This window comes from Mesoplodon mirus (genome assembly GCF_964341445.2).
Source record: "Mesoplodon mirus genome assembly, chromosome: 9".
NCBI classification, from domain to species: Eukaryota; Metazoa; Chordata; class Mammalia; order Artiodactyla; family Ziphiidae; genus Mesoplodon; species Mesoplodon mirus.
This window is the reverse complement of record NC_138985.1, coordinates 105,199,487-105,271,575: the sequence shown is the minus strand read 5'-3', so window position 1 is coordinate 105,271,575 and position 72,089 is coordinate 105,199,487.

Sequence of the window (72,089 nt, the reverse complement as noted above, 5' to 3'; positions counted from 1 at the left end):
AAATGCTGTCATTTGAATAGCAACATCTATTTCATTTTTCCCTTGGTTTCCCTTGATTGAACTTGTAGTAGATTGCATTGAGACTGAATTGTCCAAAAAAGAATTCTAACGTTCTTGGCATTTATTCAGTATAGCAGGATAAAAACACTAAAGTCTTAGTGGTAATGACGTCTGAGTTTCTACAACACTGTAGCTTATTTCCAAAAGGTGGAAAACAGGATCCATTAGACTATACTCTGGTTAAGCAAGATCACATCCAACTAAAAAGTTATGTGATATCTTTGTCAAATTACATGATCAAACAGTATGACTTTTTTAGATTTCAGATACTAGATCTAAGCTATGCCCAATAAGTTGAGGACTGCCTTTTAAGTGTGGCATTTCATGCACATACGTTATTAGTATGGATAACTGTAAACTATGGCTTCGTGGCCATCTGAATCATCATTTAGGTAAATATCTAACCTTTTTAGAGGAAACAAAGAAGGAAAAAGATGTTAGGATTATATTGCTGAAAATACACCTCAGTGAGCTTTTGCATGTATGTTTAGAAAATTATTTAGTATCCACAAGTGAATATTAGTGTATAAGAAAGGGAAAGTGCTACTCCATTGAGTCAAGGAAACAATGCAAAAAGCAGGTGACTATGGTTCGTGTCTAAATTCTGTCATTAACTAACCAGCTACACAGAGAGGGACAGTTCCCTTTACCACCCTGGGCTGTATCAACTTCTCCACACATAGTTAGAGAGAAATTTGCACCAGATATTTCCTGATGTCTTTTTCAGTTTCAATATTCAATCTCCATGTAGGTAGGACCAAACAAATATGCTTTGGGACCATTCTTTTAAAAACAATCCCTCCCTAACCTCCATCAAATCACTAATCTCCAGGCATTTTTCTTTCTACAATTTTACTCTAAGCCATTCATTTCTCTCTACCTATAGCCTCCTTTTTGGTTCAAGCTACCATGGATCGCTGCCTGGATTTTAGTAGTAACCTTGGATCTGACTCATTCACCCACTCTTTGCCTAGCTGCTCCCCACACACACAAGTCTTTGCCCCACTATCCCCTAAATTTTATATATATATATATATATATATATATATATATATATATTTTTTTTTTTTTTTTTTTTTTTTTTTTTTTGCGGCACGCGGACTTCTCACTGTCGTGGCCTCTCCTGCTGTGGAGCACAGGCTCCAGAAGTGCAGGCTCAGTGGCCATGGCTCACGGGCCCAGCCGCTCCACGGCATATGGGATCTTCCCAGACCGGGGCACGAAACCACGTCCCCTGCATCAGCAGGCGGACTCTCAACAACTGTGCCACCAGGGAAGCCCCTAAATTATATTTTTAATGAAAAATAATATTTCTTTAAAATTTAAATTAACCAGGGTCACTTCTTCCCTGGTTTTCCATTTCTCTTTGAATAAAGCCAGAAATCCTTACCATGGCTTTCCAGCCCTACCTCACAGCCTTTCTTGCCCTACCCCAGAAATCTGTGACTTTCCTGAAACCCTCAGGATGTTCAGCATGGAGTGTCATTTCCAGATCTCTTTACCAAACTAATTCCATAATCTCACTTCCTCAGGAAAACTTTCCCGATTCACACACCAAGTTAGATTGCACAAAAACTCTTATTTTCCTTCCTTTACTATTTAGTAAAATTGTGATTATTAATTTTTTTTTTTCGTTACGCGGGCCTCTTACTGTTGTGGCCTCTTCTGTTGCAGAGCACAGGCTCCGGACGCGCAGGCTCAGCGGCCATGGCTCATGGGCCCAGCTGCTCCGTGGCACGTGGGATCTTCCCAGACTGGGGCACGAATCCGTGTCCCCTGCATCGGCAGGTGGACTCTCAACCACTGCGCCACCAGGGAAGCCCTGATTATTAATTTTTAAAATATCTTTCTTGCAAACTGACCTGAGCCAGTCTGCTCCTCCAACAACTGGCAGATTACTTTGTTAAATTGGGTCACTGCCACCAACTAGAGGGAGAGAGGAGACACCTGCACATCCCCTCACACTGGGTGGTATAAGACAGAACAAGTCTCCAATAAATTCTTCTACACAGAACATTTATTAGCCAGGAGGCACAGAGACTTCCCCAGAGGCAGGGCCTATGAGTGAAATCCCACTTTCCTAACTTGGACACTGACAAGCAGTTTGCTAGATAGGTTCTCTTGACAAAAAAGATAATCAATAGTCAATCAAAGAAAGAAAAGGAAAATTTTATTTGAGCCAACCTGAGGATTATAACCCAGGCGGCAGTCTTTCAGAAAGCTCTGAGGACTGTTCTGCCCATGAGAGGTCAAAGCACAGTTATATAAGTTTTGACATATTATTGACAGTTTACACAATCCAGATCTACATGTACAAAGCGAGTAGTGGGTCATGGGTCATTGTGGCCCCTTACAAGATTAAGAAGGAAGGTTATCTCCTAAGCAGGTCTGATTAAAGTGAAACAAGAGGGAAGGGGGCAGGGCACAACCTCTAAAAGAATGATATAGCCCTTGAGGATATGACATAAAGTGGTTAGAACCAACTAGGTCCAAGATGGCAGAAGAGTCAACTTCCAGGGGACCTTGAGCCTCATTATCCTCTCAATGTAAAACATCAACAACTAAATGACACACCTACAGGTGCCATGACAGTTCCAAGACCAACCATAAAAGGTCAAAAAGTGGACAGTGGCCCACATCCTGGAAATCTCCACCCCTTCCCCCAAATAGTTGGAGTAATCCTCCCACTCATTAGATGAAATTACCCAGCCCATAAAAACTAACCACCCCATATTTCAGGACCTCTTGCCTTCTGAGATGTCCCACACTCTGTCTGTGGAGCGTGTTTCTCCCAAGGCCATTCTTGCCTTTTGGGACAGACTGCATTCTGTCTATGGAGTGTGTCTCTCTCTAAATAAATCCACTTCTAACCTATCACTTTGTCTCTCACTGAATTCTTTCTGTGATGAGACATAAAGAAACTGAGCTTCATTAAGTCCTGAAACCAGGTGTGTGATCTCAATTAAAAGGCAGTGGATTCATGACCCAATCTGAGCTGTACAGTTTCAAGAGCATATGCACAACGCACACTATAGGGGAGAGAGGAGGCCCAAAGGGACAAAGAAAAATTTTACCTTCAAAGTTTCTTGTCTTGCCATAAAATATGAATTGTATTCCATCAGTTCCCTCCATTCAAATGTGTAATATTTTCTCTGCAGACTCAGCCGAGGCTCTAGCCAGATCTGACGTTAGCCTTCTGTTAACTGGAGTAAGAAGACCAGAGTTTCAAATGCCTATGTGGTAGACTGCTGGGCCTGTTGGTATATTACGCCTCCATCATTCCCAAGGTTATACCAGTTTAGTTTAAATTCACTTAGTTTCCAAAGTTCTCCCTCCATGCCAGGAGGCTGGGTCTGGAGGGGCTTCCTGCCCTCCTTCCTGACTGTGGGGCCCCCGTGCTGAGCCAAGGTAACCAGGGCAGGAGGCGGCTGTGCCTTCACAGTGAGTACCCTCTGGAGGGTCCTGGTATACTTTCCTCTGAATCGGCCTCAGGCCAAAATAGCCATTCGCCAATAGTTAAATGCAGTGAATCTCGAAAAAGGAAGACTGGAGGTTCTCTTCCTTTTAAAGCAAATTGGCTCACTTTGTCCCAAAGGAGAAGCTTTAAATACATAAAACTATTGGAAGGGCAGTACATTTCAAGTCAAAACAAAGAAGAGGTAAAATCTCTTGCTCCCTTAGAACAATTAGCTGTTGTTTTCTAATATCTGCATAACTAAGAGGGGCAATTCAAGGGATTTTTTCCAGAACAAAGAAACTCTACTCCAAAATGACTTATACCTCCTAATAGAAAAAACAGCAGCAATAATATTAGCAAAAATGAATTTAAATTCTGTCTGACCCATTTTGCATGCCCATAATCCATCCTAATAGTTTGTTTAGGGGTCGCACGTATTAAAGATATTAAACATGTCCTATTTATAAGTAAAAATAAATAAATAAGATTGTAGGGGTGGGGTGGGGTGGGGTGTATAGCCATATATCCTGTTAAGAAAATGCCAAGAATGATTCTAGATGATGAGACGGAAGATCTGAAGGCAAAACTTGCCTTTTTTCCCCTGTAGTTTACGTTTAGGGTCTATCTTGAAAAGGTTTTTGTTTATTTATTCATTTCTTCAACAACCCTGCTTACTCTGTTGCAGGGACTGTGCTAGGGTCCTGGTTCAAGGATAAAAAGTAATTAAGTGAAAGTGTTTTGTAATGTATTATATAAATATAGAAAAAAGGTAACTACTACTGTTAGGGAAGAAAATTGAACTGAGTAAAAGTTAAAGACCTTATTGCCTTTATTCAGTGATTCGTGAATCAGGCAGCCTCCAGTCTAGCAGAGAGAATGGAGCTCCAAAGAGCTGTACAAGGAGAGGTGTTTACAGACCAAAGGGAGCAGGGACAAGGAAGTTACACTGGGCGTGTGCTGGTGGTTGAAGCAGGGCTGCTCCCCTTGCATGAGCAGAGGGAAGGCTTGGAGCATCAGGTACCCTGAGCTGAGCAGGCAAGTGCTGACTGGGTGGCCTCGGCCTGCCTTCTCTGGGTGAGCTGAGCACAGAAACTCAGTTAAGTTTTGCTTTGTTGACCTGGGGCTTAGCAAGAGTGACTCCATGTTGGGCCTCACCTGGTGACCTTAACATGGGCTTAGTATTAAAGGTAAAGGCTTTAGTAACTGTTTTAAAGCATATCCATGTATTTTGGTCCCTAGCTGAGCATGTGCTGATTGCTTGAAACAGGGTTGCTCCCCTTACATGAGCAGAGGAAAGACTTGGAGCCGGTCAGGTACCTTGAGCTGAGCAGGCAAGTGCTGACTGGGTGGGCTGGGCCTTCCTTGGTTCGCTGATGCAGGGCTTAGCATGAGTGACTCCATCTTGGGCCTCATCTGGTGATGTTAACACTATAATAATATCCAGGAGAGTGCATGTGCTTTTGCTGTTAAGTCCATACTGTTAAGGAAACAGAAGGATTGGGATGTTTTGTTTTGTAATGCCATTACAAAGACCTCAGTCACTAGAGTTAAAAAGTTCCCTAGAGTCTACATTCAGGAACAGTCTCAAATTCAAGTCAACCTCCCCCCACTGAAGGTTGACAGACTCCAAAGTGTGGAAGGTGAAGCTGAGTCTTGGCTGGAAGTGAAACTGATGCAGCAGGTAGTGCCCCCTGCAAGGAGCCAACACTGCCAGTGACTGCAAGGCAAACCTTCCAATAAAGCCTGGTACTGCTGTCTTAATAGAATTTCATACATATACTTGGATTACACCTATGTGTACAATGCTGCAAGTTGGGAATTGGGGTTTGCTGCAAGAGATCGTCTAATTTGGAGCACAAAATTCTCTTGGATGTTTACTTGTGGTTAGTTCACAAATGCAAGGTCTGTGGCCCATTCTAAACTCTCTGGCTATAGTGAGATGATACTTTCTTACATTTCACGGTGAGATGAGATGAAGAGAGCTAAAATTACCTGTGCGTCCCCTCATCCCCTACCTCCCATTTCAAATATCTAATCACCTCCAGAAGACCCCACTTAATCAAATGCCTACATGAAATAAAACTATCAGCCAGGAGGAAAAATGATACAGCTTATTCAGAGCTAGGAAGAAAATGCAAAAATCACATTTTTCTAGCTCTTCCATTCATTCTACAAATACATATTGAGTGTCTACTATTTGTCAGGCACTGAGCTAGGTACTTGGGATAAATCAGTGCACAAAAGAGAAGGAAAGACCATGAAAAATAAATGATAAATGTTATAGAATTGTATTAATATGAGTAATTCATATTAGCTTTTGCAAAACAAATACCCCCAAATCTCAATGGTTTAACCAAAAAGGTTTATTTTCTCTCATATTGCAGTCTATTATGTGCTGGGGCTGTCATCCTCCCTATGGGTATCCCATCTGGAAACGTGACATCTAAAAACTGTACCAAGAGGCAAAAGAAGAGAAAAATAAAGAGAGCACAATTGCCTTGACTAAGAAATGGCATATATTACTTCTGCTTATATTTGATTGGCCAAAATCAATCATATGTTCCCAGGCTAATTGTAATGGAAGCTGGGAATTCTAGAGTAGCTCACAGATATTTGATGAACATTATCTGCCATAGCACATTAGAAGTTTAAAAATGCAATGGAAAAATAAAGAATAGGGAAAGGGGGCATTACGAGTGGAGCGCTGAGTGGTGAGCAGGTTGTGATTTAAGTTGGGTGGTGAGGGACAGCCTCATTCAGCAGGTGACTTTGGAAAGAAGGATTTGAAAGAGAGGGAATGATCCATGTAGACATTTGGGAGAAGAGAACTGTAGGCAGAGGAAGTAGCCAAAGGCAAAGTAATAAGGCAAGAGTGTGTTTGGCTTGTTGAAGGGGTGTCCAAGGAGGCCACTGTGTCTAGAACAGACTGAGTGAGGAGAGGGGAGAGAGAGGCCAGGTTGCTGGGGGGCTTGTAGTTCACTCTAAGAATTTTAGTGTTTGCTCTGAAAAGTGGACCTTTTGTAGGATATTGAACAAAGGTGTAGCATGACTTACATTTTAAGTAGCCATTCTGTCTTGTGTATTGAGAATAGGCTGTATTGTCTAAGAAAGCTTAGGAAAAGGGAGATTATTGCAATAATCCGAGATAAAATAATGGTGGCTCCAATGAAGGTGGTAGCAAAGAGAATGCTGAGAAGTGGCTGGATTCCGTATATATGTTGGAGATAATGCCAAGAGAATTTTCGAGCAGATAGGGCGTTGTATATAAGAGAAAAGAGGAGTCATGGGCTGATGCCAACTTTTTGGCTTGAGCAAATGGCAGGACACAGTTGCCCTCACGTAAGATGCTGAATAGAGGTTCTGGATTTCACCTAATGGAAACACTACTCTTAGACATTAAGTTTGGTTATACAGTTATTGAGTTAATTACAGAAGTCTAGGATTAAAGTAATTTAGAAGTTACCATCATATAGACAGCATTTAAGCAATGAGGTGGGATGAGACTTCCAAAGGGATGAGTACAAAAAGAAAAGAATTAAAGATTGAGCCCTGAGGCACTTCAGTATTAAGAGGTCAGGAAGAAAGGGAAAATACAACAAAAAGATCTGTGAAAGAGCAACCAGTGATGTGGAAGGAAAACCAAGAGAATGTGGTATCATGGAAACCAAATGAAAAGAAAAAAAAATCAAGGAAGAGGAGTGATTGATTATGCCGAATGCTGTTGATAAATCAGGTAAGTCAGGAACTGATCACTGACAATTGAATTTAGCGATATGAAAATAACTGGAGACCTTGGAAAGAGACTGTTCAGTGAAGAAAAGAATTTTCTGTGAAGATTAGCCAAAGCCTGATTTGATTTAGGAGAGAATGGAGGAGAGAGGAATTGGAAACCGAATAAAGAACTCTTCCGAGAATTTTTCCTGAAAATTGTAGCAAACTAAGGAATGGGACATTTGCAGGGGGAAATTGGGGTTAAAAAAAAAAAAGCATTTCTAAAGATAGGAAATTCACCTCATTTTTATATGTTGATTTGAATGTTCCGGTAAACGGAAAATGAATGATGTAAAGAAGAGAGAAGAGAAAAGAAAGTGCCATGTCCATGAGTGGACAGAAGGATGGAATTTAGAATAGAAATGAAGTGATTAACCCTAGAGAGGAGCCCAGATTAGGGGGAAAGAATGTCTAAAATGGGTCTTTAGGGAAGAATAATGAAAAAAAAAAAAAGTGAGAAGTACTGATCTATTGTAAGACACAGTATGGTAGAGTAAATAAGATAATAGGATTAGGGGATGGATTTTGTTAAAGAAGTATTTTATGAGTTCCATGAGTTGCCATTTAATATATAAAGGCTGGGCAGGCCCAATAGTTAAAAGAGTTTCTTTTATGATTGATTAACCCTGAAGTTGAAGTTAGAAATAAGAGGGATGTTACAAAATGGAAGCAAAAGATAAACAAGTCATATTTCCTTCTAGGAAAGTAAGAAAAAGAAAGGGAAACAGAAGCTGGAAGGCAGAGAGAGGAAGGCACACAGGTTGGCATTTTCTCTTTATTCCACTTTCCCCGCCTTGAGAGTAAAGGGTGGCTTTAGAACCATTCAGATAAATTGGAGGAACTGCAAAGGCAGCAGGCTTTTGCTTTGACCCATTTTGTTTGCTCCCAGCATACATATGTAGAAAGCTGTTGCTCCCCAACCTAATCTGTACCACCCATCAAAGGACCCTGCTGACAACTTGTATTTATGCAAAGGGAAACCAAGTTGTCCTTTGTTGCCATGAAATGTGGATAAAACCAAAAATGTGTGCAAGTATGACTGAAGACCTTGCCAGAGTGAGCTGTTATAGGTGTTTGCTCTGTCACCTGGACCTGGGCCAGGACCTCAGAGAAGATTCCCACACCATGAAAGCCGAGGTGGTGCTGAGTCAGCAGAAGACCATTAGTTACTGAAGAACCCAAGAAAAATCAGCCCAACTCGAAAACACCAGCAGAAAACCCAAGGAATGGACTTTTACCCTCAAGGTGAAGCATGTGATCAGTGTTATCCATTCACCTCCACAGCCCTCTCCACAAAATCCTTGCATAAAAAAATTGCCCTCCTGGAGAGCAGAAGGCAAGAAAAAAACCTGTTAGATGGTTCAAAATGTTGGTTTAGTGATAGCAAAGGCAATGATATCAAAAAGCACTCCAGAGTTTGATTAAAAATATTTTACAGTACCATTTGTTTTAGATTCCATATATATGCATTAGCATATGGTATTTATTTTTCTCTTTCTGACTTACTTCACTCTGTATGACAGACTCTAGGTCTATCCACCTCACTACAAATAAATCAATTTCATTTCTTTTTATGGCTGAGTAATATTCCATTGTATATACATGCCACATCTTCTTTATCCATTCATCGGTGGGGTGGAAGGGCGAAGCTGGGGTGAAGTGAGAGTAGCATTGACATATATACACTATCGAAAGTAAAATAGCTGGCTGGTGGGAAGCAGCAGCATAGCACAGGGAGATTGGCTAAGTGCTTTGAGATAACCTAGAGGGGTGGGGTAGGGATGATGCGAGGGAGGCTCAAGAGGGAGGGGATATGGGAACATGTGTATGCATATGGCTGATTCACTTTGTTGTGCAACAGAAACTAACACAGTATTGTGAAGCAATTATACTTCTGTAAAGATCTATTAAAAAATATTTTATGGAGGACCTTCAACATGGCAGAGGAGTAACATGTGGACATCACCTTCCTCCCCACAAATACATCAGAAATACATCTACACGTGGAACAACTCCTACAGAACACCTACTGAACGCTGGCAGAAGATCTCAGACCTCCCAAAAGGCAAGAAACTCCCCACGTACCCGGGTAGGGCAAAAGAAAAAAGAAAAAACAGAGATAAAGAACAGGGACGGGACCTGCACCAGTGGGAGGCAGCCGTGAAGGAGGAAAGGTTTCCACACACTAGGAGCCCCTTCGCGGGAGGAGACTGCGGGGGGCGGAGGGGGAAGCTTCGGAGCTGCGGAGGAGAGCGCAGCCACAGGGGTGCAGAGGGCAAAGCGGAGAGATTCCCGCACAGAGGATCGGTGCCGACCGGCACTCACCAGCCCCAGAGGCTTGTCTGCTCAGCTGCTGGGGCAGGCGGGGCTGGGAGCTGAGGCTCAGGCTTCGGTCGGAGGGCAGGGAGAAGACTGGGGTTGGCGGCATGAACACAGCCTGAAGGGGCTAGTGCGCCACGGCTGGCCGGGAGGGAGTCCGGGAAAAGTCTGGAGCTGCCGAAGAGGCAAGAGACTTTTTCTTCCCTCTTTGTTTCCTGGTGCGCGAGGAGAGAGGATTCAGAGCGCCGCTTAAAAGAGCTCCAGAGACAGGCGGGAGCCGCGGCTATCAGCGCGGACCCCAGAGACAGGCGTGGGACGCTGGGGCTGTTGCTGCCGCCGCCAAGAGGCCTGTGTGTGAGCACAGGTCACTGTCCACACCCCCCTTCCGGGGAGCCTGTGCAGCCCGCCACTGCCAGGGTCCCGTGATTCAGGGACAACTTCCCCAGGAGAACACATGGTGCGCCTCAGCCTGTTGCAACATCACACCGGCCTCTGCCACCGCAGTCTCGCCCCGCTTCCGTACCCCTCCCTCCCCCCGGCCTGAGTGAGCCAGAGCCCCCTAATCAGCTGCTCCTTTAACCCCATCCTGTCTGATCGAAGAACAGACGGCCTCAGGTGACCTACAATCAGAGGCAGGGCCAAATCCAAAGCTGAACCCTGGGAGCTGTGCGAACAAAGAAGAGAAAGGGAAATCTCTCCCAGCAGCCTCAGAAGCAGTGGATTAAATCTCCACAATCAACTTGATGTACCCTGCATCTGTGGAATACCTGAATAGCAAAGAATCATCCCAAAATTGAGGCCGTGCACTTTCTGTGATTTTGTTGGTACAGCTTTGCTTTTACCATTTGTCCTATGGTGCTACCTATCCAGTTTTGGGGGTTTTTTAGCGCTTGTTATCATTGGTGGATTTGTTTTTTTGGTTTGCTTGCTCTCTTCTTTCCTTCTTTCTTTTTTTTATTACTTTTAATTTTTTAAATTTTTTATTTTAATAACTTTTATTTTATTTTATTCTTTCTTTCTTTCTTGTTTTCTCCCTCTGAGCACTGTGGCTGACAGGGTCTTGGTGCTCTGGCCAGGTGTCAGGCCTGTGCCTCTGAGGTGGGAGAGCCGAGTTCAGGACACTGGTCCACCACAGATCTCCTGGCTCCATGTACTATCAAACGGCAAAAGCTCTCCCAGAGATCTCCATCTCAACGCTAAGACCCAGCTCCACTCAACGACCAGCAAGCTACAGTGCTGGACACCCTATGCCAAACAATTAGGAAGACAGGAACACAACCCCATGCATTATCAGAGAGGCTGCCTAAAATCATAATAATGACACAAACACCCCAAAACACAACACCAGATGTGGCCCTGCCCACCAGAATGACAAGATCCAGCCTCATCCACCAGAACACAGGCACCAGTCTCCTCCACCAGGAAGCCTACACAACCCACGAACCATCCTTAGCCACAGGGGGCAGACAACAAAAACAATGGGAATTACTAACATGCAAACTGTGAAAAGGAGACCCCAAACACAGTAAGTCAAGCAAAATGAGAAGACAGAGAAACTCACAGCAGATGAAGGAGCAAGGCAAAAACCCACCAGACCTAACAAATGAAGAGGAAATAGGCAGTCTACCTGAAAAAGAATTCAGAGTAATGATAGTAAGGATGATCCAAAATCTTGGAAATAGAATGGAGAAAATACAGGAAATGTTTAACAAGGACCTAGAAGAACTAAAGAGGAAACAAACAGTGATGAACAACACAATAAATGAAATTTAAAATTCTCTAGAAGGAAACAATAGCAGAATAACTGAGGAAGAAGAACAGAGAAGTGACCTGGAAGATAAAATATTGGAAATAACTATTGCAGAGCAGAATAAAGAAAAAAGAATGAAAAGGATTGAGGATAGTCTCACAGACTTCTGGGACAAGATTAAATGCACCAACATTTGAATTATAGGGGTCCCATAGAAGAAGAGAAAAAAAAAGGGACTGAAAAATATTTGAAGAGATTATAGTTGAAAACTTCCCTAATATGGAAAAGGAAATAATCAATCAAGTCCAGAAAGCACAGAGAGTCCCGTACAGGATAAATCCAAGGAGAAACATGTCAAGACACATATTAATCAAACTATAAAAAATTAAATATAAAGAAAAAGTATTAAAAGCAGCAAGAGAAAAACAACAAATAACACACAAGAGAATCCCCATAAGGTTAACAGCTGTTCTATCAGCCAAAACTCTACAATACAGAAGAGAGTGGCAGGGCATATTTAAAGTGATGAAAGGGGAAAGCCTACAACCATGATTACCTTACCCAGCAAAGATTTCATTCAGATTTGATGGGGAAATCAAAACTTTTACAGACAAGCAAAGGTAAGAAAATTCAGTACCACCAAACCAGCTTTACAACAAATGCTAAAGGAACGTCTCTAGGCAGGAAACACAAGAGAAGAAAAAGACCTATAATAACAAACCCAAAACAATTAAGATAATGGTAATAGGAACATACATATCGATAACTACCTTAAATGTAAATGGATTAAATGCTCCAACCAAAAGACATAGACTGCCTGAATGGATACAAAATAATACCTGCATATATGCTGTATACAAGAGACCCACTTCAGACCTAGGGACACATACAGACTGAAAGTGAGGGGTTGGAAAAAGATATTCCATGCAAATGCAAATCAAAAGGAAGCTGAAGTAGCAAGTCTCATATCAGACAAAATAGACTTTAAAATAAAGATTATTATAAGAGACAAAGAAGGACACTATATAATCATCAAAGGATCAATCCAAAAAGAAGATATAACAATTGTAAATATTTATGCACCCAAAATAGGAGCATCTCAACACATAAGGCAAATGGTAACAGCCATAAAAAGGGAAATCAACAGTAACAAAATCATAGTAGGGGACTTTAACACCACACTTTCTCCAATAAACAGCTCATCCAAAATGAAAATAAGTGAGAAAACACAAGCTTTAAATGATACATTAAACAAGATGGATTTAATTGATATTTATAGGACATTCCATCCAAAAACAACAGAATACACTTACTTCTCAACTGCTCATGGAACATTCTCCAAGATAGATCATACCTTGGGTCACAAATCAAGCCTTGGTAAATTTAAGAAAATTGAAATTGTATCAAGTATCTTTTCTGACCACAATGCTATGAGACTAGATATCAATTACAGGAAAAAAATCTGTAAAAAATACAAACATATGGAGGCTAAACAATGCACAACTTAATAAGCAAGAGATCACTGATGAAATCAAAGAGGAAATCAAAAAATACCTAGAAACAAATGACAGTGAAAACATGATGAGCAAAAACCTATGGGATGCAGCAAAAGCAGTTCTAAGAGGGAAGTTTATAGCAATACAATCCTACCTCAAGAAACAAGAAACATCTCAAATAAACAACCTAACCTTACAACTAAAGCAATTAGAGAAAGAAGAACAAACCCCCCCCCAAGTTACCAGAAAGAAAGAAATCGTAAATATCAGATCAGAAATAAATGAAAAAGAAATGAAGGAAACAATAGCAGAGATCTATAAAACTAAAACCTGGTTCTTTGAGAAGATAAACAAAATTGATAAACCATTAGCCAGACTCATCAAGAATAAAAGGGAGAAGACTCAAATCAATAGAATTAGAAATGAAAAAGAAGAAGTAACAACTGACACTGCAGTAATACAAAGGATCATGAGAGATTATTACAAGCAACTATATGCCAATAAAATGGACAACCTGGAAGAAATGGACAAATTCTTAGAAAAGCACAACCTTCTGAGACTGAACCAGGAAGAAATAGAAAATATGAACAGACCAATCACAAGCACTGAAATTGAGACTGAGATTAAAAAACTTCCAACATACAAAAGTCCAGGACAAGATGACTTCACAGGTGAATTCTATCAAACATTTGGAGAAGAACCAACACCTATCCTTCTCAAATTCTTCCAAAATATAGCAGACAGAGGAACACTCCCAAACTCATTCTACGAGGCCACCATCACCCTGATACCAAAACCAGACAAAGATGTGACAAAGAAAGAAAACTACAGGCCAATATCACTGATGAACATAGATGCAAATCCTCAACAAAATACTAACAAACAGAACCCAACAGCACATTAAAAGGATCATACACCATGATCAAGTGGGGTTTATTCCAGGGATGCAAGGATTCTTCAGTACACACAAATCAATCAATCTGATACACCATATTAACAAATCAAAGGATAAAAACCATATGATCATCTCAATAGATGCAGAAAAAGCTTTTGACAAAATTCAACATGCATTTATGATAAAAAGCCCTCCAGAAAGTAGGTATAGAGGGAACTTACCTCAACATAATAAAGACAATATATGACAAACCCACAGCCAACATCGTTCTCAATGGTGAAAACTGAAACCATTACCACTAAGATCAGGAACAAAGACAAGGTTCCCCACTCTCACCACTATTATTCAACATAGATTTAGAAGTTTTAACCCCAGCAATTAGAGAACAAAAAGGAATCCAAATTGGAAAAGACGAAGTAAAACTGTCACTGTTTGCAGATGACATGAGACTATACATAAAGATCCCTAAAGATGCTACCAGACTAGAGTTAATCAATGAATTTGGTAAAGTAGTAGGATACAAAATTAATGCACAGAAATCTCTTGCATTCCTATACATTAATGATGAAAAATCTGAAAGTGAAATTAAGAAAACACTCCTATTTACCACTGCAACAAAAAAGAATAAAATACCTAGGAATAAACCTATCTAAGGAGACAAAAGACCTGTATGCAGAAAGCTATAAGACACTGATGAAAGAACTTCAAGATGATAGAAACAGAAGGAGAGATATACCATGCTCTTAGTTTGGAAGAATCAACATCGTGAAAATGACTATACTACACATAGAAATCTACAGATACAGTGCAATCCCTATCAAACTACCAATGGCATTTTCACAGAACTAGAACAAAAAATTTTACAATTTGTATGGAAACACAAAAGACCCCAAATACCAAAGCAATCTTGAGAAAGAAAGACGGAGATGGAGGAATCAGGCTCCTGGACTTCAGACTATACTACAAAGCTACAGTAATCAAGACAGTATGGTACTGGCACAAAAACAGAAATATAGATCAATGGAACAGGATAGAAAGCCCATATATAAACCCACGCACATATGGTCACCTTATCTTTGATAAAGGAGGCAAGAATATAAAATGAAGAAAGACATCCTCTTCAATAAGTGGTGCTGGGAAAACTGGACAGCTACATGTAAAAGAATGAAATTAGGACACTCCCTAACACGATTCACAAAAATACACTCAAAATGGATTAAAGACCTAAATGTAAGGCCAGACACTATCAAACTTTTAGAGGAAAACATAGGCAGAACACTCTATGACATAAATCACGCAAGATCCTTTTTGACCCACCTTCTAGAGAAATGGAAATAAAAACAAAAGCAAACAAATGGGACCTAATGAAACTTAAAATCATTTGCACAGCAAAGAAAACCACAAACAAGATGAAAAGACAACCCTCAGAATGGGAGAAAATATTTGCAAATCAAGCAACAGACAAAGGATTAATCCCCAAAATTTACAAGCAGCTCTTGCAACTCAATATCAAAAAGACAAACAACCCAATCCAAAAATGGGCAGAAGACCTAAATAGACACCTCTCCAAAGAGGGTATACAGATTGCCAACAAACACATGAAAGAATGTTCAACATCACTAATCATTAGAGAAATGCAAAATCATAACTACAATGAGGTATCACCTCACACCAGTCAGAATGGCGATCATCAAAAAATCTACAAACAATAAATGCTGGAGAGGGTGTGGAGAAAAGGGAATACTCTTGCACTGTTGGTAGGAATGTAAATTGATACAGCACTATGGAGAACAGTATGGAGGTTCCTTAAAAAACTAAAAATAGAAGTACTATACGACCCAGCAATCCCACTGCTGGGCCTATACCCTGAGAAAACCATAATTCAAAAAGAGTCATGTACCACAATGTTCATTGCAGCTCTATTTACAATAGCCAGGACATGGAAGCAACCTAAGTGTCCTTCGACAGATGAATGGATAAAGAAGATGTGGCATATATATACAATGGAATATTACTCAGCCATTAAATGAAATGAAATTGAGTTATCTGTAGTGAGGTAGATGGACCTAGCGTCTGTCATACAGAGTGAAGTAAGTCAGAAAGAGAAAAACAAATACTGTATTCTAACACATATATATGGAATCTTAAAAAAAAAAAAAGGTTCTGAACAACCTAGGGGCAGGACAGGAATAAAGACGCAGCTGTAGAGAATGGACTTGAGGACATGGGGAGGGGGAAGGGTAAGCTGGGACGAAGTGAGAGAGTGGCATGGACATATATACACTACCAAATGTAAAACAGATAGCTAGTGAGTAGCAGCCACATAGCACAGGGAGATCAGCTCAGTGCTTTGTGACCACCTAGAGGGGTGGGATAGGGAGTGTGGAAGGGAGACTCAAGAGGAGGGGATATGGGGATATATGTGTACATATAGGTGATTCACTATGTTATAAAGCAGAAACTAACACATCATTGTAAAGCACTTATACTCCAATAAAGATGTTTAAAAAATATATCTTTTACAAATATACATGTAAAAGTGCAACACTTCTGAATTAAATATTTCATGTACCTTAAATATGGGTAATTAAATTAAAAATTAAACAGAAGTAGATATTTGATGACATCATCTACTTACCTTAAATTTTACCTATTTGTCATGCAAGGTACAAGGTGCCCCCAGTACTAATGTCACATGGTTTTGCAAAGAGATCTACTGACAACAACATATAGTGAAGGACTAGGAGAGAGCACAGATCCCCCAAAGCCCTGTTGCAGGAGGTGCACCCGCATGGAGAGAGCTGGGTACCTAAAAGCTCTCCAATAATGAGCACATCTGCTCCATAGAGCGTCATATATTTACAGGCTTTCCAGAGAAGGGGAACATGTAGTCTTCTGTGAAATAATACAATGAGGGGTCTCCAGGCCGGGAAATAGCCTTGGGTTACTTCCTGAGACCACCTAAAGACTATGTATATCATTGCTGAAATATCAGCCCTGGATTTGATGTCAGATCACAAAAAAGAGAATGGGGAGAAGTTCCCAGGACCATATTTCAGAGCCAGATTTTTGTGTCTCCTCCATGCTCATCTTAACCAAAACTTTTGGGGTTGATATTATCATTGGGAAAATAAGAGGATTGCCATGTATTTGAGTTTGTATGCTCCACAGGCAATGGAGGTTGTCTTTTCACTAATGCAGGAAGGTGGAAATTAAAAGATTTTGATGTAATTGAGGTCAGTATTTTGGTGAAAGGTTTACACAACCTTATTGTCCTAGAAGTTCCGATCTTCATCTCCAATTTACATTAACTTGCTTTTCCCTCATTTCAAATACAAGTTAAAGGTGTGGCTAGTTTTTATTAACTTCCCTTTTAACATTGTTGCTGTAGTTCTCTACCCACCTGACTTTTTCCTTAGATGATGCTGGCTCCACTTTTAGGAATTACTAGGAAAAGGAGTCAGAGCAAGAGTTTATTAATCCAGGCATATGTTCTCAAGGCCCTCACGTCTGGGTGTGATGCTTGGATTTTCATGTTTAAGTGAAATAAAATAAAGAAACGGTTATTTCCCACTGCATTCTGAGACCGACTCAAAGGACTACCTAGACCTTAACCTGACCCTTTCAACTGCTGCACTGTTATAAAGCACTCTGGGAACAGAAGGCATCACATTTATCATCTTCCAGGACAGCCTCTTTCTCCTTTCCAACCCAGTCCCATTTCCGACTGCAAAATCAAGTTGATTTTGATCTTCGGTATCTTACTTTTCTTTTCTTATAAAAAATGTCCTTGTTGGCTTTAAGAGAACCTAACCAAGAGCCAAAATACCAGAGTGATTTTAGAAACTCCTGGAACCACTGTTCTTATAATAAGAGAATAAACTGAAGAAAACCAACACTCACTGAGCCACGATTACTGTCATTTATCCAGCAAAGCATTTATAGACACTGTATTTCATTTCCTTACCACAAAATTAAAAGGGATCTATTGTTTTAACATTTATAAACAGGAAAAACGAGACTCAGATTGGTAAAGTAGCTTTCCCAGAATATACTGAAGTTAGCTCTTAAGCCCAGGACTCTCTGAAGAGTACTTTTCAAGATACTACGTAAGTGGATAACTTCTGTCCCTATGTCATTCAGGTCCTACTCCAAATGCCTAGGAACAAGAATCTTGTTGGCCCACCTGGGTCAGGAATCCACACCTGGGTCAGCAAGCTGTGGTCAAGGGGACACGTCTCATGGGACAGCCACTGTTGTCGGGGCTGCCTGCTGCATATCCAGGGCAGTCAGGAAGAGAGATAAGGTGTAGGACACCCATGATCCACGAAGACACCAAGAGTGGAGTCTGCTACAACAGGCTTTAACATGATCCCTCAGATGTGATAGGAATACCCTGAAATATTGACCAGCCTATTCTAGACCTTCTCTCTTTTCACCATGTCTTAGGAAATCATCTTTCACTTTCCTGTTGCAATTCTGCCTCCCAATCAGAATGAGTGCTCGCATAGCTACTATATCGTTGCTGGATCCCACTGCTAAAATCTATCATTCTGCTTGGACTAGCAAAGAACCTTTCCTCTGGCCTTGGCTTTTAATGATTCTCAAGTTCTACTCCTTCTTCAGTTGTGGGCAGCCCTTTACTGGTCCGTGGTGTCAGTACTGTCATCAGTGACTTCCTAAAACAAAAAGTAATTTTGTCTCTCTCAGTAAGTTGTACTTTGTTTATTTATTTAAAAAGTGCCTCCTCAGAAACGATCTATTTACCAGTCAAAAAAAACCCGTCAACCCACTGCAAGTTCACAGCACAAGTTTGTCACTCGAGAACCTGTTACCACATATTCTCCAAATGTGAAGAGCTCTAACATAACGCGGCTGTCCTTAGTCATTTCCATATTATATACAATTGTATCAAGTGATCTAAAGCCTAGCATAGAACCATTGCAAATAAAGCCCTGAAGAAATATTTGTAGATTTGATTCGAGCTCCTCTGGAGGAGGATAACGTACTACTGAAAACAACAGCAGAAAAATAATACTGTTTAAGAATTATATAACTTCTTTCCAAAGTGGTCTGTATTTATGTGTGTCTGTGTGATGTGTGTGTATACATATACATATATACAAAATGTACACATATGCAACTATATATGATGTTCCTTTGTATGTGTGTGTACATATTTTTTAATTTATATATTTTTAATTATAAATATGCACCCAAATATATATAATACATAAATATAGCATTCCTTTTATAGCCTTATATAAAGCTAATCTACATAATTTACCTTTAACAAATTTATTTTGTTTTCATATTCATATTTTTTATTTTAATGCCCTAGGAGTCTTCTGAGATTTCAAGTAGTAATTCTGAAACACCCTTTACTTCAGTACAATAAAGTATATCTCTTGGAACTCAGATATCAAGAATACAGATGTGCAAATTTCAAGTTAGATACAAGTTTAAATGAATCTTCCACCACATTTGTCTAATTTATGGAATGATAAAAGCAATATTAGGGTGGGGGAGTAGAAGCATATATGTAGAATTTACTCACTAACTTTGAAATACAGCTCCCTAAACAGATGCTCACTCACAGCCCAGGACGGACAAAATCCTTGGGCTCTTGAAAAGGAAACCCCTTTGGATGGCATGAGAGAGACTAAGGACACAACATTAACATCAAATATTCTACTCTTCCTAAATTAATACCAATATTATCTGCCCTATCAAAAGGCTTGAAATGCCATGTAGCCTGATTTAGGACTTTGGAGAGAAACTGACCTGCTTGTTAAAAATTAGAAAGATAGGAAAACTTTATGATTTCAAATTGCTGATCATTTTACCTTAATGATAAAACATTTTCTCCTTCTATCTTTTGGCCAAAAAACTGGTTTACAATAGATTTTATTCCCAACCCTATTAAATTACCCTCTTCAAATTTTCTTTCTGTACCTTTTAGCTTTGTCCTGAAGGCCAAATAACATGAGAAACATGACAGCACAAACAGAAGATTTAGGAAAGCTGGCAAAAAACTGAGGCAGTGGAATTACTTAAGTATGATGTGAAATCCATTGAGAGATGGGAAAAAGAAGTTTCTCCCATCTTCCCTGGCTTTAATCAACCCTCCCCTCTCCACCTATGCACACATCTCCTCTGTACTCAATTTAAACATGAGAATTAGAAATTTTCATGAACTTACTAGGTCTTCAATTAAAGGGACTTCACTAAACTTTTTAATTTTAATATTAGGATTTGAAAGAAAATAAGAACACACCGAACTCTGTTTATCCCTTTCCTATGACAGTCGTAAGATTTATCCTCTGTTCTGCAGCCGCATTGCTAGCCAGCATTCTACCCTAGCCTTGTATCAATCGAATTTGATTTATTGTAGGAGATTTCTAACTGTTCTCTATTTTTCAAGTTTCTACTAACTGTTCTCTCTTTTTCAAGCTGATTCTTTTGTCAGTATCTTTTGTACTTCCAGTTATTATTTTCCCCCAAACACCACTATTAGCATGTCACCACTAGGACATGAACCAATGACTTAATAGATAAAATCAAATTCCTTTCTTTTTTCATGTAGTCTCTGTTTTCATGAGCTCATGCCATTTCTTTCCTACAGAAGAAATTCTCCCATCTAGTCTGGCAGGTCCTATTATTTGTCACAATAAATTTGTTTGAGTATTTATGTTGTTACCTCTGCCCAGAATGCTCTTTTCCTCTTCACTTCTGCTATCTAAACCCTATATATTCTCTAAGGCTAGGTTCACTTCCCATCCTCTCTACAAAGTTCTATCTCATTTAGTTGATACTTCCATTTCCCAAATTGCTAGACTACTTAAGACATGGGCAAGAACACTCCTTGCCTAGGACCTTAAGCTTCAGATGCTACACACACACACACACACACACACGCACACACACACACACACACACTCCATTCACTAAAGAACACATGGATACCTCTGTCATTCAGAGTCCAGGGGTCAGTACTGGCAGAGGAAAACCCCTAACCTAAACTTCTATTTTTATGACTAACGCTGATCAGGCCCTAAAGATATTCTTTACCCAGTTTTTCCCATCATGCTTTTGACCATTGGTGAGTACCATAAGGGATTTGGGTTTGGGCGCTGCCAATGTGTGATACAAACACTGCTTAGAGCACAGGGGCAAGACGTGCTTTGGTAAAAGGCAAGACAAATTCACTTGTCAAGCATTTACTCTCAGTTTGCATACGCTCTCAATGGAGTCCTTCATAACCAAGTATCATTTTCCAGAACTGACTGCCAAGTCCCTTTTCTTGCTTCAATTACTAACCTAATTTGTAGTTGTGGAAGTATCTGTAACATCATATTTGCAACAATTAGCAAGTGGGACTAGAAGCTTTGTGCAAAGTTTAAAAGTTCATATTTTCTTAAATTCATTTATTTATAAAAATTCTATCTTCATAGGTATAGAATGCACAAAGTATGATACAACTTCTTTACATGAACAACTAGATACAACAACTGTATACTAGAATTTAAAATATTTGATACCATTTAAATTTTTAAAAAATAAATTAAAATTTGGCTTTATTTAAATGTTGATGTAAGTTTTTTGTTTTTATTAATTATAAAGTTTTAGTTATCCATCTATTATAACAGATAATTTTTAGTAATTTTAAATATTTTAAGACAAAATAACTTTTTGAAAAAATTGATTTATACTTAATAAAAATATTTTCAAATTTAGCACACTCTAATGCAGTAGTATTTATTTGTGTTGTAAGTCATTATTGTGACAAGAAAACCATTAACTATTTTTATTAATTAATTATTAGTGAAAATATTAACTACAAATTTTAGTAATTTTTAGTGGTTTGCTGAAATGAAAATAAAGGCAAATCTTATGAAATAAGTATGTAATAAATTATGTAATAAATCATGAATTTTGTGTACGTTTATTTTATTATCATCTAAACATTAACCAGACTATCAAAAGAACACTTGGGCACACTCAATGGTAACTAAAATCAGCTATCATTGCTATTTTGTCATCTTCCAGTCATATGAAACACCAAAGCTTTCCACAAATGTTTTTCATTATAAAAAACATTTTGTCAGTGAAGGAGGAAAAAATATTCTTATTTAACAGTTTGTTAGCTTTTTCTATAAGTAAAAAAAATTACCATGTAATAAGTAAAGTTTCATTTATAATTCCTGCCTCACAACTTGCAATTACTGTACCTGGCCATAAAAATGTTCACTCAAACTAAAATCTAACACCATTACCTTTTCTGCTATTGTCTCCCCTTGAAGCACGCGTGTCAGCTTTCTCTCTGCATTAAATGGTGAATTATAGGACAGAGACTAGGCCTTTCCCCGCTCTAACTCTCCTGGTACCCATCACTATTGTGAGCAATGTGTGAGCTGTTAATTGATAAGAGAAGAGGTGAGAGAAAATAATTATGAAATTACAAATAACTAGGGTTTCCAAAGACAGTCTTGGGTGCAGGTTGGTGGTGATGGCAAGGAGACTGCGTCTAGACTTGAAGACAACAGCATCCCATAGGGGACATCAAAATAGCCTGAGGATCAAGAGAAGGCTGCTTTAGTGAGGTTTTATGTAGCTCCTGCCTGACAGAGAGCTGGTGAGCAAGTCTTCCTGACAGAAATCAGGGTTTTACAGCCGCACAGCAGTTCTCAGTGGTGTTTAATTTGAAAATGAGGGGAATAAGAAGTGAGTTCTTAGAAAGCAAATCTGCAGTCAATCTTTTCTGTGGCTCTACTTTACAACCATGTCAAACCCTTTCATTTCCAGACCTTCGGTGAGTTTGCTCAGAATCGATTTTTGTGTGAGCGGAAAGGAGACGCTGCCCCCCACCTATCCTCACACGATATTGAACCTGAAACTGACATTTAATGACTGCCAGTTTGCTATTAAAAGCTTTCTTTGAAGAAAAATTAACCAAACACTGAAACCATTATTTCACAAAGATATTTAGGTTTACCTAGTTTGAAAGCCATTGTTGAGCAGCTGCAAAATAGTTCAGTGAAAGAGATTTCTTGTGTGCAGAGAGCCTAACATTGCAAAATATGTATTGTAAAATTCCTAAATAAAAACTGCCTTACTGCTTTAGTTTTAGGTGTTTAAGTAAATATTTGTAAGATCATGCTCAAGACAGTTTTTACTTGGGAAATAAAATTCACAGTATTCTTCCGTGATCAATCATGTGATTTTCCTAGAGTTTATGTGTTTTCATTACTCATTCCAAAATACATGTATGTTTATAGGTACATAAACAGTGATTTGAAAAAGGAATTAAATGAAAAACGGGACCTTGCCAAAAATGTGTTCTTGCACTTGACTATTAATAAACTCTATTTCACATCACTTTTTTTTAACATCTTTATTGGAGTATAATTGCTTTACAATGGTGTGTTAGTTTCTGCTTTATAACATAGTGAATCAGCTATACATAGACATACATCCCCATATCTCCTTCCTCTTGCATCTCCCTCCCACCCTCCCTATCACACCCTTCTAGGTGGTCACAAAGCACCTAGCTGATCTCCCTGTGCTATGCGGCTGCTTCCCACTAGCTATTTTACATTTGGTAGTGTATATATGTCCATGCCACTCTCTCACTTCATCCCAGCTTACTCTTCCCCCTCCCCATGTCCTCAAGTCCATTCTCTACGTCTGCATCTTTATTCCTGTCCTGCCCTTGGTTTTTCAGAACCTTTTTTTTTTTTTTAGATTCAATATATATGTGTTAGCATACGGTATTTGTTTTTCTCTTTCTGACTTACTTCACTCTGTATGACAGACTCTATCTAGGTCCAACCACCTCACTATAAATAACTCAGTTTCGTTCCTTTTTATGGCTAATATGCCATTGTATATATGTGCCACATCTTCTTTATTCATTCATCTGTCGATGGACACTTAGGTTGCTTCCATGTCCTGATTATTGTAAATAGAGCTGCAATGAACATTGTGGTACACGGCTCTTTGTGAATTATGGTTTTCTCAGGGTATATGCCCAGTAGTGGGATTGCTGGGTTGTAAGGTACTTCTATTTTTAGTTTTTTAAGAAACCTCCATACTGTTCTCCATAGTGGCTGTATCAATTTACATTCCCACCAACAGCGCAAGAGGGTTCCCTTTTCCCCACACCCTCTCCAGCATTTATTGTTTGTAGATTTTTTGATGATGGCCATTCTGACTGGTGTGAGGTGATGCCTCATTGTACTTTTGATTTGCATTTCTCTAATGATTTGCAAATATTTTCTCCCATTCTGAGGTTTGTCTTTTCGTCCTATTTATGGTTTTCTTTGCTGTGCAAAAGCTTTTACGTTTCATTAGGTCCCATTTGTTTATTTTTGTTTTTATTACCATTTCTCTAAGAGGAGGGTCAAAACGGATCTTTCTGTGATTTATGTCATGGAGTGTTCTGCCTATGTTTTCCTCTAAGAATTTTGTAGTGTCTGGCCTTACATTTAGGTCTTTAATCCATTTTGAGTTTATTTTTGTGTATGGTGTTAAGGAGTGTTCTAATTTCATTCTTTTACTTGTAGCTGTCCAGTTTTCCCAGCACCACTTATTGATGAGGCTGTCATTTCTCCATTGTATATTCTTGCCTCCTTTATCAAAGATAAGGTGACCATAAGTGCATGGGTTTATCTCTGGGCTTTCTATCCTGTTCCATTGATCTATATTTCTGTTTTTGTGCCAATACCATACTGTCTTGATTACTGTAGATTTGTAGTACAGTGTGAATTCCAGGAGCCTGATTCCTCCAGCTCCGTTTTTCTTTCTCAAGATTGTTTTTGTTATTCGGGGTCTCTTGTGTTTCCATACAAATTGTGAAATTTTTGGTTCTAGTTCTGTGAGAAATGCTGTTGGTAGTTTTATAGGGATTGCATTGAATCTACAGATTGCATTGGGTAGTATAGTCATTTCCACAATATTGATTCTTCATATCCAAGAACATGTTATATCTCTCCATCTGTTTGTATCATCTTTAAGTTCTTTCATCAGTGTCTAATAGTTTTCTGCATACAGATCTTTTGTCACCTTAGGTAGGTTTATTCCTAGGTATTTTATTCTTTTTGTTGCAATGGTAAATGGGAGTGTTTCCTTAATTTCTCTTTCAGATTTTTCATCATTAATGTATAGGAATGCAAGAGATTTCTGTGCATTAATTGTGTATACTACTACTTTACCAAATTCATTGATTAGCTCTAGCAGTTTTCTGGTAGCGTCTTTAGGATTCTCTATGCATAGTATCATGTCATCTGCAAACAGTGACAGTTTTACTTTGTCTTTTCCAATTTAGATTCCTTTTATTTCTTTTTCTTCTCTAATTGCTGGGGCTAAAGCTTCCAAAACTATGTTGAATAACAGTGGTGAGAGTGGGCAACCTTGTCTTGTTCCTGATCTTAGTGGAAATGGTTTCAGTTTTTCACCATTGAGAACAATGTTGGCTGTGTGTTTGTCAAATATGGCCTTAGTTTTGTTGAGGTAAGTTCCTACTATGCCTACTTTCTGGAGGGTTTTTATCATAAATTCATGCTGAATTTTGTCAAATTTTTTTTCTACATCTACTGAGATGATCATATGGTTTTTATCCTTCAGTTAGTTAATACGGTGTATCAGATTGATTGATTTGTGTGTAATGAAGAAGCCTTGCATTCCTGGGGTAAACCCCACTTCATCTTGTTGTATGCTCCTTTCAGTGTGTGGTTGGATTCTGTTTGCTAGTATTTTGTTGAGGATTTTTGCATCTATGTTCATCAGTGATATTGGCCTGTAGTTTTCTTTCTTTGTGACATCCTTGTCTGGTTTTGGTATCAGGGTGATGGTGGTGGCCACGTAGAATGTGTTTGGCAGTGTTCCTCCCTCTGCTATATTTTGGAAGAGTTTAAGAAGGATAGGTGTTAGCTCTTCTCTAAATGTTTGATAGAATTCGCCTGTGAAGCCATCTGGCCTGGATTTTTGTTTATTGGAAGATTGTCAATCCCAGTCTCAATTTCAGTGCTTGTTATTTGTCTGTTCATATTTTCTATTTCTTCCTGGTTTAGTCTCAGAAGGTTGTGCTTTTCTAAGAATTTGTCCATTTCTTCCAGGTTGTCCATTTAATTGGCGTATAATTCCTTGTAATAATCTCTCATGATCCTTTGTATTTCTGCTGTGTCAGTTGTTACTTCTCCTTTTTCATTTCTAATTCTATTGATTTGAGTCCTCTCCCTCTTTTTCTTGATGAGTCTGGCTAATGGTTTATCAATTTTGTTTATCTTCTCAAAGAACCAGCTTTTAGTTTTATTGATCTTTGCTATTGTTTCCTTCATTTCTTTTTCATTTATTTCTGATCTGATTTTATGATTTCTTTCCTTCTGCTAACTTTAGGGGGGGGTTGTTCTTCTTTCTCTAATTGCTTTAGGTGTAAGGTTAGGTTTTTTATTTCAGATGTTTCTTATTTCTTGAGGTAGGATTGTATTGTTATAAATTTCCCTCTTAGAACTTCTTTTGCTGCATCCCATACATTTTGGGTTGTCATGCTTTCATTGTCATTTGTTTCTAGGTATTTTTTGATTTCCTTTCCTTTGATGTTACCCCCCACCGCCCCCTTCCTAGTGTGTAGAAGCTTTTCCTCCTTCCCAGCTCCCTCCCAGTGGTGCAGGTCCTATCCCTATTCTTTTGTCTCTGTTTTTTCTTTTTTCATTTTCCCTACCCAGGTACATGAGGAGTTTTTTGCCTTTTGGGAGGTCTGAGGTTTTATGCCAGCATCCAGTGGGTGTTCTGTAGGAATTGTTCCACATGTAGATGTATTTCTGATGTATTTGTGGAGAGGAAGGTGATCTCCACGTCTTACTCTTCCACCATCTTGAAGGTCTGCAGCTCACTTTTCTTATTTTCTTGTAATTTGAGTTAATGAATGTAAATTAAGCTTATTTAGATTTTAACACATGTATATTATGTTCAAGTTAAACTATGGTGATAAAAAACTTGTAAAAGATTAAGTTTAAGGACTCATATTGGATACCAATTACCTGCAACTCTGTGAATTGCAGTAAAACAAAATTACATACTGAGCGGCGGCCTCTTCTTCCACTTTCTCTTTCTTTTCCTTCCTTTTCCTTTCTAATACAAAAGCCATTTGATGACACCAAATGAGATAGGCATTTGAATAGGAGTGGGGTAGGCAGTGGATAGGGCATAATGGTGACAAGAGGGAATGTCAGAAGCCAAGAGGAATGAGGAGGCATCCACAGGAGAGGCATCCTATGCAGTACATTGGAGCTTAATTAGGGTAAAAAAGGTGTCCACACAAAAGGGGCAGGCCAGGTGGAATATCAGAGTCCAAGTCAGGTGAGCAGGGTTCCCTCATTTGTGGGGTGACCTGAGTAGGTGATGAGGGTACACAGGGTGAGTTGGGGTCCAGCACTAGGTGTCTGAGCACAGGTGGGGTGGGGAGTGCACCCGAGAGCGGGGACAGTAGAGACAGCCTAGGGCAGTGTTTCCAAGCTTACATAGGGTGATGAAACCAGTCATGTGGGAGGAAAGGCAGTGGCAGCAGCAGATTAGACATGGGGTGAATGGGAGGGGGAGAGATTTTGACCAAATAAGTAAATGTATTTAGTATAATAGGAGACATTTTTCTCACCATCAGAAAGAGGAGTACACATATGAACAGAGAAACAACTCAAAAACACCCTGTGGTGTTGGGTTAAATTTGAAGATATTTCTGTGAGTACATATTTTTCAATATACAGAAAGGACCATATAGAGATGGATATAGATGTAAATGTATACATGTATACATACATACATACTCATGCACATATCCCTTAGCTCTATCCAGTGACATCCCAATAGCAATGAGCACACCTAGTAGCCAGATCTTAGTTTCTAAACACCATTCACCCACTCTCCACTTAAAGCAACCAGAGCTCCTTAGAGAAATGACTGATTACAGAGCTTGTGCAGGGAAAGTATAATATAAGACGAGCCTTGAACATATTGCTATGTCAACAAGTAAGGAAGTATTCAAAGAAAGTTGGATACATGCCAGAAGGACACAGAGGCCTGCTTGAAGAGTCTATCAATAGACACATCTGGGAATTTGAACATCAAAACAAATTATGACAATGGATTATAACCCATTCTTATAATAGGAAACTATGAATCTGTAGTGATAGAAATAAATAAATTAAAATCTGGAGGGAACAAGATATTTGCATAGTCTCAGAGTAACTTCCCACAAATTACTTATTCATTATAAAGGAAAGAGAATATTTTTACAGAGAAGGTTGGCAGACCCCCCCCCCTTGATCAAATGAATGATTTAAATGCTTTTTTTTTTTTTTTCTTAAGTCAGAAATTGGAAGCAGACCCCCTGCCCTGCCTCTGAATGAGAACATTGGCTCAAGAGCACAGACCTGGTCATTTGACAAGGGCTCTAGTCTCCTATCAGCTGTGCATTTGGTCTACTAGCTAGAAGCCAATTTTTTTTCTTTCCTCTTTTGTTTTGAAATACAGTTGATTTACAATGTTGTGTTAGTTTCAGATGTATAGCAAAGTGATTCAGATATATATATATATATATATTTCAGATTCTCTTCCCTTATAAGTTATAAAATATTGAGTATAGTTCCCTGTATTATACAGTAGGTCTTTGCTGATTATCTATCTTATATACAGTAGTGTGTTTATGTTAATCCCGAACTCCTAATTTCTAAACTTCTAATCAGTAATGGGACAAATCAAAATTGTATGTTACCAGAAAAACAAATATCGTATAATATTGCTTATATGTGGAATATAGAAAAATGGTACAGATGAATTTATTTGCAAAACAGAAATAGAGACATAGATGTAGAGAACAAACGTATGGATACCAAAGGGGGAAGCGGGGGTGGGATAAAATGGGTAATTGGGATTGACATATATACACTACTATGTATAAAATAGATAACTAACGAGAACCTACTGTATAGCACAGGGAACTCTACTCAGTGCTCTGTGGTGACCTCATTGGGAAGGAAATCCAAAAAAGAGGGCATATATGTATATGTATAGCTGATTCATTTTGCTGTGCAGCAGAAACTAACACAGCATTGGGAAGCAACTATACTTCAATAAAAAATTGTATGCTACCTGATAGGAAAAGACTGTGGTATCACTTCTGTGATATCCCTGCCAAAGATCCATAACCTAGACCTAATCTGAGGAGGCATCAGAAACACCCAAATTGAGATAAATTATATAAAGGAATTCACCTGTAATCTTCAAAGCTGTCAGAATATGAAAATTAAGAGGCTAAGGAATGCTTCCAGATTAAAGGAGACCAAAGAAATCTTACAACAGATCCTGAATTGTTGTTATACATCCTTTTGTTATAAAGGACATCCTTGGGGACAATTGGCAAAAGTTAATGTGGTCTGAAGGGGAAGACAGAGCAAAGCATTCTTCACCCTGTTGATGTGTGTATTTTGTTTATGCAGAACTTCCTGCTTTGGAGGAAAATACTCAAAAATTTTTGGGAGTGACAGGTCATCAAGCCAGCAACTTACTCTCAAATGGTTTAAGAAAAAAAGAGGGACTTCCCTCGTGGCACAGCTGTTGAGAGTCCGCCTGCCGATGCAGGGGACACAGGTTCGTGCCCCGGTCTGGGAAGATCCCACATGCCACGGAGCGGCTGGGCCCGTGAGCCATGGCCGCTAAGCCTGCACGTCCGGAGCCTGTGCTCCACAACGGGAGAGGCCACAACAATGAGAGGCCTGTGTACCCAAAAAAAAAAAAAAAAGCAAAAAAGAAGTGTTCTTTGTAGCGTCCCGGCTACTTTTCTGCTAGCCTGGGATTGTCCAAAAAAATAAAATCTGAGCTAAAACATAAAAAGAAATTCTCCTCTTAAGGGATAATACAAAATAATCTGAGAGAAGCCCTAAACTAATTTATAAGAATTCTATTCCCTCACCTGATTGTATTCCCATTTTTTCATTTAGATAATATGATCAGAGTCTACTTTGTAAGCCTACATAGTAAGTTATTACTAAAATGATAGGGAAAAGTCAGGAAGACCCTCTCACACCAACCTGTATAATGCCTAAATTTCCATAAATCGAAGTCTTTTCCATGGGCTAAGAATAATCCTTTAAAAGGACTGAAGAAGTTACTGACGGGAGAGGATACATAGAAAAGCTTATGTATAAGACAGGCTCATCTAATCTTTCTATTTTCCAAACTTATTTTGAGAATACAAGTGGGGGGGTATAAGGAAATGTCACATCCCAGGAGAGAAACTGGGCCATGGTGTGTCTAAGCCAAGTCTGTGGACCAGAATAGAACCATCAATGCAGCCAGTACTCCACTAAGTCAACATGAGCAGGGAGATGGTGGGTACAAGTAGATGACTGAACTGAGACAAAGGGAACAAGAAAAGTGGCCACAAACTGATTACACATTAGAGATAAAATAAACCTGAAGGCGAGTAATGAGCATGACAATCAGTTAGTCAAACAAGATTCACAAGCCAGAGAACTAACAGTTAAAAAAAAAAAAAAAAAAAAAGGATTCCAAAGGCAAGTACATAGGTGAAAGTAAAGTAAGAATTAGGGTAACTTTCTGCAGGTAAGAATGTATCTGCTAAGAGAATCCAGCAAGATGTGGTTGTGTGGTCACAGTTGCCCTTTATTCCAATCCAATCCTCCTTTCAGGATTAAGATTACCATCATAGATTCTGAAAACACAGAGTAGATCCAGAGAGAGTAGACCTTCTGGTTCTGCTGATCTGGTCTCATGTTTTGCAGGTATAGAAAAGGAACATATTGTAATGTAATAAACAGCAGATTGCCCTCTCAGAACCCCCTTTAAGGAAGGACTTTCTGGCTAACTGTGGAGAATGCGGTCAATAGACAATCTTCAAAAGACAGCAGATAACAATTGTTGGCAAGGATGTAGAGAAAAGGGGTCCCTTGTACACTGTCGGTGGGAATATAAATTGGTACAGCATTATGGAAAACTGTATGGATGTTCCTCAAAAAACAGTCCAGCCATCCCATTTCTGTATATGTTTATATCCAAAGGAAATGAAATCAGTATCTCAAAGAGATATCTGCACCCCCATGTTCAATGCAAAATTATTCACAAGAGCCAAGATGTGGAAACAACCTAAATGTCCATAAAGAATGACTGGAAAAAGAAAATGCAGTATATATATATATATATATATATATATATATATATATATATACATACATATACATACATACACACACACACACACACACACACACACACACAATGAGATAATATTCAGCCATTTAAAAAAGGAAATCCTGCCACTTGTGACAACATGGATGAACCTGGAAGACATGATGCTAAGCGAAATAAACCAGACAAAGAAAGACAAATACTGCGTGATCTATCTCACTTATATATTTCATCTGAAATAATTAAACTCATAGAAGCAAAGAATAGAAGGGTCGTTACCAGGAGCTGGTGGGAGGGAGAAATGAGATGTTGGTGAAAGTACACAAAGTTCCAGCTATTAGATGAATACATTCTGGAGCCCTAATGTACAGGAATATGATTGTCATCAACAATACTTTATTGTATCTTTGAAATTTGCTAAGAAGGTAGACCTTAGCTCTAAAAGTATAGAAAGAAAAAAAAGGGCGGAGGGAGGAAGGGAGGAAGGGAGGGAGGGAGAGGAGGAGAGAGAAAGGAAGGGAGGGGAGAGAGAGGAAGGAAGGAAGAAAAGAGCACAGAAAAGGAAAGGAAAGAAAAGGAGAGAAAAAAAGGAAGGGAAGAAAATGGTACCTGTCAAGCAGATTACCAAGCACTGGTTATCAACCCTAAGGGAGGACCCTAAACACCTCTGGCCACTGTATCTTGCTATTGGAATCACCAAGAAGAACACCACATAGCGATGGAAAAGCATTTCACTCATGTAGAGGAGAGACAGAGCAACAGCAGCCTCGGGAGTGGTCACTGGTCCCCTCTCCATGGAGGACAGATGTAACAGCGGGGTTGGCCAGGTGCTATATGATGCACATGATTCAAGCAAAGATGCAGGAGTCCTCTTCGAGCCTAAAACAGGGAAAGATGTTCCCCCACAAGGTGGTAAGCCCGGCACAGGTTGTGTGGGCTCTTTAACTCTTGGTGAGGGAGTGTTCCAAGCCCAAGACCCATTTTTATACAGAGACATAAGAGCGGAAAGCCTGCAGGCACCAGATTGCCTTTCCCAACGGTAACTGTGTGAGGTGATGGACTTGTTAAGTAATTTGATTGTAGTGATTGTTTCACAATATGTATGCGTCTCAAAATATCAAACTGTGCATCTTAGACACTTACAACTTTTATCTGTCCAAAAATAGACAACCTTCAACTCTCACTCTTTCAGGGTCCGCCTAGCTGCAGAGAGCCACCTCCCTCAAGACGGTACCCTTCCTGGGACAACCCACATCAGGATGCTGAGCAAGATGGGAATAAAAGGTCCCAGCACCTTGAGCCAGACAGGAGACAATTCTTGGGAGTAACGCTCCCTCTCCACACCTCATGGGCCTCCGAGGCTTTGGGAAGCCCCCATCACAGTTCAGCTTCCCGCACTGCCCAACTCTCTCCTCTCCCTTTCTTTTCATTACTGAGAATCCCTAATAAATACCTTCTTTTTTCCCCAATCCTATGCCAGCACCTGCTCCCAGCAAACCCCACCTGTGACAGCTGGTATTGGAAATAATCTGAGAAAGCCCCACGGAGTCTGGGAGAGGAATCCTCACTGCCAAGCCGGTACTGAGGTAAACAGAGGCAGGCATCCTGCAGTACAGGGTAGTGGTCCAACTGTTAACACTTTCACTGCTGCTGAATTGGGACAACATACTAATGGGAGAGAATCCATTAGCACGTATAGTGTGCCAAGCAGTTGAAACGTATGGGGGAAGTAGTACTGGAGGGTTTTTGCTAAGAGCCATTGATGTGCTGATGTGCTACTGAAAGATAATGACAAGCTGAGATGAGCAAAAAGCCACTTGAAACTTAGGTGCGAAAGCTAGAGGGTTATTTTGGTTGTATGGGCAGAGCCGGACTAGGGTAAAACCAAGTGAGACACTCACTTCAGTTGAAAATTTAAGGGAGTGCCAAATGCCAAATGTCTCATCAATTAAGAGTGACTTGCCAAAGAAAGATAAATGAGAAACTGATTAGCCAACTTATAGGTCCAATTTTTAGTTGCCAGGTATTCTGTAATTGCCAAACAACTATTCTGGGAAGATGTCATAGCTGGTTCCAGGATCTGTACAGGCTGCCATGAGGCTGCTAGTTTGATTTCTTATAAATGGACTTGAAGAACTTCTATGGGAATTTTCAGCAGACAGCATATAGCTTTGACCAAAGAACTACTCTACATTTGGGAAAGTCCTCTTCTTCAAACAACTGGGCATATTTGGAAGAAAACAAAGAGACAAACTGGGGAGAAAGGAAACACCTTTGTGCTTAGAATGATCTGTCAGATGAACTTTGGTGATCTGGAAATTAGGGAGTGCTGAGCATATATTTTAAAAATCTGGACAGTGCTCAGCCCTTAGAATGTGCTGAGTTTTTGATAGGTTTGAAGTGTGTATGTGAAAAAAAACACTTTGTTTCCAAAATATATTCCTTTAGATGTCCCTATTAAAGAAATATTATTTAGGAATAAATGAGTTTGAATTTTTGTTTTATTGAAAAAAAAAAGAGTGACTTTCAGGTCTGCAAAACTTTCTTTAAGCCAATCCCTCTGGAGTTGAGGTTGGGAGGAGAAAGAAGGAAAGCAGATACCTCCTTATATATAACCGATCGTGGAAATTTTCTTGTCTTGTATCAGTGTCTGTAAATGTTTTCAAACACTTTAACTTAAACAGTGTGCCATATGTGTGGGTGTGTCAGGTTTTGTTTCTGTTTTTTTGTTCTTTTGTTTTTGGCTGCACCAGGTCTTAGTTGCAGCATGTGGGATCTAGTTCCCTGACCAGGGATGGAACCCAGTAGCACTAGTGGATTCCATAGCTAGCATTTGGTAGAAGTGCTGTAAGAAAAGTAGGTTGGGAGAAAAGAGAACCCTCTTACACTGTTGGTGGGAATGTAAATTGGTGCAGCCACTATGGAAAACAGTATGGAGTTTCCTCAAAAACCTAAAAATAGAGTTGCCATATGATCCAGCAATCCCACTCCTGGGCATATAACCAGACAACACTATAATTCGAAAAGATACATGCACCCGTATGTTCATAGCAGCACTATTTACAATAGCCAAGACATGGAAACAACCTAAATGTCCATAGACAGATGAATGGATAAAGAAGTTTTGGTGTATATATATACAATGGAATATTACTTAGCCATCAAAAAGAATGAAATAATGCCATTTTCAGCAACATGGATGAACCTAGAGATTCTCATACTAAGCAAAGTAAGTCAGACAAAGACAAATACCATATGATATAATATCATATGTGACTTATATATGGGATCTAAAATATGATACAAATCAACATACCTATGAAACAAAAACAGACTCACAGACATAGAGAACATACTTGTGGTTGAGTTTGGAATTAGCGGAGGCAAACTATTATATATAGAATGGATAAACAACAAGGTCCTACTGTATAGAACAGGGAACTATATTCAGTATCCTGTGACAAACCGTAATGAAAAAGAATATATATATATTTTTCACTTTGCTGTACAGAAGAAATTAACACATTGTAAATCAACTATACTTCAACAGAATTTTGAAAAAGAAAAAGATAAAAAGAAAAGTAGGTTGTTACAGACAGCGAGCATGCACTTCTGTCCTTTCATGTTTAAGAGTATAAAATCTGGTGAGGACAGCAGCCTGTTCACATCAGGGGGTGCTCTGGGCTCAGACCTTCAGTTCAGTACATGTCCATGGGCATTCCATCACACGATCCAACCACAAGTTCAGCTGACTCTTGTTATCTCTCCTCAGTGCAAATTAACTCCCTCAAGAACCAACCCACTGAAAGCAGGAGTCAGTCTTTCCTTCTGCCAAACAACCCCAATCAATGGTCATCTTTAGCTCCTGATTCCCAGCAAGTATAGTGCATGGAGGAGAGACAGGTGAAGGCTGGGGGCCTCCTTCACCACAATATCTTCATCAGGTATATCTTATAATGAAGCCATGTCTGGTACTGGAAGATTCTAGGACAACTAATCTTAGCATATTTGCACTTTCATAAATATCAGGTTCTTTTTGATAGATATCAGCATCCACCTTGGGATAGTCTCTCTCTTTATGGGCACAGAAGTCTCCAAAAAAAAAAAAAAAAAAAAGCTGATTCCTTCAAGCTGCCTCATACCCCGCCTCCTATCTCTCTCATGGTGAAGGGTACTGAAACTTCTCTCACTCCTGGGAGATGCCAGAGAGTTGCACTCCTATCATGAGACCTTCTTCTAACTCTGCCAAAATGAATTCCGTATCTTTCCTTCCAACAGTGTGCTATTTCAGCTGTAATCCCTGCCCAATTCAGGAGCGGAAGAAGATTCTAATTACTGCTTTGCAACATTCAATAATACCACTATTTGAGACTGCCAAAAAAAAACCCATATTCAAACTAAGTGGTCCTTAAGTATAAAGCTCAAATCCTTCTTTGCTTAAGATAATTATTTTCTTGGTTTCACCATGCCAATACATAAATAAACATGGATTCTTTACAGAAAATATGCAATTTTGTTTGAGCAAAGCCCTACTGAGATTTTAGATTTAGACATATATAATCAAGACCTCTGAAGCTGAACGTGACTTTTGTCAAATAAATCACAATACTTCTCACTTGATTTTGATAGTTTCTGTTTCAGTATATACTTAATAAAATGCCATAGCATAGGCCTAACATCCTCATAACACCTACCACAAATACAGGAATATTTTGCTCTCACCTGAGCTAAAAAGTGAACAGAGAAATTTGGGACCATTAACTATTGTTTTCAATTAAGTGACACTAAGGTCTGTGCGCACCTTTCTCAGAAATTTATATTTTTACCATGATAAAACCATGCATATTTAACTTAGAGTGACTGTGTGTTATTGCAAGAGAATTTGATGCTTGCAGAGTTTCTATGATGCTGTTTATTTTTGCTACTAAAGACCAGAGAGATTCTCTCAAACCCACCTCTGATGAACTAACAGAGGTATGCTTGCTTCTCACCACCCATCTAGTGGTTCCTGTAATAAAAGGGGCCATTAACCTCTCCTCCTGGAGGCAGATGCCTGGTGATGGGCAAAATCCGCTGTGTTCATCCCTAAACATGAGGAGTCCAGTCTGCATAGTCATATGGGAAAGACAGTCCACTGAAAAAAGAGAGAACTGAAACCAGCTGAGTAGTATCTGAATGTTGGGTATTACTGTTTCACGCAGAAAACAAAGGGGAAGAGACGTTTGTAATTCTCATGATTTTATGAATGCTCTGCCTATTTTTTTTTTATTTAAAAGGTCTAAAAATTAGGCTTGGTTTAACAGAAAGAAGTACTCCTTAATTTTGGAAAATGCCTAATGGAGATCCTGGCTACTAACTAATCAAGCATTAGAGAACTGGCAAAAGCATGCGCCTGCGTAAGAAACAAAATAATAAAATAAGTACAAGGTGGTATGTTTGCTTGAGGCTGAGGGTCCTTATGTGACTGTCGGTACTGGTTCTACATGCAGATATGATTTTATCTATCAGAGAACTGAAACACCCGTTTCCTACATCCACAAACACCCAACTGCCTTACCTCTTTCACCACAATCTTTTCTTAATTAAAAAAACAAACAAAACAGCAGAAGAGGAAACCGGGAGGGTGGTTGTATGGCTGGCGGGTCTGCATGTCCTGGGCAAAGCAGGAGGTGCCTGGATGCAGAGGAGAGTGGACACCTGGGGACCAGTGGTTTCAGAAGCATTCCCACATCCACATTCCTTGGCCCCATCAAGGCGGGAGGTGCCATCCCATCGGTGGTGGTGTTTGAAAGTGAGCCTGAAACAAGGTGAATCTAGCAGAATGCGAGGCCAAGGAAGGGGTGCTGTCTGGAATCCTTGAGGCCTTTACCCTCAGCTCTTGTAGACCCACCTGCCAGGGTTTGTGGAGCAGGCTGGGGCTCTGAAGGCTGAGGGGGTCCAGGTGGTGGCAGGTCTGAGGGTGAAGGATGCCTTCGTGGCTGAAGAGCAGGGACGAGCCCACAACACGAAAGGCAAGGCTGGGCTCCCGGCTGACCCCACTGTGGTCTTCGGGCAGGAGACACATTTGTTACTAGATGATTCCTTGGTGTTTCTCTTTGGGAATTTATGGCTTAAGAGGTACTGCTTGTAACAGAGGAAGGTGGAGTGAAGTCCATGAATGGGAGCCCATGGCCCAGGCTTCACCTGCAGCCTGGCTGGCAACCTCCTCTGTAGCTCTGAGGCCTCTGCCCAGAGGTATTTCTTCTCCCCTTCCCTTTTTCACCTGCCTGACCCAGGCAGAGGGCCTCAAGCCAACCTCAGCTGGAGCCACTCAACTGGAGCCTTAGCCAGATTTCTGCTATAAACACTTCTGATTCAAAAAACAAAGAAAAAACAATTTTTTTTTTTAGCTCTGGTTAAAACAGACTCAGTGCTCTAACAATGGATCAGCAGGAGGAAAAAGAAAAGAGAAGCAAATGTCACCTACAGGTGCAATAAAATAATTGTGCTCATCTGAAACACTTAGACTTCTTGTAAACAAATCTGAGCTAGCAATCCCGGACATTTCCATCGTGGGTAGCCACAGGGATGAACAGCAATTGACTGTCGTTGAACAACTCAGATTCATTGTCAGTGGCTTCCTAGCAGCAGCTGTTGGAATCAGCCAACAAAAGCTGGCTGCAGGAGAAAGCTGATCTAGGGAGAATTCACAAGGAATGGAAGTGAAATGGTCTGACCTCTGCAGGTGCACAAAAACTGAACCAGGTTGCACGTGTGGTAGGTGAGAGCCACTTAAAACTCCAAGGAAGTGGCAGTGAAGACTCATAAATCTATGAAGGAAAGTCACTGAGGTTGAGAAATTTCTACTGGGAGATCTGTGCAAGGGTTTTAAAAAAAACAAACAAAAAAAACAGGAATTTGCCTTTATAGACATTTATCTTCCTATGTTGGCTGTTATTAGCAGCTGCTTTTGTCTTATTGGCATCATAAATAAATATGATGATTTCTTTTTTTTTTCTTTTTTAAAGTTTGGTCAGGGAGAGTCTTTATTAGTCCAGAAGATCTCCTTTTACCTAAGTGATAAAGAATTCAAAGGTAGCTGTCTCTTACAATTCAAGGTTGTTGGAAGTGCAATCATGGAGCTGGATTCCTTTTGGCAATGGAATGGCAGGGTTGTAGAATAAAAGTAGTCCATGGTGGCACTGAACTCTTAGATGCAGGTAGAAATAATTATCATAATAGGCAGCAAGACTAGAAAAGCAATCAAGAAAGATCTGTAGTGACGGTTAATATATCATGGTGTGCCAAGGGACAAAATAAATATTCAGACAATAAGAACATTTCTTGACTTCTATAACTTAAAAAGATCAGAAGCCAGCACTCAAGACTGATGTAAGTTTCTACAAGGGAAAATAAGAATTCACTTAGTTTCCAAACGTGAGCCAGTCCTTAGCCATTGACTTTTACTGTGATATTATTGGTCCCAGAACATGTATTCTTCGATCTTCATCAGAGATGACCATCAGAAGCAGTCCTCATGCACTTAAATGGACAGCAGTATACCCAGTTTTGCCAGGACTGTATTATCTTCTGCTTTCTGTCATAATGTAGCATGAAGGAATATTCATTGTCTGGAAATTCTGAAGAACCTCACGCTAGGTCACTATATTGATGACATCATGTTGAGCGGACATTCATTCTCTGCATGATAATACACTTCCTAAAGACAAAGATGCTTTCATTATTGTCTTTATATTTCTGCACTACTTAGCACAATGTCTTCTGCATCCTGGGGCTCATAAGTCCCAGCAATTGCATTCTTGAGAAAATATCACTTCTTCTATTAAGTGTACAGAAATCTTTGAATTTGAGGATGGGTTTCTTGGTCAGTTGGTAAAGTCTACAATTCTATTCAGCTCTTCAGGTTTCTATATGTGACTATGATCAAGTTCCTTAACATCTTAGAACCTCAGCTCACATATCTGCTAGTGTTGGAGGGTCTCCTGCAGAGGCAGGGGGCGGCGGCTATGGCTCACAGAGGGGACAAGGACACAAGCAGCAGAAGTTCTGGGAAGTACTCATTGGCGTGAGCCCTCCCAGAGTCTGCCATTAGCCCCACCAAGGAGCCTCAATATGATGATTTCTGAACTATTTCTAAATAAATGCTTCTGTGTTGCTGGATTGTCTTTCCTCCATGTAATCATAATATTGGCTGTTTAGAATAGATTTGCTTATAAAAGACAAGCAGTATTGAATTTGTTAATTTCCTCTGTTATGCTGAATCTGAAATTAGCAGTTATTGTCCCCAAGTATACAGTGATATCTTGGTGACAGCTGCATAAAAACTAGAGTTGACGGAGACATAATTTTTCCACTGAATTATCTTCATTAAAATAGGAACTTATTAGTGTTCCTGACATGCTGCCCAGATCCTCCTCCAGGTATAAAGGGCCCATTCTCTAAGCTGCTGGAATTGCTGCCTGATGACAGCCCATGCTGTCAGCCTCAGCTGACTAAAGCTGCCTCTCCCAAGAATAAGCCCCTTTTTGGAGTATGCCTGCACTCAAAGATTGGTCAAAGGGTAGAAATGGAGATTCCCTAGAAAGGCCCATTCCCCTAGTCCCAACTCGGGACAGTTCTAAAGGGCCATCCCGACTGCAAAACTCCCCTGAAATCAGCTGAGACTGCTGAAATTGCATCACTACTCAAATATTCCCTGCTCCCTAAACTTCTTTCTTTCCTTCCTTCCTTAGGTATGGATCTCATGAGTCCCCCCTCAATAAATGCCCTGCATGGCAATCTCATTCAGAGTCTGCTTCCCAGGGAACCCAACCTGTGACAGTTTGTGCCAGGCAAGGTCCATAACATAACAGCAAATGCTAAGACATTTCGGAGCTGGATCACCCACCCCTGGATGCCAAGAAGGACCCCACCAGTGGTAGCTGGGGCACAGATATCTCTGGGCAAAAGGTGTCCCTGTGATTGTTAAAACTTTTGCTGGTGGCATACTGTTGCAAGGGAAGGTATTAGCTGATATAGTATATCAGTGTTTGAGGAATATGGGGGGAATAGTAACTCTAAGGACAATGGAACCAAGTGGCTATTGCTAAGTATAATTGACATTTTCCAAAAGGTTAACACAATGCTGAATGTATTGATCAGTAATTTAAAGTTGTGTGAAGACCAGAATGCCTCTTTGGTTGCATATAAAGGAGCAAAAGAGAACCAGACGAAGGACTTAATTGTAAGGGTAGCCAAGCTCTAAAGGTTAAATTCCCAACAAAGGCGGGTCTTTTTGAAACGGAGCAGGGCCCTCCCATGGTCCTTGCCCACCATGTCCTCCACCTGCCTTTTGTCTATGAAAATAACTTTAGCCAAAGAATAAGTTTAATCAGAGAAATGAGAAAATGCAGAAACGAAGGAAAACAGTCCAGCAAGACTAAATAATAGTAGTTTAGTCATTAAGCAGAGTCAAGGACCTTTAGTTCCTCCTCCAAGGCTGTAGATAATATTCTGAGCCCTAGCCTGTGAGCTGTCTTGTAAATACTGAAACCCCCCTCAGGTGGAAGAAGTTAGCTACATGATGACCAGACTATAGCCATGACATAAATGCCACAATTCTGAGAATCGGCCTCAAGGAAATGGAGACAAACCGACCCTGGAACTGTACTTAATCAACATGACGCCAATCAGACCACTGCGTGACCCATTTCAAGACGACTGTCAGTGTTGATGGTGTTCTTTCTGCATGTAGCCCCCTCCCTCCATCTATAAAAGCTCTTGTCCCCTGATCGTCAGTGGGGGGGAGTCAGCCTTTGGACAGGAGTCTGCCCCGCCCTCCCCTCTGGCCCCCTGGTTGCCAGCATCCAGGCATCCAATATAAAGCAAACTTTCTTTTCCACCAAGTTTGCCTCTTTATTGGCTTTTGAGCGGCAAGCAACCGACCCCACTTTGAGTTACATTTTATGGCAAGCACAGAGCCCTGGTTGGGAAAGAATGGGCTTTCACAGGGTTGATGGCCCCAAAGTCTGGAATCTTCAAATGCCCCTAAACCCTCTGAATTGCAAAAGTGGTCCACTCTCCCCTCGCTCCTCCCATTTAAAGGAGAAGCAAGCACTAGCCCTTGCTTAAAGAAGGGGACAAAGGCTCCCTCTCAAGGTGACATGGCCTCTCCTCAGGATCTGTCCCCCCCCATCCCTCCTGGTCAAAAGGCCAATAACTGGTGGTCAACCATAATGTAAGCTGGCCGAGGGAGAGTTTTTTCTCTCCTATTCAGCATTATCAAGCAAACACAGCCAGTAGAAGGCAAAGATCACCAGACTGATGAACTGGAGATTCTAGCTCTCTTCTCAGCTCTGCCAGTGTCCCTCTGGTGCGACCTTGAACTGTGACCTCAGTCTTTTCATTTATAAAATAAGGGATTTAAAATCAGATAAGACACCTGAGTTTGGTCACAGACACATCATCTAGGTACATGAGTACACACCTTCTCCAGGGGAGCCTTGAAAGACAGCGGTGGTGGAAACACTCCAAAATGGCAGAGCTTCATGCACCTGCTCATTCACTCTGTGTGGAAAGAGAAGTGGTCCAAGCTGTGTGTGTATGTGTGTTTCTGTGTTTCTGTGTGTGTGTGTATTCAGGGTCAGTGGCAAATGGAGCATGGCAGCAGAAGGTGGATGGGAGGCAGAATTCTCAGTTACTGCCCACAATTTCGCATCCCTCACCGCATGTATACACCCTGCAAAATCCCCAGGGCTGTGGATACGATGGATTTTACTCCCGTGATTAGGTTGTGTTACATGGCACAGTTGACTGCAAGATGAGGAGGTTATTCCAGGTGACCTGCCGCATCACAGGAGCCCTAGAAAAGCAGAGGACCGTCTCCGTGGTAGCAGAAGGGGAAATCAGAGGTTTAAAGCACAAGAAGGATGTGATGGGAGTTTGCTGACTTGAAGATGGAGGGGAACACATGGCAAAGACTACAGATGGTTTCTAGGAGATGAGACCAGTCCCTGGTTGACAGCCAGCGAGGTAACTGGAACCTTTCTTACAACAGCAAGGACGGAATTCTGCCAACAGTAAGAATGACCCTAAAAGCAGATTTCCCCCCAGAGCCTCTAGACAAGAACTTAGCCTCACTGACCATGACTTCAGCCTTGTGATATTCTGAGACATGCCAGACTTCTGACCTACAGAACTGTGAGCTCTGGGTATTGTTTTAAGTCCCTTGGTTTATGGTCATTTGTTTTGCAGCAACAGAAAACTCACCTGAGGTGTTTCCTTTTACAGGGGTCACAGTTCTGGGATGCCTAAGGTTCAATGACCAAAAACAGTTGCCGCATATATTTTGTTCATTTTTATGGTTGTTTGAAGCAGGAGGGTAGATGTGATACTGGTTATACCACCATGGCTGAAGCCGGAGTCACTTTTCTGTCTTAAGCAAGCATAAAATGCTAGACTCAAGTCAGGAATAAAGTTCCTCATTCAATCTCCCCATGTCTAGTATTTGTGATGGGATAATAGAGAAATCGAGTTCTTAGGTAGAACTTTGGAGAAAATGACATTGAGTAAAGCAAACATCATTCTGGCTAAACTATACACATATATTCTTTGCATGGTTAACTGAGTGATGAGTATACACAGAAGTGAGTTCAGTTTTAAAGTCATGATAACGTCCCCATAGGGACAGGTAATCCCTTTGATAATCACATGCAGCTAGAGTTAGATTTTTTAGTCCTGACATTCTTCCTCAGTAGCCTCTTCTAAAGCAACCTCTTCTGGTCTAAAGTTTTCCTTCTGTTGAGTCCCACACCATCTTTGTTCCCTCTGTCAGGTCATTGTCCCTATTATATAAATGATCATAACTTCTCAGATTCCCTGAATTCTTATTTCGAGTCCTGTCATTAAGATCTATATTCTACCTATTCTACCTTCCAAAAGCCTGCTGCTTAGATTCCTGTCTTAATTATTTTCCCCTTTTATCTTTGTTTCTTTTTCTTTGCATCAATGTCAAAATTCTTCTGTATGACCAGGAGGTGACAATTTCTTGTCTCTGAACATGGAAGATGTATTGTGTCTTCCTCGTTGTGGATGCTGCAATATTTAAAATTATCCTCCAAAGAACCCATACACATTTACTGTGCACCCGAATAAAAGAAAAAGGAAAATAATATTTGGTAAATGTGATCTGTAGTAAGATAAAGTCTATTGGTTGACTTTATGTTACTACAACTTTATTGTATTTTTAATGCATTCCCTTAAGAAACTCAAGTAGAAATGAAGACATACCGACTGAATAATTTCATAGTCCTTTTCCAACTTCTGCAGTTGGAGGCAATTAAACATATAGATAAAGATACAAATGCTAATGTATTCTGGTACAGTCGAGGCATCTACAAAACAATTTTTCCTGGAAAATGCCTGTATGAGAACGGGTCACACCATGAGAGCGGACTTCCTGATGTACCAGAAGTGTATCTCTGACAACATTTTTAAGCTCCAGGGACTGTCAGAGGAAAATCTTTTGGGTTATTAGTTGTTTATATTCTAATAGTAAAAGATGTTCCCCTAAGACTTAGGAAACTCAGTGTGAGTTGGACATCACAGAACTGGATTCCTCCCCTAACAGGTCCTGTCTGTCCTCTCTGAGAAGTCAATCCTTAAGATTCAGGAGGGAAGTGTGAAGACCTGTATATGCACCACTGTATTTTCCCTACAATAAGTGAACTCATTCTTCCTTTTTTAATTTCTTTTGGTACTTTTAGAATTTTATAAACAATCATGTAATTGTAGCTCCATGATACAGACTTAGAAGAGTGGCAGTGATTTCCAATGTATCCCTACATAAGGAAGTTTCTTTAGTGTTTTGACTTAATTATAACCCAATTATACAAATTTGGGAGGCCACATGAGTTTAAAATTAGGAGAAAAAGCCACCAATTTTAACTGATCCATAGCAATATTATAAAATGAAATATTCTGTATGCCCTACCTTACCTCCTCACTGCCACCAGTATTAACTGAAACGTACTCAATTTGCCCACCTGAACGTTTGTTTTGACAGAGTTCAGAGAGAAGGGACACTTTGCCTTAGCATTTGATGGTGAGCTGCCAGTGCTTAGAGGAGGAGGAACGCATGCCATGGGGACCAAGACAGTAAGGTCTAGACACGCAGAGAGGGAGGGAGAAGTAGGAATTCCAGAAATGGTAGGTTCATAGGAAGGCAATATTGACTCACTATCTGGGAGAAGGGGAATTAGCACCAGGAAGACCAATCTGCTTCCTAAGAGCATCAGGATGCACGACATGGGCAACTGCACAGAATGGTACCTGCAGAAGAGCTCCCTGCACAGCTAGAGGTGTGTGTGTGTGTGTGTGTGTGTGTGTGTGTGTTTGGGGGTGTTTAGTCCATGCTCTGCTCATGAAGCTGTGTACCCAGCTTGGGACTGCCTTCATCTGAAGGAGAAGGTGTCTTCAGATTCATCCTGAGACACCCCCTCAGGAGGCATGCCTTGTCCTCTCCTCCTTCCAGCCCCCTTCCCCTCTCCTTTTCTTCCTTCTGTCTTTCCCTCCTTCACTTCCACCTCCCCCTTGGCTGTCTCCTTTCTCAATGCCCTTTCCTTCCTTATTTGCCCTCTGAATGCTAAAAAGAACATTTTGTAGATATGCCAAGAAGATGAATTTGACTTCATTAATGAATGAAAGAAAAAGAATAATAAAAAATGAGGCTTGTAAGGAAGGGAATGAGGAGAGAGGTATGGATAGCCTGTGTTAAAACCCAGATCTGGAGAGTTGGAAGGGGTTGGAATATTTTGAGTAAACTAAGGCCATGATGAAAACAATATTTGAGGAATATTTTCCTGACAAGTGTATACAGAGTGACCTAGACCAAGAAGAGACCAGAAACACTCACTCATTTCATTTTCCCATAAATGAGTGAATTATTATAAAACATTTGTCATGGAGGGAAGAATAGTTGAACTACACTGGATCAAATGGAACAAGCCAAGACTATACTCAAGAAAATCAAGTGAGGGTCAATGGGACATACTTATAACAAAAATCGAATAAGTAACTAAACATAGTAATAGAACGTATTTGTTGAATTCTGTTATTGGAATTTAGCTAACTTAGAACAACTCCCTACCCAAGCAGGTTAAACAGGTATGGAGACAAACAAAAAAGCAGAATATTACATAGTTCTGGATTTCTGGATTTCTAATGTGTAGAAACAGAACATTCTACTGAGTGTAGTGTTTGTGTGGTCTAGAAGGAGTATTAATTCCTTCCTTATTACAAAAACCCTGAACAAGCTTGACAGGTTAACAGGGTAAAGGGGTAACTCAATAAAGACAAACTTCTACTTTCAATTATGATTTCTTCCTAAAAAAATTCCAATGGCAAAAGTGAAACTTTTAGGCAGAGATCTTGTTGGTAGAGATCTATCTTCCTCTAACTTAAAAATTATAATAGAATTCCAGGACTCAGTCTTGGCAATCTATTCCCAGCATTTTGTATGTGTTCTTTAATTTTATTCATTTCCCTTATAATTGAGCACAAAATTAACTGGGTACTCAACTGGAGCTAAACAATTCATCATTTTTTAATAGACAATTATTTCAATCTTCATCTCAATTTTATGAAGTTTATAAGACTTAAGCTTATCACTTTTTCTATTTAGCACTTCATTTTTTGGTAAATGAATAAGGGCAAATGCAATAAAATATTCAAATAATGAAGAAACACTACTGTGTAAATTAGCAACACTGAAAAACGGAACTGTTGGCTGTCGAGCAGTGCTAATATTGTTCAACATTCTTGTTTTTCAGATAATGCAGGAAGTCTAAATTCAGAGCATGATGAGAAGTAGTTTATGGATATTAATGCATAATAATTTAAAACAAGAGTTTATGAATGAAAGACAGACAGAAAATTGAAGATCCACCCATAGTTTTTAAAGCCACCACTCCAATGAAGCAAATATGCTATCTCCATGACAGGGGATGAAGTCAGTTTACAGAAGAACCTAGAATATAAAGAGATTAGAAATATATTCTTCTAAACATAGAAATTGTGGTTATTTGACTTGCTGTTGCTAGAAAACAAAATGCCACTCAGAAGTACCAGCAATAGTAGAGAAGATGCTCATTTGGGGTTAATCTTGATCATAAAGAATTGGTTCATGATGTAAAAGTGACAGGACCTTGTGAAAAAGTGACTTGCCATTCTGGAGAGTCTTATAGGAAATGAAAGGCATAGTACTACAAGGAATTGTCAGCTATGTGTAACAGACTTTAAGAATTCAGAGTTTCATGATTCAGTGAAAAATGTTGGGATACACTTCTCAGCTGTCTCTTGCAATCTTTCTATTCCCCTTTCCATAATGAAGTAATTCTGTTTTAAATCTTCACTTACCAACCTTAAGCTAAAGAGTCCTTAATATATAACTACAACCCCAAACATTCATTTGAGATTCAGTCTCCCATCTTCAACTGCTTTCTGTAGTAGTTTCATGTACTGACAAGTGGATGGATGTTGGAATTTAAAATGACAAGTTTCAAATCCCAGGTCTGCAATGTCAACTGTGCAACCCTGGGTGAGTTAATTTCTCTCTAAATCTAAGTTTCTTGATGCATTACATATACATCAAAAATTGTATATTAATATCCATGAAATTATATATGTACAACAATAGGATAGTACCCAGCACATGTTTTCCATTCTTTTATTCATTAAATATGTTCCTATTGCCTGGCTCTATTCTCTTAACATTTTCTTGGTTCCCCTAAATCATTTAAGATTATTAAATTGCTTGAAATATTATGAAAACAGCTTGACTTAAACTAGCTTTTTTTTCTTAGATTTCTGCTGCAACCCTTAATATAACTAGTTTCTCTGCCAATTGATCACAAAGTCTGCAGCAGTATTCCAAATAACTAGAGGCAAAGTGGGGTGGAGAGAACTAGACGACTACAAGTATTTATCTTAGAGAAATAATAGGATTAGGTAATAGATTAGATATTAGGGTGAGGGAAAGTAGAGTGAATAGAAAAGAATATAACTGAAAGGAATATCGTTGTTTAAGGGCTTAATAAAAACTATTTACTCATTCACATTAGGTCAGATAGAATTGGATGTCCTAAGGTCACGTCACAGCCAATATATGAGTTAGGGATTTCTTCTAATCATTTTCACACCATATCCCTCTAACTATATAACTTACTTCTACTGATGGTTCTTAAGAATCAAGCAGTTCAAAATGAGGCCCTCTCTGACCCTTACATCTCCTTTTTCCTGTATATCCTTTTACTTCCCCAGCTCATTATTAACTCACACTTGGATGAATAGTATAAATTTATATTTGGTCTTCCTAGCCAGGCTAAGCTAGAAGCAAACCTGAAAAAATTATCTAATAAAGACCCTCCCACCCACTTTCATACAGATCTTACAGATGATTCTGTTGAAGCTCAGAAAAGTTAAGTGAACTATTGAACATTATATAGCTGGTGAGTTCTAAAATGAAAATTATAACCAAAGAAATTTCTCTGACAATGCAATACTTTTCTATCAAACCCAGCTATATATTATTCTGCTTTCAGATTTATCTTCTTCAAACAATAATTTCAACTTCTTGAAAGCTGCCAGTGCTTCTCCTTTGAAAATGAAATCCAAAATCACTGCCATTCAAGGTTCTCAATTATCTGGCCTTACTTTACCTACTGTTATTTCCCACAAAATCTCAACACAAATTCCCACACCCCTCATTCTAGTATCATAATCTCCTGCACACACCACACTCTTTATAGTCTATGAACATTTGCTTAGGATACTTACTATACTTAAATTGCCATTTTCTTAATTCTTAGCCCCAATCTATCCATTTCTTTCAAACCAATAGAAGCTCATTTCATTTTCTCCAAAACAGCATTCTTTTGTTTCCCAACACTAATTGATCTCTAGGTAAATTATTGCTTATATCAGACATTTGGACAAAATAGTATTGTACCTTGCTAAATAATGATTTGGAGCAAACAAGTTGTTTCTTCCAAATGCTTGAGAAGGGTAGTAACCACACCTGGGGTTTCTTTCGCGTTCCCTTTAGCAAACACAGTGCTAATCATATACTAATCACTCAGTGATACTTGTTAAATGAATAAAATAAATTTTCTATGATAGTATTAAAGAGAAATATGTTTTCATAGCAAACCTCAATTTCTTGGCTTTTACTTGGGATATCAGCTCTTCTCCATCTACTGGCAAAAAATCTGCATTGCTAGCAGAGGGAACTAATTTTTTTTTAAATAAATCAAATCCCTGTGTCAGTTAATACCATGTTTTTTGACTATTCAAAGCCAACTAGCATCTCAAACAACCATCTATACCCAGGAATCTCTGGATCCTAGAATTCATTTTTGGCCCCATCACGTTGCTCTTCAACACAGAGAAACACTCTTGTAGAAAGTATTTACATAATTTAAATTAAATTCAGGAGATTGGTTATACTTTGCCTTGTTTAACTTAATTTTAGAATTTATACACATTTATAATATACAAGTTCATCACTTGAGTTTGACTAAAAGTGTCTAGTTATTTCTGTTAAAAATTGAGTATCAAGGGCTTATTTAACAACGTATATCATAACTGTATTTCAATTTTAAAAAGGATATTCAAATTATATCATTTCACCTTGCTTGCTTTTTCTACAAATATAATCCACCACAATTCCAACAACAATTTTAGAAAATACTGGAAACTATTAGGCCTAGAAGGAAGTATTGGTGATCATAGAGTCTCAAACATCATTTTACAGATAAGGTAATTCAATAAGAATCAATCTCCCCCCAAAATTTACAATTAGAGATGAATACTGCAGGGCAACATAACTCAATATATTGTCCTATCATATTTCTATTATTTTCTGATTGGCTAAATGAGACTAAAGTTATTCATTTATTTGTGAGATACCTTCTACCATTTTAACCACCTCTGGAACCCTACCTCAAGGTATCCCAAAAGCCAATAGTGCCACCAGGAATCTTGGAGTAATTTTTGAGAAGATAAGAATTAAAAATAGCCACAGGAAGTACATAAAAGAACATAGCTCAAAGGCATAGAAAATCAATGAGCTGAAATTCCCTACAAATTTTAATAGCCCCACCCATATACCAAAGAAGTGCAAACATTTCTTTTTCATATTATTTTTTCATTTTTTTTCTTTACACACCTAATATTCTTACTTTATTAGGTAGTAAACTCATTTCCTACTAGCTCCATTTTCACCTATCTCTCCTCCATTTCTACTCTAGTTTTTTTTTTTTTTTTTTTTTTTTTTGGTCGTGTGGCATGTGGGATCTTAGTTCCTGGACCAGGGATCGAACCTATGTCTCCTGCACTGGAAACACAGAGACTTAACCACTGGACCTCCAGGGAAGTCCTTCTACTCTAGTTTTTAACTGTTTTTTTTTTTTTTTCTTATGGATCTAATGGAAGTCCTAATAACTACCCAACATAGCCCCTGGGCTGTTGTGAGATTTAAATGTGCTAATAACTAATAGATATGAAACTGTTTGGAAAAGTTAAAAGCTCATTAAAACTGTAAGATTTTATTATTATCACTCCTCTTTTAAACAGTAGTTACCTTGTTGTAACCTAGGAGAAAAAAAATGTCTGTAGGATACAAACACAAGACTATAGGACTACAGGGAACTGTGGAAGAAAGAACAGTGTCCGATATCTGCCCAACTGAAGCAAAGAAGGCAGAGATGAATTGAAGGAAATCACAGGTCAGAAAAATGTTAGTATTGAAGTGAGTAAGTTGAGGTGGCCCAGCAGGTTGCCAGGTTTGGTTGCTACCATCCCAGGCTCAGTCCTTGTTTGTGTTTGTTCTTTTGCTCAGTCTTATCTGAACTGACCTACCTCCCCTGACTATTCCACAAGCTTTCTTTTTTGGTCTCCTGTTGTTTGAGAACAGAACATTTTTTCTTCTCTCCAAGTGACTTCATACTTCCAACCTTCATTTCTGGGTTTATCTTGGATAAATAGGTCTCTCCATCCAGAGTCATTTGACCTCCCCTAGGGAAGAAGGCAGCTCTTGTTTGCTCACTGTAATGAGCCAATAACACATGTATATTTGTATATACCTCATGGTGGTTATATGAAAAAGGTCACTCATTGACATAGCAAGGGTAATATTCACCACCTAAGTGCAAGTGTATGTTATGTCAGGACAACATAGTATACAAATCATGAAGTATACAGATAACTAGAACCAATCATCATCTGTCCCAAAATACTTTCCAGATTACAGTCATGGGATAATTTACAGAAGAAAAAAACAACCTGCTTAATGACTCCTAGTGTCTGAAGCCATCTCTTCAGTGGAGTTCTCGTCTTGCAGCAGTGTTCGTGACAGATATACTTATTCATCCTATAGGAATCTGTTCTAAAGCTAGTACTCCGTGATGATTTTCTGTGGTTATTCTAATCCTTTCTAAGACAGGATGATGAAATGAGCACTTTGATGTGCAGATGTGAAATGTAAATTTAGAGGCTTTAAAGCTTTGAATTGACAAAATTGTAAGAGGTAGTGAATGTCACAAAGCTGTAAAAATGTTCAATTCTGTTCTTATGTAAAGTTACTAGACACTAAGCAAGAAAAGCAAAATGATAATTAAATTTAGATTTTTCTAAAAAAAAGAAAACATAGCCTGAAATCCCTAAAACCTTATAACCTAAGAATGGAGCTTAATTTGGATGCAGAAATTAAAATTGGATACAAATTACAAATATTTGTAATGTCTCATTTCTTCATGGTTTTAATAAATGAACACTGTAATAATCCTGGAGAATTTCTCCAAATATGAATAGCTTAAATCTTGTAGACCTATTTTGTAAAACAAAAGAAAATCCACTGGAACTCAAGGTTTCCTCTGTATTGATCATAGAACTACTATGTTCATGGGCTTCTTAGTTTGGAGCTCCATGTCATTTACTGTGACTTCATAAATTTGTTTTCTAGATAAAGCCTAGAAATACTGATTAATTCTTGCTAGCCCTGTTCATGCCATTTCATCATCTATCAAGAGGTAGTAATGACCGCTAACAGCCAAGTCAAATCAACAGAAAGTATCTCTGGACACAGTGAACCAAGATCCCAACTATAATATATGATCCAGACAATATAATAGTTGCTATTATAAAACAAAGATCATTAAAATAATGGCAATTCACTTTACTTGTCCAGTACAGATAGAAATTATGTAAAATAAGACAGAAGATATATGTTATTTATCTTCTTCCTTGAACTAAGTTAAATTTGGTTTCTTTCCTTTTTGTCTTAAGGATACATCCTTTGCTTTGTCCCACTTATGCTTTGAGCATCAAAAAACTGCTTTTAATCTGCAGCTGAAATGTATCATTTTGCAATTCTAATAATCTAATTAGAACAATCCTTTTGTACCCTACAAGACCTGGATTCTCAGTATGTTCTTGTGGTTTCTTTCTGAACTTTTCCGTTCTAGTTGTGAAACTAAAAATTGTTTCTTCCCTGAACATTCTCAAGAAGCTGTACAGAACTAACAATATTCTGTTAACATCACAAACATAATAACATTTATTATCTTTTAAAATGTTAACTTCCTAGCACGTAAGTGGTATTTTCCCCATAATTCATACACTCATTCATTCAACAAAGACTGATGCTCAATGATACATTCTAGACCACTAATTAAGAACCAGAGAACTTGAAAGTAGCCAAAATGAATTTGAAAGCACCCACGGATAAAGGATTACTTGAGGACAAAGTGGTCACAGACACGTGCACCAACGACAACAAAGAGTTATGGTACTACCTGATTATACCTTGGTGGTCAAGATTATTAAGAGTATGTTTTAACCCTTTCATTGTCATCTAAACAAAAATCATATAACTAAGTATATAAAGAGAAACATATAAAGAAATAAGGTAGAGAACTTGAGAGTCTGAGAATATTGGAACAGTCTACCAGGAGTCTCTCGACATCAAGTTGAGAATCTCTGTACCAGTTTAAGATCTTGGTTTCCCCGCCATTAAAATTCTAGTTTCTGCCCCTCACACTCTGCCTCTGGTTGCCCTGTATATATCCAGGCTGGTTTATTCCTCCCACCTCTAGCCTTCTATCCAGTCCAGGTATTAGTTTATTCAGCAACTGACTAAATATTGGGTCTCTTTAATATTCTCTATGTCTTTACTCAACTTTTTCAACATATGAAATACATTGATAATAAGTATTTAAATGCCCTTCTCTGCTAATTCTAACATTGGGTCAATTTCAGTTGATCCTTCTCCTAATTCACATTTCCCTGCCTGTTTGCCTGGCTAGTAATCTTTGATTGGACGCCAGGCCAGATGTTTGCTTGCTGGGTGCCAGATATTTTTTTTATTCCTATTAATACCCTTGAGCTTTGTTCTGGAACACAGTTACATTAGTTGGAAACTGTTGGATCCTTTCAGGTATTGCTTTTAAGATTTGTTAAGTGGGACAAGTGCAGCGTTAATTCTGAAGGGTCAAGATAGCCTACTACTGAATCAAGACACTTCTGAGTACAGTAGTCCCCCATTTATCGGCAGCTTTACTTTCCATGGTTTCAGTTACCCAAAGTCAACCACAGGCCAAAAATATTAAATGGAAACTTCCAGAAATAACAATTTATAAGTTTTAAATTGTGCACCATTCTGAGTAGTGTGATGAAATCTCACACTGTCCATTTTATCCCACCCAGCATGTTCCATAAACATCATCTGCTCGTGAGGTCCAACTATCAACATCATCATGTCTGGATAATCCACGATCACCTGAAGCAGACGAGCCTCCTTCTGAGTATAGTCAGAAGATCAGTAGCAGCCTAACGCTATGTCACAATGCCTACGTCATTCACCTCACTTCACCTCATCACAAAGGCATTTTATCATCTCACATCAGCACAAGAAGAAGGGTCCGTTCAATACAATGAGCTATTTTGTGAGAAAAAGAGAGAGAGACCACATTCACATAACTTTTATTACAGTAGATTATTATAATTGTCCTGTTTTATTATTAGGTATTGTTGTAATCTCTTACTGTGCCTAATCTGTAAATTAAACTTTATCATAGGTATGTATGTATAGGGAAAAACATAGGATATATAGGGATCAGTACTATTTGTGGTTTCAGGCATCCACTGGGGGTCTTGGAATGTATACCCTGCGTGAGGGGGAACTACTGTACTCTATGCAGCACCTTGTGACTCATAAAGTTTTCTATTTTGGCTGGTGGAAACAGGTATTATTATCAGCTCTGTGTGCAGGGCACTGCCTCTAATCCTTTTCTGGGGGTGGGGGCATGGTTCTTTTTCTAGCCCTGGGTAGTGTCCTCATATGATATGCTGATAGTATTCATCTAAATATACAAGGGAGACTTTCTACAAATTTGAGGGTCTCTCTATCTCTGTCTCCTCCTTGGTGCTCTGCCCTGCAAACTCTAGCCACCTTAATCTCCCTGGATTCTTAGATAGGTCTCCTCAACACAGGGACCCCACCCAGCTCTGCCTGGGTTCCCCTCCTAGCATGGGGATCTGGAAATTCCTTCAGCCAGTAAGCTGGGACAGTCGAGGGCTCACTTCAATTGTTTCCCATCTCTCAGGGATCATTGTTCCTCATTGCCTGATGCTTACTGTCTCAAAAACCATTGTTTTACACATTGTGTCTGGTTGTCTTGGCTGTTGAAGGAGGGAGGGTAAATCTAGAAAGTGGAAGTCTGTTATCTTCTTACCAAAAATTGAATTGAAATGAATTAAAGGCTAAGAATTAAAGACAGATAAAATAATTTCCTACATAAATGGTTCTCCAACACTATATCAGAGTACAGGATAAGATACTACAACAAAGAGAATAAAAATTAGTGCTCCATGAGGTCATTTAGAATCATTCAAGGACTAGACCCCTTCCATTTTGTGGCTGCCATCTGCTCGGGTGTTGTCTGTAGCCAGTCATGCGTCCAGCTAAAACTTTAGGGTTTCTATTTTTAAAAGGAAGATGGAGAAATTGATGCTGGAGGCCAGTAAAGAGTTTCAGCCACGGGACTTACTTGGTGGCACAGTGGTTAAGAATCTGCCTGCCAATGCAGGGGACATGGGTTTGATCCCTGGTCCGGGAGGATCCCACATGCCGCGGAGCAACTAAGCCCATGCACCACAACTACTGAAGCCTCTGCACCTAGAGCCCTGTTCTGCAACAAGAGAAGCCACTGCACTGAGAGGTCCTTACACCGCAATGAGGAGTAGCCCCCACTCATGCCACAACTAGAGAAAGTCCGTGTGCAGCAACGAAGACCCAACACAGCCAAAAATAAATAAATGAATAAATAAATTTAAAAAAAAAGAGTTTCAGCCACAAACACTAAGAAACTTAATTTAAATGTCTCATATCCCCTACATACTTTATTTTACCTTTTGCCAGAAACACCTGATTTGAGACACTGGGAAGAGGAATCATTTTTAAAAACAAAGAAAAAAACCTCTCAGGATTATAATAAATAATTAGCATACTCACAAGACTTTCAATTAATCTAAACTTATTCCTCACCTCAGTCTAACACTAAGCTGCTTTGGGATTTGTCTAAAATTTTGCAAAATATTCATTTAAAATAGAAAGTAAATGCCTCAGGGTGAATTTTCTACATCTTAATCAGATGTTGTGATTTTTTAGAAAAGATTAACATCTAGGAATTTGTAAGCTTCTGGTAGCTTTCTATACACCACTACATGCTATTCATTTGCTAAATTCTGTAAGCATGGTACCCTAACAATTAGCTTCAACACCAGGTCCTGGACAAAATGATTGAATCAAGACAGCAAAATATATTCAAGGTTGATTTGGGGTCCACTACCCCCCCAATCAATTTGATGAATTACATGAATATTTCAAATGCCAGGAAGATCTATATATAGGTAGGTCTGTTAGCCTATGGAAGAAAACAATTTAAAAGATACTCCAAGAGCATTCAGTCTTATGGACAGTGCCTACGCCAGAGAGAATCTTTGGTTCTCCCATTATGCATTTAGAGAGGGCTCCCTTGCAGCACTGCTGGAAACAGAAGATTGGTGTCAGTCATGTCTTTTCAATACCCAAGGAACCCATCTGGTTCAATAACATCAGCCCCTAGATTCAACAAATAGTTGGACTTACTAATTTTACAGAATGCCTCCAAAGGCATTTAACCTCTTTTCTTTATGTCTTTGGAGAGCTGGTTAATTCATAGCAGCACATTTCTATATTTTAACCTTCTAACAACAAGTGAGGGGGCAGTTCTCCTTTAAAAACAGTGGGATTTAAAACAAGTAAATGCACTTATCATTTTTTCATTCTCCCTCAAATTTACAAAGCATATTTTAGCCAGACTATAACCATGGCAAGATTCCTAATGTTCACTCTTAAGAATCTCACACTGATTCTGAATTCTAAACAGAGAAGCACGTTTTAAAAGTTTGGGGGTTTAGAGTTGATCTGAATCTCAGTCGAAAACACACTTTTAAAAGACATTTTTCCCAGAATAGTTTTGTATTCACTAGAACAGGGAGAAGGCAAAAGACTTGAAAGAGAGTTACTGTCTCTTTGTGATGTAAGATGGATGGTGCCGGGGGATGTCAGAGAGAAACTCTGGGCTGCTAGGAGTTTGAATTCTCACAGAGAAGAATGCAATCTCAGAAGGTGGAAGGTGAATATGAAACTAACAAAGTAAATCACTGGAATAAAATTTTATGCTTGGCTGATACACTTCAGGTCTGGAGGAGGCACAGGAGAGGGCACTGTGAAATCTGCAGTTGAGAAAATCTGTTTGGTCCACAGATGGCTTTAAGCTTTCCATAGCAGAGATCTTGAATGATTAATAAAGAATAGCCACCACTTTGATGTAGAGAATTTCAGTCACAGCACAGATCCCCTTGACACAAGCTGAATAAGTCAATTTCCCACTGAATTCAGGCCATTATTATTAGCTAAATACTGTCAAGCTGTGGTGTTTTATGTCCTGTAAGACTGAGTGGAGACTATCTTTCATGAGAAAAAACAGCTGTATGTTTGAGATCAACTGTTTGTTCCTCTGTATTATAAACCTCTCAGAGTCTCCACTCTTCTGATTTTATTTTTTGAGTGTCTCTGTGTGGTTTTTTTTCTTGAAGTATAGTTGATTTACAATGTTGTGTTAGTTTCTGGTGTACAGCAAAGTGATTCAGTTATACTTATATATACATATTATTTTTCATATTCTTTTCCATTATGGTTTACTACAGGATAGTGAATATAGTTCCCTGTGCTGTGCAGTACTACCCTGTTGTGCATTAGTTTTTTTGTTTGTTTTGGTTTTGTTGTTGTTGTTGTTTTGCAGTACGTGGGCCTCTCACTATTGTGGCCTCCCCCGTTGCGGAGCACGGGCTCCGGATGCGCAGGCTCAGCTGCCATGGCTCACGGGCCCAGCCGCTCCGTGGCATGTGGGATCTTCCCGGACCGGGGCACGAACCCGTGTCCCCTGAATCGGCAGGCAGACTCTCAACCACTGCGCCACCAGGGAAGACCTGTGTATCAGTTTTATATATAGTAGTTTGTGTCTTCTGATCCCAAACTCCTAATTTAGCCCTCCCCCACCCCCTTTTCCCTTTGGTAACCAGAAGTTTGCTTTTTATGTTACTCTGCTGATTTTATATGCTTTTAACATAGAACTAGAATTACATTTACACATGCATGTAACAAGGCCACAAGGCCATAACGATCTAAGCCTGGGCTGTGAAATCAGATATCCTGGCTCTGATGCTCACAAACTATGTCACTCTGGAGAAATTACGTAACCTCTCAGATGCTTTGTCTCCACATTTGTAAAGCAGGGATGATAGCAGTCATTCAACAATTAAATAAATAATGATAGAGCACAGATCTGTGCCAGACACTGGAGAAGGAACAGTCAACAAAACAGATATGCCTCCTACTCTTAGGACCTTCTAATTTGGCCAATTATACCATCAGATTACATTTCTTCAAAAGGTTTTGTAACTCTCAAATGACACAATAGACAGAAGGCCTGTTAGATAATAATTGCTCAAAAGCATGCTATTTTAACCTTGTTTGGCTGTGAACACCAATTATCATTATTTCCTTCACATTGTTAAAAACAGTTAGCTATTTGTGTAACATGATTTCAGAAGTATCAAGGAGGCCCATTTCAAATAAAATACTCGTATGCACTGGATGATGTGAGACTCTAACAAAATGTTCAAATCCAAAATTACTTATGGGTTGGACTTCCCTGGTGGTGCAGTTGTTAAGTATCCGCCTGTCAATGGAGGGGACATGGGTTCGAGCCTTGGTCCGGGAAGATACCGCATGCCGTGGAGCAACTAAGCCCATGCGCCACAACTACTGAGGCTGCGCTCTAGACTGCGAGCCACAACTACTGAGCCTGCGTGCTGCAGCTACTGAAGCCCACGCGGCTGGAGCCTGTGCTCCGCAACAAGAGAAGCCACCACAATGAGAAGCCGGCTCGCCGCAGCTAGAGAAAGCCCACATGCAGCAACAAAGACCCAACGCGGCCAAAAATTAATTAATTAAAAAACAAACAAAATTACATATGGGTTGTGAGTGACATCTTGTTCTGGGGAAAAAGTGAGCTACCCCCATAAGGAAGACGTACTTAGCTTAGGTGTTGGAAAAAAATTAAATTAATACATTTTATGAAGTGAAATACTGTGGGAGCTTGGAGGTATGTGTTAAAATATGAATAAAGTTGAATGCTATGATTTGAATTTGAAACTGTCACAAGTATTTCAAGTTTATTCTAAATGTCTGCAGCTTAGAGACAGGAAATCAGGCTGCTTCCAAACATCAGAGATTTTACTAAGGTTTTCCTATGCATTCACAATAAAGAATTTGTCTTGGGAGTGGGGTAATGATTAAAAAAGTGAGTGCATTTAAGTTGATTCTATCTGTGTTTCTTAACCATAAGAGCAGATTATAAACTACCACTTCCTCCCCCACTGTCATGCTCTAAAACTTGCCTCAGTTCATATGAAATGTAGTTCATAAACTTCCAACGAGTTTGAAATACCAAGTTTTACATGGAAGACATTACATTTCAGCTGAGGGAAGTGACAACAGGTGTGTCCTCACCTCTTTACACCGACTGGCAGGTAAACACTGCAGAGAAATCATCACCATCCCAAAGGCAGAGTACAGTCAAGCTTAAACTTGTTTGAGAAATTTACTTCAAATATTGTTACCCAACTAATGCTTGTTTGTCTAGTTTACTAGGTCGAGATTTCAGCTTTCTTATAAGCACTCAAAAAGGATTTACAAGATAGGCACCAAATAGGCAAGTATTCTCCTCCACACCCAGGAAATCGCCTAGCTGCTTCTTTTTTTTAAAGGAAGGATCATATTTCTGATTTTACATTTTCCTGCATCAAAGAAGGGACTTACAGGGCTTCCCTGGTGGCGCAGTGGTTGAGAGTCCGCCTGCCAATGCAGGGGACACGGGTTCATGCCCCGGTCCGGGAAGATCCCACATGCCGCAGAGCGGCTGGGCCCGTGAGCCATGGCCACTGAGCCTGCGCGTCCGGAGCCTGTGCTCCGCAACGGGAGAAGCCACAACAGTGAGAGGCCTGCGTACCGCAAAAAGAAAAAAAAAAAAAAAAAAGAAAGAACTTACAATATTTGGCTTCCAGAGAGGGAGCATAAGCAGGGAAACAAACACAGAGAAGGTTTAACATCCCAGCCCCTGGCAGGAATTGAGCAATGGCTGTGAATGAGAGGCTCAATCATTTAAAAGCTGAAGCTGCCCAGGAATTATATTACATAAGCAAGCTACCTGGCTGTTGCTTGAGAAGAGTATGGCATGTGATTATCTGTTGACTGATCTTTCTAATGCAACTGAATTCAGACTATTTATCCGGTATTCACCCATTGAAAAAGTGTTTTTAACAGTTTTCTTTATTCTGCTCTAATGAAATTTAGGAGAGAGGAGATGCAGATAGAGCTTTGAAAAGCACCCCAAACCTTAAGAAAACAGTGAAGTAGGGGTAATCTGCCACCCTCTATCGGTAGTCCCCTAAAATCAACTCAGAGGCTTCAGGTAACTGTGCTGAAGGTGTCCAAGAATTGAAGTGCAGATTCCCTCTGAGAGAAGCCTTTAACACAGGTAATTCAGGACTACATCATGGAATCACCTGAAAGCAGATTATGATGGGCAGAAATGCGAAAACTCACGAGGAGACAGACACCAAGGAGGAATGGAAAGCCGGTGCCTGCTTCAAAACAGGTGGGATCGAGAGAGAAATTGTGAATGCCATGGTTGAGGGCATGGGCTGTGGGGTGAAATCTACCGTACCATCTACCAACTCCTTTTCTGACTTTTGGTAAATCGCATCCCTCCTGTAAACTCCAGTTCCTTCATCTCTACAACGTGGACATTAAACCTACTTCACTTGGCTGACTGAAGGAGGTGATGCTTATTAAGCAGTTAGCACAGAGGTTGGTACTTGATTATCCAATAATTCATATTAATTGCCTTCATCATTGGTACTGGTACTGGTGGGGAAAAGACGAAGTACTCAACCGAGATGCAGGATGTAGGTCTAGCAAAGGGGAGGTTCCTCAATATCCCTGAAGCCCTTCACTGTCCTCTCCAGGGTCATCAGAAGACTAACCCTTAGTAAGCAAATGCCTGTGCTCTAGCTCAGAGCAAGAAGGATGGCCAACCTCAGACTCTTAAATGCTCTGGGCAACTTTGTATCCATATGTGAAGCCCATCAGGATTCACCACCCAGAATATAATCTTCTAGACACCATCCAAGCACACAAAGCTTTGGACTCTTTTTCAATTCATAAAATGCGTTTAATGCTTATTTAATGGCATAGCTGAAAAACACTTCAGTTTGGCCCAGAAACTCAGAACTATGAATGTACCATGTAATTTTCTTACAGATTTAAATGTTTCTTTTCTCTTCTCTTACTTGAAAAGAAAATGAATACAAAAAAAAAAACTTACTGAAATGGGCAAAACGTAAGCATCCAACATTCAAAAATTTACAGTAATGGGGCAGTCATCTTACAATGTACAGTCTAGTACATTAAATATAATTTCTAAAATAAAGATAATTTTGTATCAATCTATGCGTTTTCCAAGTATTGTGCCTTAAAAGTATTAGCTTTTAAGGTAAATTTAAAACTACAGATTTACATGCTATTTGACCTCATGTATCCAAAATGGAAGAGTCAAAACAATTGATTATAAGCATTCCATTGTTCTAATATTTGTTTTTGCACAATTTCCATATCTATGCATTTAACACTAATTTTTCTCATAACCAATACAATTAACCTGCATGAGCAGTATCCCCCAAAAATGTATCAAAGTATCTATTCAAGACTATAAGAATTGTAGTTACTTTCAAACTTGAGTCTATAGAGCAGTTAAGAAAATTGTATTGTGGAAAAGAAATCCAAAATGACCAGAACAGAAGCTAAGGTAGTAGAAGAATATCAGCTCATTCATGTATAAAGCAAACCAAGTCTGTGTATAATAAAAGGTCAAAAACAAATATGCTTTTCTTCCTGCAATTGCATAGTTACCAGTTGCCATCTGTTAAAAATCAAATTTTAATATGATACAAATAATGAAACTAATACTGAGTGCACAGTGATATGCTATGGATAGCAAAATATGAGCAAGTTTTAAATGACTGATTTATTTATAAAGTAAACTTAAGGGAAATATTTCTTTAATTAAAACAGAGATTTGGCAAACACTTATGAGAAAATAATATCAAGTCCCTCAAGTGGTTAGAAAATTGGTACAATGAAATACTGAATAAAGATGATAACTCCTAATTGCCCTGATGCAATGAAAATTCCATTCAATTATAAAAAGGAAGATACAAGATTTAGGAAATTCCATTCAATTATAAAAAGGAAGATACAAGATTTAGGAAAACTATGTTTATAGTAGAAGAGAGGTGAGATTACAAGCTGCTTGGTGATAAAGACCTAGCATTGTTGTCTTTATATGACTCTTGCACCTGGCACACTGACAGGCACGGTGGAATTTCAGTAATTGTTCGTTGTAATAAACTAAATTTGCTATTGATAAAAACCAACCTTTGAGATACTTGAGAGCCTATTCATGGACAGTACTGAGGCATGGGGCAAATTAAATAGTAGAGGTTGGGGTCAGGCAATATCTCAACTTCTTTGTTAAGTCTGAAGAAGAGAGGTGATTAATCGCAGGTATTGTATTCATTTATCTATTCAGTCATTCAAACAATATTTACCAAACTCATCCAGAGTTCCAGAAAATATCCCCAGTTCTGGATACTTAGTGCTTAACAGATAAGTCCTTGACCTCAAGGATCTTAGGAGGTCCAAGCTTCACCTAAGCCCTGACCACCTAAGCTGAGGGGTAGCCAGAGAGAGCAGGACAGTTGAAATGTCTAATCCTAAATCTTATGCCTTTGTGACCACCTAGAGGGGTGGGATAGGGAGGATGGGAGGGAGACACAGAGGGAGGAGATATGGGAACATATGTATATGTATAGCTGATTCACTATGTTATAAAGCAGAAACTGATGCACCATTGTAAAGCAATTATACTCCAATAAAGATGTTAAAAAAATAATAAAAATAAAATTTAAAAAAAATCTTATGTCTTTGCTTAAAATCCTTCAGGGTTTTCCCAACTCTTAGGATGAAGTTCAAGCCTCTTGGCATTGCCCACAAAGCCCTTCTGGACTCACCCTCTGCACATCTCCTGGCCTCATTCTTCCTTAGCCCTTTCAAACTCTTTGAAAGAGCTGCGCAACTCACTTAATTCTTCCGAAGTCTCTACCCATGCTGGTTCCCTTGTCTGGAATGCCTTTCCCTGTATTATCCACCAGATTAAATTGAATAAATCCAATCAAAATTTCAAACATGATTCAGTGTCTACTTCCTGTGGAAGAGTACACATGTGTGTGTGCGCACACACATGCGCACATACACCACAGCCAAGCCTAAGTCAATTGCCTTTTTTTAGTGCTCTTTTTCTTTACAATATCCTTATAACCCTCTATCTTCAGAGTGTTTATCATTTTATCAGTTAGGTTTGTAATCATTGATTATTTTGCCTCAACTGAGTTGCAGGAAGAAATCTATCATATTGAAGTTGTATAAACAGCCCTTACTACATCATCTGGCCATTAATAAGTTCTCAGTAAAAATCTTCACATTATAATAGATGCTAAAATAAAAAGAGATCATTCTGGAAATGCAGATGTCTCAGAGCTTCAAATAAGAGCTTTATATCTGTATTCTACATATTCCAATTAGACCTTTTCTATCTACGTGCATTTTACGTCTTTGAGTTAAATATTTCCCTAAACCATAGCTTTAAACATAATCATAGTCACAACATAATTTCACTCAAATTTAGAAGAGACCAGATATTTGCACAAAAGTCATTGAGTGACAAAACAGATTCAATGCTCAGTGAATCCTAAATGCAATTCTCTTGTCACCTCAATGCTCAGGAAGGGTTCTAAGTGACCTATCTAGTCTGCTGGTCACTCCAAAAAGGAAAGCACAAACATTTTCTACTGAGTTGATTAAATTCCCTCCTTGCATAGGCCTGGATGAAAAATAACAAGTTAGAAAGCCTAGAGACATCGTGTGGTGAAAGAAAGACGTTGTTAAACCATAGAGATTGATTTACTTTAGATGAACTATTCTTAATATTTCCTTTGTGTTGCATAAATTCACAAGAATGTCATTAATTGAATAGAGTAGATAGTTGCTGTGATTTTTTTCAGCAGTAATAAATGTGGCCCAGAACTAAATTAAGACATCCTTTCATTACTCTGGGCATAGCATTTTTTCCGAACAGCTGGTTTCTGTTAATAGGCATATCCTTCCTGCCAGAGCAAGCAAATTTGTAATCCCCATAATGCTTGCTGTGTAACTGGCCCAGAGCACATAATCACAGAGTATGTTTCTGTTGCTTTACAAGGAATTTTTTTTCTTTCAAAGTTATACTGTGAGGTGACACACCATCTATTGTGCACTCCAGTTTTATGCCTTTCTTTAATTATAGCATCTAATATTTATGGTGAGGAGAAGAAAATAAAGTTAAAGGTGTACAATTGCCTATTAAAAATATGTGAGCTCACAAATCCTCAAAATATACAGAGTTTTCTGAGATGCTATAGAAACATATTTCAAATGACAGCAGCATCTCCTACCACACAATTAGGAAATATTTTAAAAAAATAAACTATGGCCATAATATACAAGATCAGATAAGCTCTGAAACACATTGACCAGGAGTGAAACAGCTGCCTTATTATAACTTCATAAATTCATTTCAGGTTCAACAGGAGTATTAGACAATTTCTTAGGACTTGGCTTTTTGAGTTTTATTTAGTTTTATTTTTACTTTTAGATAATGATTCTGTTCATAATTTAGTTGTGGAAAAGCAATACTTGAGCTTAATACTGAATTCACCAAGTACACATGGTTCGTTGCAGTTTCAGATTGTGGGTTGTAGATCCATAGTTTCAGTTTGAGTTAATTCTTTTGGGAAGGCATATGCTTAATTTAAAATACTTTAATTCAAAATATAGGGTTATTGACACAAGAGTAGGTAGAAAATTACCTTTTCCACATATGAAGGAAAAACTCATTTAAACAGAATTAACATGTGAATATTTAATCAGTTAAGAGGCAAATAAAAATGTTTTCAATCACTTAAAATATATGATCTGTAGACAACTGACTTGTGGTTGCCAAGGGGTTACGGGGTGGGAGAGAGATGGATTGGGAGTTTGGGATTAGCAGATGCAAACTATTATATATAGAATGGATAAACAACAATGTCCTACTGTATAGGGAACTATATTCAATATCCTGGGATAAACTATAATGGAAAAAGAATGTATGTATATGTATGTATAACTGAAGCACTTCGCTTTACAGTAGAAATTAACACAATATTGTAAATCAACTATATTTCAAAAAACTAAAATTTTAAATAAATAAAATACATGATCTGACTTTTGAAGTACATAGGAAAGGTTTATTTTTCAAAATACCTTCAAAAGTCAGAAAGAGCTGACTACATTCGCTGGTCAAAAGAGTTTGATCAGCAACTGTAGGTAAGATAAGGCAGGAATACATGGGGAAAACATGCACAGTGGTGAGAGTGAGATGATTGAAAAATGGATTTAGTCTCTGTCCATCCCTGGACAAGCCAGTCTCAGACTGAGGACTCTGGGGGTAAAGCAAAAGGCACTGCTGGAGATAAAGAGGACACTTCCTAAAGATAAATGTTTTAATTAACAGGAAGTGAAAATAGTCCTAAATTTGTATTACCTAATAAGATCAGAAAATATAAAACAAAAATTAATGTAAGTAAGAGGAAAATGATTAAATAAACCGTCTTATTGGATACCTTTTAATGAAACAAAATTTCCGTAGGCATATAAAGATTTGAATAGCATGATTGACGAAATTCAACTAAATTATATATAGCAATCCATTTATAAGTTGCCAAATACACATTCTTTTCAAATACCCATGAGTATTGATTGCAATCAACAAATTCTGGGATATTAAACAGAGAATTTAAATTATATAGACTGTGGCCTCTGATCACAGAGAAATCAACAAAAAATAAGTGACTGTAGAATCTCCACATTATTTAGAAGCTAACAAGCACATTTCTAAGTAACTTGTGAATTATAGCAGAAACCACAATGGAAATCAGAAAGTATTTTTAACTGAATGCTTATGCAAATTCAATATGTCAAACTTGAAGAATGCAGAAAAGGCTGTGCTTATAAAGAAATTATGTCTTTTAATAAACATATTAGAAAACGTACTAAACAAAGTGTGTTAGCCTTAATCCAGAGATGGCCCCACAAAGAAACAAATGCTACCTGATGATATTCACATCCTTGTATGGTCCCCTCCCCTGAATTTAGATCCACCCTTTGACTCACTTTTCACCAGCAGATTGCAGCAGAATTGAATTTGCCTAATTTCTGAGCTCAGGTCATGGAAAGTCTTATGGCTTATACTTTGCTCTCTCAGACTGCTTCTACATGCTCTCTTAGGGCTCTACCATCTATCTCTTTTAGCTTGCTTACTCTGAGGCAAGCCAGACACTATGTAGAAAGTTCAACTATCTTGAGACCACCATGCTGTGAGCAAGCCCAGGCTATCTACAATGAAGAGACAGTGTGGAGAGAGGGTGATGTTCAACCAGCCCCAGCTACCCCGATCATCCCCAAAATGAGTTATCAGGCATGTGAGTCAAGAAGATATCTTAAGTGACCTTCCCAGACAAGCCTTCAGATGACTCCTGCCCCAGATGCTCTCTGTAGTGGCACAAAAACCCCAGCTAAGCCCTGCGAACTGACAGACCAATAAGAATAACAATAGACTTTTTTCAAACCACCAAGTTTTGGAGAAATTTGTTATATGGCAATAGATGAGCAAAAACATTCTTGTTGTGAACATCATTGGGCTTTTGTTAAGCACTGTATATACTTGTGTTAAGTAAATAAATCTGTAAACACTATGTTACCTCCCTTTCCTCATTCATCTTAATGCTTAAAAAGAACTGTAAAATATATAATAATAAACTTTTCTGACTTCTGATGTTCTCGTGTCAAATAATTTGCTTTTTTTAAACCGGGGACATTACTCATAGATAATTCTGATATTTTTATTCATTTTTGTTGTACACATATCCTTCTATCCCACACTTTGATTTTTTTATACCCACGTCTGTCAAAGAATCCCCTATGCAGTTTACCTCTCTACTTCTGATCTTCCTGGAAGAGCACTTTTGGAGGAAGACTGGAACACTACAGTCTTAGCACATGAATAATTCACGTTGTACAACTTCAACCTGACCTTCACCGGCCCTCAGCAATTCCTCTATTCAACCTTCATTGATTTTATGGAGAAAACTGAGGCCACATACACTTTCTTCTTCACATCCAAGAATCAATGCCCCTACATTTATACAACTTCCAGACTCAGAGAAAGAATAGAGCTATTATTATAATCACAAAGTTATAGAAATAAAGGGAACTTTAAAGGTCATTTAGTCTGCATCCTTTTCATTTCACCATTGATGAACCTGAAGCCAAAAAACCTGAAGGCCAGAGATGTCTATTCCATTATCCTTTTAGTTCATTATTTTCTTAAAAAAAAAAACAAACTGTTATTTAGTTCTATCCTTTCTGGTCTTTCCAAGACACTGCTTTATCAAAAATCTCTTCCCTCTTTATTACATTTTCAGTGTGTTCCATTGAACTGGCAACTTTTGTTCACTCCATATGTCACTGTATCAATCAGAAATGCATTAAACTATAAGCAAGGTAAAACCTAATAGTGGCATTAAAATATAAGGTTTATTTTTCTCACATTTCAGACTGTCTGAAGTTAGGGGACCTCTCTCTTTGGTTCAGCAGCTCAAGAATGTCAGGACTGACTACTCTGCAATTATTCAGCTTTTTCTTCATAGTCACAAGATGATGGCCTAGTTCCGGCACCACAGGTCTTCAAGCTGGGAGGAAGGGCTAAAGACACAGTACTGGTCATATTTGCACCTTTCACCAGAAAGCACAATTTTCCTGCAAATTTCACTCAAACATATTCCACTTGCATCTTGTTGGAGAGAAGTATACCATTGGTACTCCGAGGTGCAGGAAGGTTACAAACTGTAGTTGGTTTTGCTTTTGTTGTTTGTTTGTTTTAAACATAATTTATGTGGTTTAATTTTTATATAATTATCACACGAAAAGTATTTTCTCATAAGAATATTTCTCATTCAACTTTATATTGAATATCTGTCATGTGCTTAGCTCTGTGTCGATAGCAAAAGCAATGCACTTTTTTCATCACTTGGACCACTGTTAAAATTGTCAGTGATGACATGTGAACTGCCAATAAATGAAAAATAGTATTTTTAGACAAACAGGCCTTCCAAAGATATTCATATTCTTGGTCATAGAAACTCTTGCTTTGGGACTTTGGCCTCTGTTCTGTGATGTGACCTTATAGAAGATGTACTCATAACAGAGAAAGTCTGCCCAGTCGACATGCTTTCTTAATAACTCTCTCAGCTATATCTCCACAGATCTTTTCCCTGTTTAAAAAAAAATGGAGGAGAAGAGGAAGTGGCTATAATGACAAGAAATTGCATGTACCAATTCAAATGAAAAATTTATAATATGCCAAAAATTCTGATGATCATCAATTCTATAATTTCTACCACATATACTGAATTTTAATTAGAAGTTTGATTTATCTTCTCTAGTATAAATGTATGAATAATAAGGCAGCGCTCTTTGAGATAAAATATGCTCTATCCCTGAAAATATATACACATCTTTCATTCAAACCAGAGATGAATGCACACATCTGGGCCACTTCCTTGTCATTAAGAGGAAAAGAAAAAAACTATTTTTCTTCTTTCTTATCTCCTAAATATATGAAGATACTGATATAGATTAATATAAATGTATGTATAAATACACATCTATATATTTTAGCGAATTCTGATATTTTTACTCTCTACTTCTTTGTTTAATTCTGTGGCAGTAACCATAAGCTTTCCATCTTTACATGCTACTTATTTACTAAGTAACATGCCTGCTGACTGCTCTTATGTTCAGGGATATTCTGTGCCTCAGATGCAAATGCTAACCTGTTTATTTAAGCAAAACTAATGCTGCAGGAAGCCCAGATTACTGGGAGCACAGCAGCAACATGATGCCAAAGAGACTCTTATCGGAGTATTATTGAGGATAACATTTCAGGCAGCTGGTACAGAATCTAGAAATCCTGTTCTCCCAGACATTTGGCTTCACTCTGCTCTATGAACAGAAGTGAACAGAGAAGTAGTATCAGAAAAACATTGCCGCTCTCCTCAGTTCTGTCCCTCCATAGGTAGTCAAGGCTTAGTCGTGGCCTATGATATTCAGAACACCATGGGCTCTCCCTCAATATGAATGTAAGAAGGAGACTTTTTCCCCATTATTTTTAATATAACTTTTATGGTATACAGTATGATATTTTGATATACCCATACATAGTGAAATGATTACTACAGTCAAGCTAAATAATATATCCATCTCCTTATACAGTCACTATCGTGTGTGGTGATGAGAGCACCTGAAATCTACTCCCTTCTCGAATTTTTAATATACAATACAGTATTATGAACTACAGTTATCATTCTGCAGATTAACTCTCTAAAACTTTATTCACCCTACATAACTGCCACTTTGTACCCTTTGACCTAAAGCTACCTGTTTCCTCCACCTCCCCACCTCTGATGACCATCATTCTACTCTGCTTCTATGAATTTGACTTTTTTAGATTCCACCTACAAGTAAGGTCATTCAGTATTTTTCTTTCTGTTTCTGGCTTACTTCACTGAGCATAATGTCCCCCAGGGTCATCCATGTTGTCACAAATGGTGGTGTATATATTCAGTGGAATATCATTCAGCCTTAGAAAAGAAAATGTTTTAATACAAAAAGGACTGTAGATGTAAGTCTCACAAGATTTATTGTTCTTGTATATGAGAAAAAAATCAATCTAAAAGGTTTGCCTTACCCAGCAAGGATCTCATTCAGATTTGATAGAGAAATCAAAAGTTTCACAGATAAGCAAAAGTTAAGAGAATTCAGCACCACCAAACCAGCTTTACAACAAATGCTAAAGGAATTTCTCTAGGCAGGAAACACAACAGAAGGAAAAGACCTACAAAAACAAACCCAAAATGATGAAGAAAACGGTAATAGAAACATACATATCAATAATTACCTTAAATGTAAATGGATTAAATGATCCAACCAAAAGACACAGACTGGCTGAATGGATACAAAAACAAGACCCATATATATGTTGTTTACAAGAGACCCACATCAGACTTAGGGATACAAACAGACTGAAAGTGAGGGGATGGAAAAAGATAATCCATGCAAATGGATATCAAAAGAAAGCTGGAGTAGCAATACTCATATCAGACAAACTAGACTTTAAAATAAAGACTATTACAAGAGACTAGGAAAGACAGTACATAAGGACAAAGGGATCAATCCAAGAAGAAGATATAACAATTGTAAATATCTATGTACCCAACCTAGGAGCACCTCAATACATAAGGCAAATGCTAACAGCCATAAAAGGGGAAATTGACAGTAACACAATAATAGTAGGGGACTTTAACACCCTGCTTACCCAATGGACAGATCACCCAAACAGAAAATAAATAAGGAAACACAGGCTTTAAATGACACTTTAGACCAGATGGACTTAGTCAATATTTATAGGACATTCCATCCAAAAACAACAGAATACACATTCTTCTCAAGTGCACATGGAATATTCTCCAGGATAGATCACATCTTGGGTCACAAATCAAGCCTCAGTAAATTTAAGAAAATTGAAATCATATCAAGCATCTTTTCCGACCACAATGCTATGAAACTAGATATGAATTTCAGGAAAAAAACTGTAAAAAATACAAACACATGGATGCTAAACAATATGCTACTAAACAATCAAGAGATCACTGAAGAAATCAAAGAAGAAATCAGAAAATACCTAGAAACATATGACAATGAAACCATGATGACCCAAAAACTATGGGAGGGGCGGAGTCAAGATGGCGTACTAGGAGGACGCAGAATTCGCATCTCCTCACAACTAGGGCACCTACCAGGCACCGGTGTGGGGCCACAGACACCTAAGGGAACGGGAGGAACCCCCAGTGACCAGGTAAGATGTGGGGCATGGGGGGGGGTGAAGGGGGAAGAGAAGTTGAGGTGGGAAGGGACTGGCGACCCTGAGGGGTGGCTGGGGGAGGGGAGGAGTTCCTACACCCAGCAGGACCCACCCATGGTTAGGGGTACAGGGGTGACGGGGAAGACCCTGGGGAAGACCCTGAGGGAGATGGTGGGGGAGGGGCATGAGGGAATGGAAGGGAATGGGGCCCTCTCCACTTAAGCACCAGGAAGCCTGTTGGGCTCCTGGGCCTAATCCTCTGCACTTGGAGCCTCCCTTCTGCCACGCAGAGTCCAAGAGTCCAAGCCCCGCCCCTACACCCCAACCCAGGGCCCTACATCACTGAAAGTGAGGGAATAGAAAAAGATATTCCATGCAAATGGAAATCAAAAGAAAGCTGGAGTAGCAATTCTCATATCAGACAAAATAGACTTTAAAATAAAGACTATTACAAGCGACAAAGAAGGACACTACATAATGATCAGAGATCAATCCAAGAAGAAGATATACCAATTGTAAATATTTATGCACCCAACATAGGAGCACCTCAATACATAAGGCTAATGTTAACAGCTGTAAAAGGGGAAGTCGACAGTAACACAATCATAGTAGGGGACTTTAACACCCCAGTTTCACCAATGAACAGATCTTCCAAAATGAAAATAAATAAGGAAACACAAGCTTTAAATGACACATTAAATAAGATAGACTTAATTGATATTTATAGGACATTCCATCCAAAAACAGCAGATTACACTTTCTTCTCAAGTGCTCACCGAACATTCTCCAGGATAGACTATATCTTGGGTCACAAATCAACCCTTGGTAAATTTAAGAAAACTGAAATCATATCAATTATCTTTTCTGACCACAACGCTATGAGACTAGATATCAAATACAGGAAACAAACTGTAAAAAATACAAACACATGGACGCTAAACAATATGCTACTAAATAGCCAAGAGGTCACTGTGGAAGTCAAAGAGGAAATCAAAACATACCTAAAAACAAATGACAATGAAAACACGATGACCCAAAACCTATGGGATGCAGCAAAAGCAGTTCTAACAGGGAAGTTTATAGCAATAAAATCCTACCTCAAGAAACAAGAAAAATCTCAAATAAACAACCTAAGCTTACACCTAAAGCAATTAGAGAAAGAAGAACAGATAACACCAAAAGTTAGCAGAAGGAAACAAAACATAAAGATCAGATCAGAAATAAATGAAAAAGAAATGAAGAAAACGATAGCAAAGATCAATACAACTAAAAGCGGGTTCTTTGAGAAAATAAACAAAATTGATAAACCATTAGCCAGACTCATCAAGAAAAAAAGGGAAAAGACTCAAATCAACAGAATTAGAAATAAAAAGGAGAAGTAACAAATGACACTGCAGAAATACAAAGGATCATGAGTGATTACTAAAAGCAACAATATACCAATAAAATGGACAACCTGGAAGAAATGGACAAATTCTTAGAAATGCACAACCTTCCGAGACTGAACCAGGAAGAAATTTAAAATATAAACAGACCAATCCCAAGCACTGAAATTGAGACTGGGATTAAAAATCTTCCAACAAACAAAAGCCCAGGACCAGATGGCTTCACAGGCAAATTCTATCAAACATTTAGAGAAGAGCTAACACCTATCCTTCTCAAACTCTTCCAAAACATAGCAGAGGGAGGAACACCCCCAAACTCATTCTGTGAGGCCATAACTTTGATACCAAAACCAGACAAAGATTTCACAAGAAAAGAAAACTACAGGCCAGTATCTCTGATGAACATAGATACAAAAATCCTGAACAAAATACTAGCAAACAGAATCCAACAGCACATCAAAAGGATCATACACCATGATCAAGTGGGGTTTATCCCAGAAATGCAAGGATTCTTTAATATACACAAATCAATCAATCTGATACACCATATTAACAAATTGAAGGATAAAAACCATATGATCATCTCAATAGATGCCAAAAAAGCTTTTGACAAAATTCAACACCAATTTATGATAAAAATTCTCCAGAAAGTAGGCATAGAGGGAACCTACCTCAATATAATAAAAGCCATATATGACAAACCCACAGACAACATCGTTCCCAATGGTGACAAACTGAAAACATTTCCTCTAAAATCAGGAACAAGAGAAGGCTGCACAATCTCACCACTATTATTCAACATAGTTTTGGAAGTTTTAGCCACAGCAATCAAAGACAAAAAAGAAAAAAAAAGAATCCAAATCAGAAAAGAAGAAGTAAAACTGTCACTGTTTGCAGATGACATGATACTATAAATAAAGAACCCTAAAGATGCTACC